This window comes from Protomyctophum parallelum (genome assembly GCF_964188405.1).
Source record: "Protomyctophum parallelum genome assembly, chromosome: 9".
In the NCBI taxonomy this organism is placed as follows: domain Eukaryota; kingdom Metazoa; phylum Chordata; class Actinopteri; order Myctophiformes; family Myctophidae; genus Protomyctophum; species Protomyctophum parallelum.
In genome coordinates this window covers 24069495-24141435 of record NC_139706.1, presented here as the reverse complement: position 1 = coordinate 24141435, position 71941 = coordinate 24069495, and the positions used below count along the sequence as shown (strand labels likewise).

Here is a 71941-nt window from a genome sequence, read left to right as displayed (position 1 = left end):
TGTGCAAAGAAAAGTGTCACAGAGCCACATGACTAATGTGGGATTTGAACCCTGGACCTGTGGATCACAAGCACAGCCACTCATCACACTGAGCTAACTGCTGGTTACTACAACACAGCTTTTCTGTGCTACTTGATGTTAGTGTGGAATGCAAAGTGTCAGTAAAGACTGGGGTGGGATTGGCCCCTTTATTTTTTTGTTTGAACTTGAGTGGGGTTTGAACCCACCATCTCCCGATCATGTGGCAAATGTTCTAACACACTGAGCCACTGGTTCCAGACAATTCACACTGCTTTTTTGTTTGTTTTGTTCTCCTGAAATTGGTCTTGTTCATCTAGTTTTTCACCCAGTGAGATCAGCCTAAGAGTCATAGGATTTTCTGTACCTCATTTCAACTGCCGAAATCCTGGATTGAACCAGGGACCTTTAGATATTCAGTCTAATGCTCTACCAACTGCACTATTTCGGCTTGTAAGTGTCACATCCAGAATATATTTTTTAATGTATTGTTAGTTCTTAAACAAATAAACTCATACAGTTTTCCCCCAGTGAGATCAGCCTGGGAGTCATACGGTTTTCTGTACCTCATTTGACCTGCTGAAAACCGGTTCCATTTGTACACTGTCAAAGTCACTAACTTAATACTATCAACATCTATCTATTCTATAGACCCTCTACAACAGTGGTTCCCAAACCTTTTCTTGTCAAGGACCCCCGAATTTACACTTTATTAGCCCGTGGAACCTAACCCTAACCCGGCTATAATCCATGGTCAAAAACGATGAAAAACGAGGATTTGAAAAAAGAAAAAATCACTTCCAGACCATGGGCTACAGTCCATGGTGTCGGAGTGATTTTCGTCCTCAAAAATGTTGACAATGAGGGCGGACACAAGTGTGGCCTACATGGGTCACATATAATTCGCCCAGCTGGTACCCACTTAAGGCCCAATCAGATCCCAGTTCAAACCCATATAGGCAAACACAGGTGGCGCACACATGGTACTGAAATAAAATGGCCCATTTGGATACCACCTAAGATCCAGTTAGAAACCCACGTAAGCCCATATGGGCTAACACGGGTGGGCCCTTTGAACTGGGTGCACGGCCCATTTGGAACCCATGCCCATAGCCCATGTCAAAACCCAATTGGGCCCAGATGGACATGTTAGCTGGGAGAGGCTATAGAACAGCCACTTTGCATTTGACACAAACATACTCTACCAGCACAACATACAGTACCCATGTGTTGTTTCTGTGAGTCAGTTTGTGCTTGTGTGCGTTACATTTTAGCTTAATTTTGTTTTTTCATTGGACAATATAGGTGAGACATAGATTGAAATTTCTATTTTTCAACAAATTGCACCATCTAGTGGTCATAAGAGCCATGTATTCTAAATAGGGATGGGCTTTTAGGCCTATTTTAACATTTTTTATTGAAGGAATGTCACAGGATAAGGAAACAGTGAGTACATTTAACTACTTTTTTGTATTATGTAATTTTATTTGGCTGGGACCGAAAAATCTGATGCAATTTGTATGAAGAAATTATTCTCAAAGTGATACATTTTAAACGTTTACACTGTGAAATACATTAATAAAAACAATGTGAGATTGTCACTTCTACTTGGCTTACCCACCCTCACATTCTAGAACAAATTCAACCACAAATCAGAGGTGGGTCTGGTCTTGAGACAAACTTCATATCACCTTGCCTCAACTAGTGAATTGAAATTTCCTTTTGCATTATAGATACTATAGTTTACTTTTGTGATAACTGCATTACAAAAACTAATATTGGATTGTGGTTCTATGTGTCTGTATCCTGGTGTCTATACTACTACTACTAATAATAATAATATCTTAAATTTATATACATTATACATTATATACAATTTCTGAGTACACAAAGACACTATGTGGGGCATGAGAAAACGACAAAAATAACTTTATTCGGATGGGAAAACACTAAATTTGATTATTTTTAATTGCCCCGGCCGGCCTCCGATGATAAACTGGCACTGCTACCCTCGCCTTGGCAAGAAAAACCCAGATATGACTGGCATATCCTGCCTAAGTAACACAACTACGACAGAGTTGTCTCCAAACAGACTCAAGTCTCGCCATCCATACAACAAGTCAGCACAAGAGATGCTCAGTGTGATCTCTGATCGTTTTTCTACAAAGGCAGGATGGAGGCCTCCTGGAAGCAGGAGTGGGACGAGTCAGCTGGGAGTTTCTCACTCTTTTTTATTGGGTGATACAAGTTTCTTGTGTTTCAATATTTCTATTAAACAGAAAAAGACAAGTCATATGGACAATACATGCACAGTTGCACACATAACAACACATGGGCACAACATAACACACTTAACCCAGTATGGGCGGGAACCCCCCCCAAGTACTTGAAGGTTTTCAGAAAACTAGGTACATGTTTCTTGACAATTCAAACCTATACAATACACATTTTAGTGGCATATAGTGATCCCACCCACCCAATGTTTTATCTTGTTTTCATTCACATCATGAATGCGTATGCAGATATGGATGATGTACATCCATATCTGCATACGCATTCATGCTCAGACTCTCTCATAATATGAGGGAAAGTATACGAGGCTCGTACACACACACACACACACACACACACACACACACACACACACACACACATACACAGACACAAGGGAAAGACAAACACACCTAGGTTCCTTAGGGTTTGAAGTGCTGGGTGATTCAGTGGCTCCACTCCTACAGCGCCTCATAACTTTACAGATCATTAAATTGTTCTCTCAATACTCAAGTACAATTTCATTAGTGATTTCCAATTTTGAAGGGAAGGTGCTTCTTTATTTTTCCACAGTTTTGTAATAAAAAAACTAGCACCATAGAAAGCAACATGGATGACAGGGAAGCATCATAGGGTTAGGATTCAGGAAGCACCATAGATGACAAGGAATTATGGAAGGAACAATTTACAATTTAGGCATTTAGCAGACGCTCTTAATCCAGAGCGACTTACATTAAGCAAGAACAAAAAGCATGGGAATACATCACAAAAAAGCATTTATCATAAAACATGCGTAAGCTAAGAAAGTAACAGGTGAATATCTATATTATGAGACTATACATATACTACTATGCTATACATATGTACTATGGCGTGCTATGACTATATACAATGCAATTATAGTGCTGTCTACATAACATGCTATAGGATAGGTCTGTATCAGATGCTATCTAAGTCTACAGAAATGCTATCTAAGGGGGTAGGGTAAGTGCTATGGGCCATGATGGAGTCTGAAAAGGTGGGTTTTCAGACTACGGCTGAAGAACCATGATAAGCACCATAGGAAGTATGTCCTTTCAAAATACTACTTATTTGTATATGACTTGGCCACCTGAACTGCGCACAAAGCTGCGCACACACAATTTATAAATAAATTATGTATAGCAGAACTCATGGCAAAATCAGGAATGATTTATTTTTATGGTTAGGGTTAGTTATCGTTAATGTGATCTTCAGTGAAGAAAATGTTGCATGTTGCATGAACAATATACATATAGAAAGTGATACACACCACAAATGTTAAAAGCACCTTTTTTCTTTCCTTTTTCCCCTCATCAAGTTATTTCATTTCTGAGATAAGTTCTGTTAACTTCTACAGTAATAATAGTGTGGTGCCTATCTCAGACCATTGGGACACAGTGGATAGTTGTGCAGCATTGTGAAATGAAAACCCTGTGTCATCAGTATTACTGAGACTTGCACAGCGCTTTAACAGTTTTGTATTTTCAGCAGATTCCCTAAAACACAAAACTCATCCTCTGTGATTGGTTGTGGCTCAGCATGCTCCATTGTTCCATCAGGTCCTCTGTTCGCTTGGTTTCCTATCCACAAACAAAACTTTCCTGCCACCCAGGGCAATATTGGGCTCCGCTGTGCTTTGACAACCTAGTTATATTCGAATCACTGACTTTTTCTGGGGGAAAAAAGATAAAGGTAGGCAATTCATGTCAAAGCAGTGTGTATACTTATTCAAATACCTTAAAAACTGATAACCTGTAATTTTCTCTGAGACTTACGCAGCATTGAATGTACAAGTTAATGACGTGAACTTTTGCAAGGCATTTTACAAATTAATGTTTGTCTTATTGCCTGACAGGCTTGTCTTGCTAAATTTAAATGTTTAGCACTTTACATTCTCCTAATTATAACAAATGTATTTTTATTTTGTTCTCATAGCTGCAGTTTAACAATGTTCTGTATCAGCCATTATTATTGTCACAGTATATAACTGCCTCCTGTCTCCCTGTGTTAGTCAGTGTTTTAAGGATGTACAGCTTCATGGGAGGTGGGTTGTTCTGTGCTGGAGTTGGGAATATACTCCTTGTTATCTCCACGGCAACCGACTACTGGATGCAGTACAAACACTCCAACAATTACATGCACCAGGGCCTTTGGCGGTACTGTGTGCCTGGAAAATGCATGACACACACAGACAGCATTGGTAAGACAGTAAAACTCTCTCCATACATAGAATGCTGACAGACCATTTCCCTGTGCCCATGCAACTAACCTGAACAAGGTTTCTGCTGTGTGGTGATTGTGAATGGTTGATAGCACAAAATGTAACACTGAGATTCAGTTGAAAAGGTCGATTACGCCATCTATCTTTCAAATGATGAATGTCTTTTATGAAGCCAAATCCAAAAAGCTTATTTTTTATGATATACAGTATGCATTCACGAGATTGCTATTTGTATGTGTACACATAGCAAAGGCAGGGTATGTATAATACAGGGGTCAGCAACCCAAGATGTTGAAAGAGCCATTTTCGACCAAAAATAAATTCAAAATCTACCTGGAGCCGCAAAGAAAATTACGCATTATAATGCAGCTTGCCAAGCTTTATTATCTCCTGGGTTGCAACGAAACTAGCAGAATTTAGCATGCTTTCCCTGGAAATGTCTTTCAACGTTACTTTTTTTGTTGTTTGATAGCTTCTCACTGCAGATTAAACATACAGGCAGTCAATCTGCATTGGCTGTGAAGGCAAAAGCCTCTGTCCACGAACTGTTAAATCCTCTGTTTTTCGTCGGCTATCTTTATTTCTCTCCCTGTAGAAGCCATAGCGTAGCAGGCAGCAGCCTCACACACCCACTGGTTTGTTTATAATAGACACCTGGCTGGCACGGCACTGAGTGTGTCGCATGCTATGACGCAAATTTTAGTTTAGTTAAGTTTTCCAATTTTGTAAAAATGTGTAGAATAAATATTAAGAATGCTGTACATGCCCAGTACTGTTCATGTTGCCCATATTTATACTGCTCACACCTGGTCTTACCAAAAACTAATTACTTTTATCAGGCCGTACCATTTTAATTCATACTTTTCCCCTTTGAGAGCAATGTACCAAGTCCAAATCCTGAACAGATGGAAGAATGATTCTGATAAATAAGATACATTTGAACTACTGTTAACTCCTTTATATTAGCTGGAAATGCTTCTCCCAAGTCTCAGCCTTGCCCTGTGCTCTTGTCTCCTCAGCATATTGGGATGCCACCCGGGCTTTCATGATCCTTTCACTGCTAGCCTGTTTCCTCGGCATTGTGATCGGTGTCATGGCCTTCATCCACTATTCATCCTTCTTTGGTGGGTTTGACAAGACATTTGCAGCCGGCATCCTCTTCTTCATCTCCTGTGAGTACATCCTCGATGATCCTGAAGTACAATAGCATTGACTACAGTATGTTAACAGTTCCATGACTTCATGACCTTGTCCTCTGCAGGCTTCTTTGTGTTGCTAGCAATGGCAGTCTACACAGGAGTGACAGTGAACTACTATGGTAAACGTTATGGCAACTGGCGATTCTCATGGTCCTATATAATGGGTTGGGTAGCTGTGGTGCTCACATTCTTCTCAGGTATGTGTACTGTCATGATTTTAAACCTCCATTTAGAGATCCATTCTAAATGCGAGAATAACGTCAACCACTTAAAATTGAGAATGCAGCACATTGTTGAATAATTCAGATCTCCTTTCCGCCCCACCCCCCAGGTATATTCTACATGTGTGCCTACCGGATGCATGAATGCCCAAGAAACTCAAACTCACGCTGATCTGCTAACACATCCTCACATAAGCAGTGATCCATAAACCACGATACATGGCTATGACGATTATCCCAGCAAATCTTCCCATACAAGATTTCTTTCTTGCTGACCCGACCATTGAACAAAATAAATGGTAATATCAATAATATTTGTCTGTGATCAGTTAAAAATGTATCTGTGGTAATAAAACATAGCTATAGAACACCATTCTTTTGTTTTTAGAAATTCAGTCTAAGTAATAGAGGGTATGCACGTGACATCAAACCCGGAAGTTATGCAGGAATACCTGAGTGGCAAAAAACTACTTTCAGGCCTTGACAACCCATGCATCCAAACAGAAAAGTCCTGTTTAACAACGTTAAACTCACTTTGCATGTTGCTTTGCCACTCGATGTGCCATTCACTTTAAGCATGCACATACCCTCTATAGTCTAGTAGCCAGAATTTGAACCCAAACATGTTGAGTACACCAATGTTTGTTAGAAATGTTGAGTATGGGTCCCCACAAAAAAAAACTCCTTAGGCTAAAACAGCCATAGCCATAATCACAAATGTGATGTCAGCTGATTTGGGCTATGGCCGCATAGTTTTTTCTTGGAATGGATTAAGCATCATGAAAACCCTCTTTGACATTTTTTTGCCTTCTATAGGTCGTTAATGGTATGGTCACATATGCCATTATGAAAATTGCTCAACATATGCAAGTTAGCATCCGGCAGTTTCTACATGTAGGGGACCCATACTCAACATTTAACATAAAAGTCCGGGTTCACAATGGGGCTCTATGGGCTGGCAACTAGACCTTAAAGCAAAAGGTGATGAAATAAAAGACTCACAATAAACTAAATAAGCAAAATCGTATATTTTAATGTAAATTCTTTGTGGTGCCATACATAACTGAAACATTAAATAGTGCAACAGAACAAAGTCCATAAGTGCCCACCGAAGTGCCAAAGAAGTAGTTGCTCTTACAATAGCTTCAGTCCATGAGACAGCATACAGAACAAACAAAACAAAAAAGAAAGAACAAGACAAATTGTTCTTGGAAATTCTGAAGATTTTGTTTTAGCCTCCCTGACTATATAATCATTGATTGGATACAATGAATGATTCTCTGACAACCCAAAAAACTACATATAGAAATACAGATGGTATGGAATGTTCCTGGTTTAGTCGACCTCCTCAATGGTAGGGCCAGATGATCCTCCTCCTCCTGGGGCAGCACCAGCCCCTGGGAAGCCGCCTGGCATTCCACCTGGCATTCCCCCTGGCATTCCACCAGCACTCTGGTACAGGTTAGTAATGATGGGATTGCACACCTTCTCCAACTCCTTCTGCTGATGCTCAAACTCCTCTTTATCTGCAGACTGAGGGGGGAAAAAACACAATTTAATACTAGGTTTCTCAAAAAAATAAAAACAACTTTACTGACATGTTTAATGATAAAACATTGAACAAACGTGTGAACAGACTGATCTTTAAATTGTTAAAAAACTAAATAATTGCAAAGGTTTCTTGTAATATTATATGCTAGCTATGGCTTTCTCATGCAGTTTTCTAAGCAAAACGTCAGATAAAGCAGGTACTTGAAACAAGTACAAGATGACTACAACTGTCTACATTATAAGGTTGACAACATTAGCCAAATTAAGAGAATAGAGTTGAAAGTAGCGACAGATCTAAATTATTTGTGGATGACCGATTCCAGTCTGAGTTAATTCATACCTGATTTTTATCCAGCCAGCTGATAACCTCAGAGCACTTATCCAGGATCTTCTGTTTGTCCTCATCACTGATCTTGCCCTGCAACTTTTCATCCTCCACAGTAGACTTCATGTTGAAGGCATAAGCCTCCACGCCGTTCTTGGCTGAAACCGTGTCTCTCTGCACATCATCCTCAGCCTTGTACTTCTCAGCTTCCTGGACCATGCGCTCAATGTCCTCCTTGGATAAGCGACCTAGTGAGGGCAAAAAAAAAAAAGACATATGTTAGAATGCTGCCAAGTTATGAAAGTTAGTTCTGTGGGAGCAATTTAGTTACAGCTTCAAACTGCTGCTGACTACGGGATGCGTCTTGCTCAGGGACACTTAAACACAGTCAGGGCCGAGAAGCGAACCAGTGACCTTCAGAATACCAGATGGCCTCTACCGATTTATTATAAGCTACGGCTGCCCCAGAAAATAAGAGGAAAGAAGGGAAGGCGAGGATAGCTTAAGTCAAGCCATTTTGGCACAGTGCTGAACTTCTGTTTGGTGTACCTTTGTCGTTGGTGATAGTGATCTTATTCTCCTTGCCAGTGCTCTTATCAGCAGCAGAGACGTTCATGATGCCATTGGCATCAATGTCAAAGGTCACCTCGATCTGCGGAACACCTCGTGGGGCTGGGGGGATTCCAGTCAGCTCAAACTTCCCCAAAAGGTTGTTATCTTTGGTCATAGCTCTTTCACCCTCGTACACCTGTGGGCAAAATGTTCAGCCAAACATAAGCATTCATTATCGAGTTTTCCCCAGTGACAGATTAGTAGTAACGAAAACTTTAATTGTAAATATTAAAATGTTGTGAACTGTACAGTTCAATATTAAACCGAGAATCTTTGCATCCCCATTATAAATGTACTAAACACCAATTTCGCATACAAGCGCAACTCATTAGCTGCAATACCTGAATGAGCACACCAGGCTGATTGTCTGAATAGGTGGTGAAGGTCTGAGTCTGCTTGGTAGGGATGGTGGTGTTCCTCTTGATGAGTGCCGTCATGACTCCTCCAGCAGTCTCGATGCCCAAGGACAGAGGGGTGACATCTAGCAGCAACAGGTCCTGCACATTCTCTGACTTGTCACCTGACAAAATGGCGGCCTGTACAGCTGCAAAACATTTTACAAGTTAAATCCACATCTACATATTTTAGATGATTTCTTGGTTTAGGAATTTAAGAGGTTAGTTATTATAAACTGCAGCCATACCTGCACCATAGGCAACTGCTTCATCTGGGTTAATGCTCTTATTAAGTTCCTTCCCATTGAAGAAGTCCTGCAGCAGCTTCTGGATCTTGGGGATACGAATGGAGCCTCCCACCAGAACAATCTCATGGATCTGGGCCTTGTCCATCTTTGCATCACGGAGAGACTTCTCCACAGGGTCCAAGGTGCCACGGAACAGGTCAGCATTAAGCTCCTCAAAACGGGCCCTGGTGATGGAGGTGTAGAAGTCGACGCCCTCGTACAGAGAGTCGATCTCAATACTGGCCTGTGTACTGGACGACAAGGTACGCTTTGCCCTCTCACAGGCTGTTCGCAGACGACGCACAGCCCTCTTATTCTCGCTGATGTCTTTCTTGTACTTGCGCTTGAACTCTGCGATGAAGTGATTAACCATGCGGTTGTCAAAGTCTTCTCCTCCCAAGTGTGTGTCCCCTGCTGTGGACTTGACCTCAAATATGCCATCTTCGATGGTCAGGATGGAGACATCGAATGTGCCGCCACCAAGGTCAAAGATAAGAACATTTCTTTCAACTCCCACCTGCAAGGGAAAAAAAACAAAAAACATATTGAACCATAAAGTATTTTGGTAAATTCATAAATGTTTGACAGGTAGGTTTTGTTTTTACCCCACCTACTCTCCAATTGAGACATTATGCAGATAGGTGTTTTTTTAAATGCTACTTCTAAGAACACATGCATCATGAAAATGGTGTAGCCTTAGCCTATAGAGGTACTGAACCTTTTTGTCCAGCCCATAAGCAATAGCAGCTGCTGTTGGCTCGTTGATGATGCGGAGGACATTGAGTCCAGAAATGGTCCCTGCATCTTTAGTAGCCTGACGCTGAGAGTCATTGAAGTAGGCAGGCACTGTTACCACAGCGTTGGACACAGTCTGTGGAGGAACAGAAATATCAAATGAATGCCCGATCTGAACACTGTCTGCTTTGTGGGATATACATGTATTTAAATCACATTACCTTTTATTTACTCAGTTTGAACGAAGACTAGCTGACTGCATGCAAATCATGCAGCATTTTGTTTTCATCTCATTGTCAATGTCTATACACTATCTGCAAGACCAAGATGAACCTTTCTGGAGAGATTTGTTATGGAGTGTAAAGCATTGTTGCTGTGAATCTTTTTCTAATGATTCATTTATCTTTAAATTACTTGCACAATATATTTTTTTGTCCAGCAGTCAAAAGCATTAACTTACTTTAGAAAGGCATTCACATTTACACAATTGTTTGATTTCCTGTTGATCACTATTTCAGACTTATGCAGTAGTAGCCGCTCAAGTCCACTGATTTCAATGGATAGATCTTGTGAGGTGTCATTATTACAACAACAGTGTGTTCTTTCTTGATAGTCCCCTAGCTAGGAATTACCTTGCCAAGGTACGCTTCAGCGATTTCCTTCATTTTGACCAGCACCATGGAAGAGATCTCCTCTGGGTAGAAAGCCTTGGTCTCTCCCTTGAACTCCACCTGTACTTTGGGGCGTGTGGAATCATCGACTACTGTAAAAGGCCAGTGTTTCATGTCTGACTGGACAACACCGTCATCAAACCGCCGTCCAATTAGGCGTTTTGCATCTGAGAGGAGAGTAAAAAGTAAATTAGTAAAAAAAAAAAAACATAAGCAGTGATCAACTTCCATGCTTCACTTATGGAATAAAATCTTACCAAATACTGTATTGCAAGGATTCATGGCCACTTGATTTTTGGCTGCATCCCCAATCAGCCTCTCTGTGTCTGTGAATGCAACATAGCTGGGTGTGGTCCTGTTGCCCTGGTCATTGGCGATGATCTCCACCTTGCCATGCTGAAACACCCCTACACAGGAGTAGGTGGTGCCCAGGTCAATGCCAACTGCTGGTCCCTTTGACATGGTTGCCTGCGGGAAAATTAAAAATATTGCATCCATAAAAAGAAAGTCATATTATACTAAACATAATGAGATATTAAATTAATGTATAACCTACAGAAAAACACGATGATGCGATCGCCAAATGGCACAGATTACGCGGGGGTCAATTAATTTGCCTGTTACACGCTCGTTAAAGTTGCTAGCCGTTTCAACTTTCTCCCTGGTATTTCTAGTTTATTGAAATAACGTCATGCACATTTGTCCAATGCATATCCTACTGCAGGCTTTGTTGACTAGATTTAGAAGACATTTTCAAGCTCTTGCTACTGAAATGATCGATTTATATGGAGAAATCCAGTCATTTAACATGCATCTCAATGGGTGACAGGACAACTTTCCCTCGCAGAGTGCAGTGGGTGTGGCTTAGCGATGGGCTAATTATGTTTTGAAATGGCAATTTCACCACATAAAAACGTGCATATTCCATCGCATAATCAAGGATTTTTGCCCACGAGGGTCTATAAATGTGCCTTTCACATCTTTGACCCCAGGAAGACTAGAGGCTCTTTCATGCGTCTCTAATGGGGATCCTTTAATAAATATAAAGTTTAAAGGTTCAGAGCAAGAACCGAATTGTAACATTTTGCATTGTCATTATTCCTGGTTTGTGTTCTGTTCACACAGCTGTGTGTTGAGCAAACCATAAATGTTAAATGACAGTCATATTACATCTATTGGACAGAACATTTATAGGGAAAATCACTCCCCTGTCATAGACAATGGAGCAACAGTGACTAGTACAGCTCCAGAATATTGACCAGCTTGCTCCACAAGCTGGTAAAATTATAGAGATGCATGTAATTTTATAATTATTTCAGTGACTCCGTGAAAATGGTAAACGGCAACGATGCACCACCACACGCTGCCAACTCATCCATGGTGGATTTAAGGATTCTAAAGTAGAACATTAAACAGTATTTTCATTGTAAAGCTATTTAGAAATTGGGAACATTTAACATGCTGCATCAATATACCAATCAATGAATCCTATATTCAAATTGGCTTAAGCGAGAATGGGCGTTTTTTTTTTTTTTTTTTTATGTGGGATTTATATAGCGCTTTTCATAAGTACCGTAATTTCCGGACTATAAGCCGCGGCTTTTTACCCATGATTTGAACCCTGCGGCTTATACAACGGTGCGGCTAATCTATGGATTTTTACAGCTAACGCAGAGCCATCTCAGGCTCTGAGCTAACGTAGCTGCGGCTTATAGTCCGGTGCGGCTTATAGTCCGGTGCGGCTTGTATATGGGATTTTCCCTAAATTTGGCTGGTGCGGCTTATATTCAGGTGCGGCTTATAGTCCGGAAATTACGGTACTCAACGCTTTACATGTGTGGGGCTGGGGGAGAGAACATGGACAACCATGACTCAGCCAAAACCATCCCAATGCAGCTACTGTATGTTCCCACTGCAGTGGAGTTCCCAATGCAGCCATGCCCAAATTTGTTGTCAAGATATTAAAATAAAGTTAAGTGGGGGGCGCTCTTATCATACATCACATTCCATGCTCAGCCAAACAAATCGTTTCCACGGTACAAACACAAATAGGAGGGCCTAGCGCCCCTCAAAAATGGATGCCTCATTGGCCACTGCAGATCATTGGAGCATGTGTTATCGCATTGTAAGCTAGATTGTAAGGAGGAAGTCAAGCGGAAGTGTGGAAGGCACACTGCGTCTGGCACTCAAGTGGCTACTGGCCAATCACAGTGCATCTTTTCCAGGACATAATTAAATCCAAAGGAGCTTTATTGGCATGAAAAGGCGGACCCGTCCCTTTGTGTGGCATAAGTGTGACTACGCTCTATATATGGGCATAAAAGGGACAATATCAGCATATCAGTCAGGTAGATAGATGTGAGGGCCACATACATGGTGGCCCTAATCCCTAGTGATATACTAGCCTTGGATCAAGAGTCAAGACTCAGATCTGTATTTTTAATAATTCATTTTGTCTAACTTTAGACATGAAAATGCTAAATCGAATGTTAAATAGTAACTACAGTAGAACGTAACAGATGAGCTAATAAGTGACAGGACAAAGTACTACTGATCGTTCAAGAACGTCCAGTTGTACTTTGTCTTCTATCACGTGACGCAAGTGAGCAGAATGTTCTAGAATCTAGATTAGAACATTCTGCTCACTTGCTGCGTCACCGCACTGCGTCATCAACGGTGCACGTGCGTTTACCGGTATATGGTTTATACACGTTCATAACTTTATTTTAATAATGATGCCAAACACTCAGAAAACGATTAAAAGTTACCAATTTGCAATATGTGAAACTGAATTTTACCGTATGTTACGGTAAGAATTCGTTCGCCTACTAAACGTTCGGTTTAAGTAGGCTAGGCCTACCGTTAGCAGCAAGCTATCTACCGGTTAGCCCCAATACGTTCCCTCAGTCCCTACGCTCATGAGCTGCAGAATGAGCGTAGGGACTGAGGTAACCGGTAGGTAGAAAAATGCTATGGTGCTATCTGGATGCCAGATATAGCGTTTATAGTCCTTAACGCTATGGACCGGAGCTAAATGCTAGACAGGTTGCTTGTGGCTATTGGCTAGGCCGGGCCTAGTTTACAGTGACAGTCATCCATCCAACCGCAGTGTAATTTGTAACATGTATTTTACAGACAATTTTCGCAATCTTGGAGGGGGAGAGTTTTTAGCTTACCTGTGTATCGACCTCTGCAAATGTTCTTTGTCGTTGCTATTAATTATAGAGGTCTATCTGATCTTCGGTTGACCGTTGGCAGGTCCTCCTCGGTCACAGGCAATGAATGAATGGTGTAGACTGTAGAGGTTGTGCTCCTCCCACTGTTTTAAAGGCACGAGGAAATGTTCTCTGGAACGTTCTAAAGTCTAAACTAACTGGAATGAATTCGCTTTAAAGGTTCCTTACCCGGTCTGGGTCTAGAGCGGATACGGCAACGGTGTGTGCATGTATGCGTGCGTCTACATTGACGGATACAGTAGGTGGGCTCTAGACCGGATCAGAGCACTGAGTAGTAAACTGAAACGAGGCTTTCCACAGGTGCAGGCTACTGCGCAAAGAGTGCTAGTCTCGCGTGGCCTCTCAAAACAGACTATGGAAAAGAGGGCGCTGTCTTTCCTTTATTCTTCTGACGATGGGTTCTCAGATTGCGCGTGGCCTAACCTCGCGTGAGTCGCGTCACCCGAGACCGAGAGTCACCTCCGCGTCATTAAAGCAAAGATTAAAGCCTACACATCATGGGACGGACGCGCTCTGATTGATTGATTGATTGATTGATTGATTGATTGATTGATTGATTGATTGATTGATTGATTGATTGATTGATTGATTGATTGATTGATTGAAATTTGAAAATAGTTTGTAGTACTTTGTAGAATGGGTACAGTTCAAGGAAAGTACAGGTCAATAAAAAATATGCTAAGAGGATAAAACCAGAAAAAGCACTAGACTTGTTTTCATAAGGCTCCTCCACTTTCAATTCATGTATACATAACATACTGTATTACAATTTACAATTTACAATTTAGGCATTTAGCAGACGCTCTTAATCCAGATCGATTTACAATAAGCAAGAACAAAAGCATGGGAATACATCACAAAAAAGCATTTATCATAAAACATGCGTAAGCTAAGAAAGTAACAGTGGAATATCTATATTATGAGACTATACATATAAACTATATATATATATATATATACTACTATGCTATTCATAATTATGTACTATGGCGTGCTATGACTATATACAATGCAATTATAGTGCTGTCTACATTAGGGATGCACCGAAAGGGAAATTCTTGGCAGAAACCGAATACCGAATATAGGAAACAGTTGGCCGAAAACCGAATACCGAATATCCGAATATGATTAATATTATACATCTTTTTTCCTACCATTGCTGTCATGGCCGTAGCTTAAAGCTACCTGATTTATGGCAAAATAAATGGTTATGGCCAAACTTAACTTAAATAATAATCACTATTATGGGTCCATAAAACATTTATTCAGCCCTTTTGAATGCATTAATTGCATACACTATTCGGTGATATATTTTTATATATTTTCTGCGGCCGAATATTCGGTGCATCACTAGTTAAAATAGTATGTTTATACAGAGTAAGTACAGAATAAATAATCTCTCAATCACTTGGTAATGACTGTGACACAGTCCTGTATCTGAAAGGTCAGAAATGCAGTCCTTGCAACCACAATGTTTCCAGCCATACAGGTCTAGTCCAGAATGCCACTTAAGCACTATATACTTTGTTGTACAACAAATAGAAAAAAATGTTGACCTACAAGCTTGTAGATGTTTGGAAAATTTGAAAGATTTAGAAAGCTTTTGCCTATAATGCCATGTTGAAAGTGGTTATCACTTAACATACCTACACCCGCACAGTATCATTGGTATGAAGTGTAACTGAATATCGCTGTTTTAGTATCCTCACTTAAACCATTAACCTGAGTTTGATTCTACAAATGTTATGTTAACTTAAATAATAATCACTATTCTGGATCCATAAAATATTTATTCTGCTCTTTTGAATGCATTAATTGCATACACTATTCGGTGATATATTTTCTGCCTATTTGGGCCGAAACCGAATAGGCCGAAAATGCATTTTTAGCCATTTTCTGCCCAATATTTTCTGCGGCCGAATATTCGGTGCATCACTAGTCTACATAACATGCTATAAGTCTGTATCAGATGCTACAGAAATGCTATCTAAGGGGGTAGGGTAAGTGCTATGGGCCATGATGGAGTCTAAAAAGGTGGGTTTTCAGACTACGGCGGAAGAATGGGAGTGATGCTGCAGTTCTGACTGCAATGGGAAGTGCATTCCACAGTTTTGGAGCCAGAAGGGAGAAGAGTTTGGGACGTGTGGAGCGTTGTCCCGGCGTTTTTAGTGAGGGTACTTCCAGCTTCCCTGTATAGGCCTATACAGTTAGAAAAAAGGGAAAACGTGTACTTGTAAAGAGGGGGCCCGGGGGACTTCAATTTCAAATTGCAATAAGTGCTCTTACAGAGCGGTTTTGTAGGAGTCTAGGGATTCCCATTTCTTAACGGCTGGTAGGGTGTTCCACATTTTAGTGGCATAGGAGTGAAATTAATGTAACCCCTTGTTTGAGATAAATCTGGGTTGAACATGGCTTGTGGAACTCCCTCTGGTGTTCTGATGGTGGACTTCATTACAGGTAAATGGGTATCTTAGTGGCGCATCTTAGTGGTGTAGCGAATCCTGTAGACCAGGCCCATTAAGTTGCTGTCTGTCATCAACCCTCATTCCAACGTACCTATCGAAATGAGCACGGGTGAGGTGGTTTCTGGAGTAAGCTAAGGCCAAGAAGTAGCCTGACCAGTTTGTTTTGGGATGTTTGGACTTTGGAGCCTTGTTTTTAGGGCTGTGGTACAGTGGTACCATGAGGTACCACCTCATGTACCACCTCATGTTCTGTCTGAAGGACAATCGTCATCCACAGCAGTAGCAGCAGCAGCAGCATAAATATTTGAGGCTTTCTGTGAAATATTCTTCATTCTGGAATTCTGAATATGAGCCACTGTGTGGTGACACGCGTTTGCAAATATGCATGTGCTTATACTTTGTCAAGAGTCAGACCTATTCATCTATTTGTGAATTGGAACCTCTCCCGCTGTGAATTAGAACTATTCTTTGGAAGTTTTATTTTCTTTCCCATGGGTTGCCGTCATGTGCATCCTTTGACAAAAGTAAGACCTATTCTTCTGTCTGTGAATTGTAACTTCTCCCACTGTGAATTGGAATTATTCTTTGTAAGTATTGTTTTCCTCCCCGTGTGTTGCAATCACTGACACAGGAGACAGTCTCACATTGTTGCTAAGTGTGAGGGATAATACTATACCTATTACCTACATGTATAGGCCCACCTGGAGCAGAAAAGAAAACACACCCTCGCGAGTCAGGCATGAATACTGTAGGAGGGATGTCCACATCTGTCGAGAGTTATCTGTACATCACATAATGAACAAAAAAAGACACAAATGAGGTGGTATCATTGAACAATAACAGTCAATTATCTTTGTGTCTGCCAGGAGACCTTAGCCAAGGGATAACCTCAAGGGAGGTCAACCTAAAGAAGCTATAGTGGATCATAAACATCCACAGTGTTGCTTTAACTCCCAGAACGTAGATACCTGTATGCACCCAGTATTATTATTCTGATATTACACTATCAGAATTAACCACTTTTTAATTAACACTGTGTTAATAACTAGCCTGGTCGTGAATATTGTAAATTATTCGTTAGAAGTCAGGCCTATTGTGTGTCTTCAAGTAGTTAAATGTCCAGTAAAGCTTTTGATGACACATATTTGTACATGTGTCTATGGTTCCCTATGAAAAATAGGTCACAAGACATTATCCGGTTAATCCCCAGATTCCCCACACGATGACAGTTCCAACATGTGACTAAGATGTCTTGGTTTGGGTCATAGTGCTGAAATAATGTGCCTCGGCTTAGCCTACTGAACTCACCACACAACCACAACCACGCCAATGGCGTGCTTTGAAGACAAATGCTTAGACAACAAAACAAAGATCAGCTCAAAACTGGCATTTGACATTGGATACCACTTAAGTAATCTATCATGCCCCTTTCTGGGTTGTACCCACAGGGTGCATTGTAGTGTTCTCCCTCAGGGATGATGGAAAGTTAGAGTCTCCTTTCATTTCATGATGTTGCACAAAAGGCCCAGGGTTTCTCTCAGGTAGGTGTGTCTTTTATTCACAGACTGTAAGAGAACTGCACAGAAATAGTTCAGATTCAATTTAAAGCCTGGGGCTATAACACAAGCTGATTCCGTACAAAACGGGCATATAGAATAATGATAACACCTTTATCGCTACAATAATCTCAGATTGCGCTACCACCCCCCCCCTCCCCCATCCCCAACATTTACTACTGTATGTCCAAGACAATGGATGACTATGATCATTCTTACATAATGCAATTTTCTGACCATGAACCTGATATCCTAAAGACAAAAATAGGACCAGAGGTGCACCTTCTTTTATATATAAATAGGCACTAAAATCATCGCTCACATACAGCTTCCCCCCTCCTTTGTGTCGTCCCTATAATGTTTATTTGACAACTCAAAATGCTGTCCTTCTTATTAAAGAAACTATTAATTAATAATTAATTTAAATGTTTCATGGTGTTAGCAACATCTGTAATGGAGCAGCAATTTTGCACCATTGAAAATGAAAGGCATTGGACAACTCAAAATGCTATCCTTATTAAATGCTTATATGCCCTCCCTGCATCTACATACAATCTTAATCATGAAAGGCATTCAGTAAATGTGGATGTTTTAATTTCGGCTGCACTAGGAAGCAAATGACCGGCTTAAAGTATAGTACTGTATTCCGTACAGTATGTACAGTAGGCTACATTACATAATAACGTAGGCCTATATCATATACATCACTACATTAGAGTACAGTAGCCTGCATCTTCATATTTCCAAACCATCAACCTGTCTCCTACCATCTGCAACTAGACTTCTTAAAACACCATCCCAACTAGATGATTTTTTTAAATTATATTTTATTGACAAATGGGTGTTAATAAATATGGTGAGCATTACAGCAAGTGTCAATTTTCTTTTTTTACTCTCTTTTTTCTTACACAAGACAAATACACATAAGTTGATCACATGTGCTTATTGCAAATAGTACTAGGCAGTAATACACAATAAAACAAAAAGAAAAGAGAAATCAAAAACAGTGTGGAGTTCAGTTACCATATTCAGTGTGGTCTGGCCTCTAATTGACGTGAGTGTAGGTCGTCCTAGCCTGCTGGGCGACCACCCCCCAGTGCCCCCGTTGAAGGGGAGAAAGTGTTTGAGGAGGGTATAGGAGGGGATTTATACTGAGATGGGTTTAGGGGATGTTGTTAAAGTAAGTGATGAATTGAATCGGTTGAGCCCCTGATTGTGAATTAGATTTTTTCCAATTTCAACATCATAGCCAAGATGCGGTTGGCGGTGGTTTGCCACCTTTCCTTGAAATAAGATGGCAATGAGAAAGCAGAATGCGATCACACTAGCTTGTTTAGAGGTTATGCGCAGGTCAGCAGCAGGGGTTCCGAAGATGGCTATCTGGGGAGACAGGGTTACATTGATCTGTATAGTACTGCAGAGATTGTAACAAAGTGTTCCCAGTAATAAGAGGGCATGTCCAAAACATGTCGGACAGTGTCCCTGGTGACCGATGGCACTTAATTGTCACATGAATCTGTTAGCTCAACTAAATGATTTAAGGAAGCCTTACGCTTAGCACTTTACTAGAGATTACTAGATAATAACAATCTGCCTTAGTAACAGATTATGTACCACAGTCCTGCAAAGTCTATAGCTATCACATTTAGATATTTTTGTCACATTTAGATATTTTTGGGGCTTTTTTGCCTTTTTTGCCCCTTTATTGAAAGTAGTTTGACAGAAAATTGGGAGAGAGATGGAGGGGAGACATGCAGCAAAGTTCGTTGGGGTCGGGACTCGAACCTGTGACACACTGTCAGGCTGGATTACCAGCCTAGGTGCCTGGTGCGTGCGTGTGTGCGTGCGTGCTATCAACAAAGATTCTGAATTGTACTGTACTGTAAAATGCAACACATGCTTACAGTAGCTCATGTTACTCCATTGTATGAGATATTCTGTCTGACGCCCACTTGTTCCGCTGAGGGCTGGGGGTGGTATAAATGAACATGTCTGGTAACACACATACCAAGGGGCACAATGAAGGCACACAGGTGGGTTGATCTATTCATTGTATATTTTCTATATAACCTTAAAATGAATGTTTGATGTTAATTTGTAGGCCTACTAGTAAATTAGCAGATTTAAATGGAAATATTTTAATGTGCAGACATTATCTTAAATGTTGTTTGTCCCATCTCTGACTATAACAAGCCCTATGTGAAAGGTTAATTCAGACCAGCCAACTCAGGGAAGCTGGAAGTACATCCACTAAACATTCACTAAAAATATAGATATTCCACTGTTAGGTTCTTAGCTTACGTATGATTCGTGATGACAATTTTTATGTATTTGATGTATTAGCATGTTTTGTTCTTGCTCACTGTAAATCGCTCTGTATTACGAACGTTTGCTAAATGCTTAAATTGTAAATTGTAATTCAAGCATGTCTGCATGCAGTGCCATGAAAGTGATATTTCTTTCTGCAGAAGGAGGAGAGGACAATGGAGCAGCACGGACATTTTAAGCCTTTTATTAGGTGCTAGTAGGCCTATACAAAAACGAATAACGTTTCGTCTTCATCAGAGTCATCATCATGACTCTGATGAAGACTGATGAAGACTGTCGAAACGTTAGTCATTTTTGTATACTAGCACCTAAAAGAAAATGTCTGTGCTGCAGCTCCAATGCAGTCCTCTCCTCCTTCTGCATTAAGTGTCCTTGTTCCTGTGATGCACCAGACCAGCCGTTCCCAGGCTTGAGGCGCGTTGGTAGACTCCCTTTGAACTTTCTTTCTGTTAATACGTGCACAGTAATTCATGGCTCAAAATATTGACATGAACAGGAAAATATCTTTCCTTCTATTGACTAAGTTGGATGTCCTGGTAGCTTCTTATCTTGCATAACGGGTCGGGAATCGACTGTGTTTATCAATCGTTTCCACATGCTTTGTTCTGATGTAGGACATTCGATGAACAGAAATGTCAAAAGATGTTTACCAAGTGTTTTCTTCTTTTTTCTTTTTTTTTCTTTTGATCACGCCCTCATAAAAGAAGTTGGCACATGCATTGGCAACCATTGTCCTTGTGTTTTCTTTCTTGTAGGTCAATTACAATGAGGCTGGTCATTCTTGTGTACCAGCTTGGCCTAATTCTGAGGACCGAGGCCCAGTCAGAGTGCAATACACACAGTACATACAGGCCTCCAGGTTGGTACCTTCCCAATATGAATGGATACCTGTATTCTGTATGTCAAATGTCCTTGCACAAAATTCCATCATCAAATAATTATTGTTATTGATTTCTGTATTTGGAATCTTCTCTCTCATCTCACCCAGAAAATTCCGATATAACAGTGGACTGCGGCACTAAATATATGGACATGAGCATTTATCTTTGTCCAGTGTACTTTGCTCTTTACAATGAATCCTTGATGGGTCTGAATGGAGAGTACACAAGTTCCACATGCCGTGGAACTGCTGACTGGAATGCTGACCCACCCATCTTAAAATTCAAGTTCCCCATAACTGAAAGCGGTGTAGCTATCTGCGGCAATAACTTGAGGGTATTCATAATTGCTTTCATCAGCAGTGCTTGTGAAATTGAATGACAATCTGTGGATAATAATTTGCATTACAATATTTCAAATAAGCTCCACTAAAGTGGAATTATATGAATCTGTCATGAATGTGTCCATAATGTCAACCTTCCAAAAATGGAATATAAAAATAACATAGATATGTCTTAACATCTTGGAGTCCTGAGTCAATTCATGAAAGTTTTTTTCTTCTTCTTCAAACAGATATATGATACGACTGGTACTGGAATATTTTCAGATTTCTCAAGTGTGCAGTATGTTAACATCTCCGGTGTCATCAGTGCCTACGACCCCAGTCCCGGTACAATAACCTATCGGCAGCATCTCTTGTACATGTTCTCCTGCATCTACCCTATGCTGTATCTGGTGAACAATACTCAACTGGGCGTGTGAGTAATTATTGCAAAACAATCAGAAGCAATACATCCATTTTAATCCATTCAGGTGGATTGAGTTTATTTGCTAAAAGCATTCAAAATATCATGACCCTTTTATTCAACACACATCAGGTGTGAGTCAAGAACATATTGATAATATCAACTCCTTTTCATTCAACAGTTCGGGTGTGAATCTGGCTGTGAAGGACAATAATGGTAGTTTCATCAGCACCCTGGGTATAGAGCTCTACAGTGTAAGTAGACTGCTCTTTCACATTTTCTATCATGACTTCACTGACTGTGGTGCGAATAGTGTTCTTAACACAGCACTAAAACAATTATTTCATAAAGTTCTTACTTTTCTACAAAACAGGACTCTGGATATTCTGTGCCACTTAACGTGCCGGCGTCTGGGCTCAATCTGAAGACCAAGATTTATGTGGGAATTCACGCAGCGAATCTTACAGACAGGTAGAAATGGCGGCGTTACATTTAATCTTCATATTACTAAAGTGTCAAGCATGATTCTTAACAGATCTTTTTGTACTTGTATGAAGGTTCAATGTGCTGCTAGACAGATGTTATGCAACCACAAGTCCTTTACCCTCAAACAGCACATCCTATGACCTTTTTGTCGGGTAAGTCTCTATCAGACATGCAATGTGTGAGCCATGAAAAGACATACTTATTAGAGAACCGTGTGCTTCTTGCCACTCCCAACACACAATGACTCACATGTTTTCTCCCGTCCAAGGTGCAACCGGGATGGACAAACAAAGGTGGAGCTTAATGGGTTGGCTCAGAACGCACACTTCTCATTTGAGGCCTTTAGATTCGTAGAACACAAGCACATGACTATTTCTACTTTCTACCTACACTGTATCACCAGACTGTGTGAAGTGGACAAATGTGCCAATCTGCTGCCTGTGAGTAACAGCAATACCCCAATAATCTCACATTTCATAATGCACATCTGTTGTGTAAACCAGTCTTTCCAAATAATGCATTTTAAAGCAGAGGTTAAAGCTGACATTATTCAAACAATGCAAATTTATAAGTCTGGTCCACAACAAGCACAACAACCATTTTTATGGGTCATGAGTAAATATCCCTTTTTGTTAACAAAAACAAACAAAACAAACATAAATAAATACAAAAATGACATGCACAAAATAGGGACACCAGGTTGTACTCAGCACAGTACAACAGCACTCATGCTTTGATTGTCAACTAGGTGGAAAAATTATAAAAGTATGCACAACAGCATTGATCATGGTATTACTACATTTCGGCAAAATTGGCCACATTCATAATTTGTGACTTTATGCATTTTGCCGTATTTATTGCAAAGATGTCAATAAGAATTTATGCCCCTGTAACCAGGACTGTGGACCCAGTTCCAGGAAGAAAAGGAATGTCAATGCAGAGCCAGAGTCTGACAACACAGCGATACTTAATTCTCCTCCCATCATGGTGAACAATGACGGTATGACCATCATTAAATTGTGTTAATTAATTATCGAGATGTTTTCGATCATAATCTCAATGGAACTTCATTTATAACAATATTTTGGTTCCATGCATTTTTCAACAGCTTCAAAAGCTGGTTTACCTGATCGTGCAAGTAAGTCTACATTGTGTGTGTGTGAGTGTGTGTGTGTGTGTGTGTGTGTGTGTGTGTGTGTGTGTGTGTGTGTGTGTGTTCTAATTTATCATTAGGCTGCTTTTAGCTTAAGAAATTGACTTCCATTTCAGAGCTCTCATTAAAAATACATTTAAACAAGGCTTGCCATAGCAACAAATTAGTGGTTGTAAGGTCTTGGCCAAGTAAAACATATTCCTCTGGCTCATTTCTATTTTGTTTAGTTTTTTTATGTTTTTTTGCTTGTGGCTTTCACCTTTATTTTATATTTTTTATGGAGGGACAGACAGTAGGCTGACAGGAAATGGGGAGAGAGATGGGGGAAGACATGCAAGCGGGATCTGGAGTCCAGGCCGACTGCCAGACTGGATTACCAGCCAAGGTGCCTGGACCGCTGAGCCACGGCCCAGGCTTATTTTGTTTAGTTTTATCGGAAAACCATAGTCGGACATTTGGTGATGATGAATATTATTCATGGAGAAAGGAAGGCAGTCCGCACACTGTTTCTCAGCTCCCAAGTAACTTTATTAGACTGAAGCAACAACGTTTCGATATTATTCAATCATTTAAAAAAGGATGACATAGCAGTTTTAAAATACCTGACAGTTATCTTTTCCAACTGTAATTTGTGTTCACATATAATAATATCTCAAAGTACAACGACTTTGTCCAAATTCCTCACGTCTCTTTCCTTATCTCTGCTCTTCCAGGTTCCAAATCCCAGAAGAATAGCACACTGGTGGGTGTGACTGTTTCCGTTGCCATCCTGGCTGTTATCTTTGTCTCCTTTATTGCCTTCCTCCTGCACAGAAAGAGAAAGAACAAGGCTTAACCACTTAAGCCCTTTGTACAACGTTGTTGTACAAAAGATAGCAGATCTACAAGGTCCCATCGCAGCGCGTCATGACCTTGTAGATCTGCTATTCTCAGATTTAGAGTAGAGTGAAATCAGGAGAGCCGCTAATATAGCCCTGGGGCACTCCAGTCAGCTAAGTATACAGGGTAAAAGTGGTTAAAGATCAGAGACCATTGTCACCATTCTTCTCTCTGCCCAACTCCAAGGGAGATCCGTGACCGTAACAACACTCACTCCGTCATATTTATATATAAATGTCAGTTTGGAGAACAACATTGTTAGAATTGTCATACTGAAACAAGCTGAGAATCACACGTATACATTTCACAAAGGCAACACTGTAACAAGGCAGTAGACATGTAGGCTGACTCTATAAACACAAAATATAGATTAATAACATGGAGTTATGTACAGAATCTGTACATTATTGTATTATAAATGAATCATAGAAATATGTTTTGTAACAGTTCTTTGTTGACATCATATTAAAGTATTTAACTAATGATTTTATTCTTTGTAATCAGTTGAGACTTACCATGTTATTTAGACAGATCTCAAGGAGGAGTGGGATGAAATCTGCAGAAATTCAACAAAAATGTCTAAAGATACCAGAATCAAATTGATTCAATTTAAAATTCTCAACCGCTTCTATTGGACACCCTCACGGTTGCACAGACTGGGTCTTAAGGACACAGCTGAGTGCTGGAAGTGCAAGGATCCATCTTCGGTGGGCACCCTGGTTCACGCTTTGTGGGACTGTCCTGTAATTGACAGTTATTGGAAACAAATTCATAATTGTATCTTAGAAATGACAACAGTTGATTTTCCGTTCTGCCCTAGGCTTTACATACTGGGTGACCTTAAAGCAGGTTGCTCACTGTGATTATGTAGATTTCATCCTCACGGCTATCATGATTGGTAGACAGGTGCTGATGAGGGGTTGGAAAGCGTCAGGGAGTCCCTCGTTTCATGACTGGTTTGTGGAGTTAGGTAAGGTTGCAGCATACGAAGAAATGGCATATAGGAGGTCCGACAGACTGGACAAATATATCCGTAAATGGGGAGGATACATAATGCATATTGCTGTCAGAGATCCCATTGTGGTGTGAGCGCAACGTCCCTTTCTCTCTTGTTTTCCTTGAATACAGTGTAAAGTAATATTACCCAGGTGCAATGGCATTTCTTTTTCCCTTTCTTTTTTTTATTATTAATTTGTTTTATTATTGTATTGTATTGTATTCTGTATTGTTTTTCTGTTAAGATTTCGTTGTGTAATGTATTTAATATTTTCTTGTCTAGTTTTGTTTCATTTGTTGTCTTAATTGTTTGTGTGACTAAACTGAAAAAGCAATAAAAATTTTGAATCATAAAAAAAATAAGCAGACATGGCAACACTGACTGAAGGAAGCGAAGCACACACTCTAGCTGTTGCCAGACCTGGGCAGACAGCTGTTTAAGAACCGGAAGAGACGCCTGCCAGTCAGTTTTTGGCACTCCACTGTCTGGAAGCAGTGTATACCTTGGCAGGGGAAAACTAAAGGTGGATAAAAGTATAGGAAGTGATCAGCCTGGGTGTTTGGCGGTGGTTTGTAAAATAGACCAATACTAAAACAGAATCAAAAATTGATAAACCACACAGTAGTGGGACCAGAAATGTTGAGATCTGAAGAAGAAAAGTTTGGTCAAGGAACATTTCTGAGGGTTTAGCTCTGAATCAAGTCGTTGGATAAAGGGGAACCTTCTGTGAGCTCCTGACTTGAAGGTTCTCTTTTTGAGCAATGCAAAGACTTTATGGATTACTTTATTTTTTGAAAATAGAAGATCTACATATCAAATGTTTAAACTTTATAAACTTTATGCTATATACACACACACACAGTTTCCTTTGCTATCACAAAATAAAAGCCTGGGTACCGTGGCTACCTTTGCTATGACATATATAATTTTAGTCTTAGACAAACATTTGGGAAAAGCAGGTTAGTGTCATTCAGTGAAAATAGCAGATCAACAAGCTCACAAAGCAACACATTGTAAGCGTTTAGATTAGCTTTGAGTGTATAGATTGAGTTCTAAGCTTATGATTTAAGGGGTTAATATTTGACAAACCCCCCCCCCCCCCCCTTCAAATAGGTGATAATGTAAGGACATTCAAATATCTGACAATGTATAAAGTCACCATGTTGTATAAACATGTTTTTAGAACACTATTTTGTACATGGCTGGTGTCTGCCTGACAGCAGACATATGTAATCTTGTTCACCTAATGACATCCCCAAAATAGGGATCTTGGAGAGTTGCTATTTTCACTATTAAACAGGGCTTTAAGTCATTGATTCATAATGTATTTTTGTAAGTTTGGGTCACAGGGAGACATTTATATTTTCGAGCTGAAACATTTGGGAACCCCTGAATTACAGGAATCGTCAGAGACCAATACATCCTTCAGTTTCACCTTGAATGCATTTTATTCCTCCAAGAAATCCAAGAAAACTGTTCCTCAAAGCATCTTTGAATTACATTTGTGGTTAATATAAAACATTGTGCATTACAGTATGTACTAGTACTACTGGAAATGATGTCATGTGTGATTTTGACTGTAAATTGTAAGTCATTATTGGTACTGTCAAAGTAATTATTGTCAGTTTATTCACAGATGCAAGCTCCTTAGATATAAGTACACTGTAAAAGTACAGTGTTCATTTAAATCTCAGAGCGTACAAATATAACATTTGCACAGATTAATATGAACACTCAGGATTTTACAGTGTATATTACAGTATAAGCCAGTACCGTGTTCAAGTAAAGCTAAATAGAGGGTGTTTGAAGTGACAATATGTGCTTAGGTAGATGAAGATATTTTGTGTTTCTTTTTTTAACGTATTTAAGTATAAAATAGAACACATCTGATTATGCAGCTATTAACACAAAATATGTTTTTAAATATATCGTATTTGAAATGCAGCAGGTGTTCAGTCATAACTTATTTCAGTGCAGTTTTGGCAGGGGTCAGCATTCTTAAGGGGAGCACGTCCTCCACCCATTCATTGGGGGAAGCCATCACTCGCTCCCACAACGCCAGCTCATATGTAGTTGAATCCATCCAATCCACAACTGCTCCATAACTTCTGCCTACAGAGGGCGACAGATCCACATACAAACTTTTGAAAACATGTGATTATAACTACATGAACCCTGGCGTCTTTATTTTGGGCATGTCTGTCATACTACGTGAACATTAGGCAAAAATAGGCGACTAGTTGGTGAAAATAGCTGATCTACGAGCTCATAAATCGGCTATTTCTGGTGAAGAGGCTTGGTGCAGAGGGACAAAAGGAGGGATAAAGACAAGTAGAGACCCATAGGGAACCCTGGCCAACAAAATACACTGTATAGGGTTTAAATGATAGAAAGTATGAAAATACAGCACAGTAGAGTATACAACTCTAGCAGTACCTGTACCAAGCCCCAGTCTCATGCCTCCTAGCAGGTTGCTGGCCAGTCTGTCTCGGTCCCAGACAGTTAGCTCCACACAAGCTTCAGTCAAGTCCTCCTGCCTGATGCCATCATACACCATCGTATGGTTGAATATTGGATCCACTGTTCTCCGCAGCACACGAGTCTTCTGGCGGCTCTTCCTGCTCGTGTCTGGCAGCACAAAGCTTAAAAACAAAACAACAGATCTGTTAACGTCGTACAATATACACAATCACCTCAAATGATTCGCAGTGGATGTTTTGTGCATACCATTTAATATATGGGTCAATGGTGGCTCTGTTGAGCGGCAGATTCTTGCATGCTTTCACCCATATGTGAATCTCACCAGTGTTAGGGCCATCCTTAGCTGCGCCTGCCCAACAGAAATGGCAGACAAATAATGAAATGTAATGGACAAGCTCTATTGCCTCTTGATGTCATAGTAAATGCGACCTGCTGTCACAGTTAAGCCCGTATGGAGATCCCTGATGTCATCAATATTGGCCAGCAACTCTACATCTGACCTCAATCCTCAAACTCTTAGATCTCCATATATGGATATATGTCAGAACCTGTTCTGACATTCTGTTGATCCTTCCCCATCCATCCTTCCTCTTCGATGTCTCCCTTTTGACTTATACCTGTCCATTCAAATTTCAAACTCTAGAAGGGCCTGGCCCAAAGTAATTAGTGCAGCCACGCCCGGCAGCCGGCGAAAACTAGAGTTCTCAACAGGCCCACCTGTCCATTCAAACTCTAGACGGGCCTGCCCCAAAGTTATTAGTGCAGCCACGCCCGGCAGCCCGTGCAAACTAGAGTTCTCAACAGGCCCGAAAATTAAGTCCCGGCACTACCTAGGCCCTCATCAAACCCTGTACACTCAAGAGAATGTCCCCGCTACCACCCTTATATCTCCATATACTGTATGGAGCTGACCACATTCCATATGTTGAAATGACCTCATCAAACCTTGTACACTCAAGACATGCTCCTTATATGGCCAGTGCAGAATTCATTCCATGTTGATCTGACCCCCCCATGCCAAAGCGCCAACGCTCGCCCAGCAGTCTTCCGTCAACGAGGCGGATCGCTTCTCGCCCTTACTGGTATAATATTGGTATAAAGGTATTAAGGTACACTCAATAACTAGGCTCTTTTAGTTGTTGTTGCTGGGGTATTTGTCACTACTCACTTTACATTTGCACATGTATGAAACCTCTCTTCTGCATTTACTTCCTAACTACTTTGGGAGCAGTAGGTGGGGGTGAGAGTGAGATTGAATACCGACCGTCACTATGGGGGATCTGGGGCAGGAAACGGATGGCTAGTCTCATCTCTCCTCTGTCATCAGAAGGCCCAACACTGGAGCTGGACTGAAGAGGTTGAGAGTATTTCACATACATATAGTACATTCAAAGACATCATACTGCGTACAGCCGTGTGTGTGTGTGTGTGTGTGTGTGTGTGTGTGTGTGTGTGTGTGTGTGTGTGTGTGTGTGTGTGTGTGTGTGTGTGTGTGTGTGTGTGTGTGTGTGTGTGTGTGTGTGTGTGTGTGTGTGTGTGTGTGTGTGCTTGCGTGTGTTGTATTCTTACCCTGGCTTTCAGGGCTAAGTAGTTCATCTGGGTGTGGTCAAAGTCCCACTTGGACAAGTCCACATCGACCTCACCTAGGAAGCTGTTCTTGCCAAATGTGTCATTATGCCAAACTGACAGAATGAGAGTCTGGGTTCTGAGATACTCCATGCGAACGCGATACTGGTGAGACAAAAGAGAGATTATTTTAATTGGCTTAATTGTTGGTCAGACTGAATATTAATATATTGGAAGATGTCTGTACAATCTCAACTCTGATTATGTTTAAGGATTCTTACTCTGAGGATCTCATTAAATGTTGGACTTTGTGTTTTCTTTCTCACAGATGTTTTCCGCTTTCCTAGATTAGCATTGTCAGGAACAAGGTAACTTTTAACATACCTGCAAAGGGTGACAAAATAAACAAAGTATAAACTATAAAGGTTCTATGTCAAAGTGAACCACCAGAGATCAAGATCCGTAGTAGTCATGTATCTGTTAATCAGTATCCACAAAAAATGGACAGCAAAGAAGCTGAGGACAACACACACTCTTCACACCCAATACAGGCTAATGCTGAGGGCATACGGACTTTCATAGTTATATTATAGTGAACTGGGTATCTACAGTATGTATCTATACTATTGTGAGTGTATGTTCTTTTTAACCACTGCACAAAAGTTCCCCCAAGGAAAATAAAGTACTTTGAAGTTGAATCCATATAGTCACAATCTGCTTGACTTAGCTTTGAAAGTCTAATAAATGTTTAAACACTTTCCACCTGGCATCCCTATTTTGGGCATGTCATTAGAGGTGAAAATGATCGCCTCTAACATTTTCAAATAATGATAAAAAAAAAGAAAAGCGATATTATACTTTGTTAATCGGGTTCCCCCAGAGGTCTATACGTGGATCCATATCTCTTAACCAACATAGCCAATCTACAAGCTCACAATGTGTTGCATTATGTTAATTTTGGTAATTGTTTGCCTATTTTCACAGAATGTTTGTTTATTATGACATGCACATAATAGGGATGCTAGAGTAACGCCAGGGATTTGAATCCGGGTCTCCCGCGTGGAAAGCCAACATCTTAACCACTAAGCCAAAGGGATATCCCTGTGACTTTGACGTCCTCCCACAGGGAAACACGATCCGGGTCACGGCAAAAATAAAACGCCCAGGATTTTAACCCTGCCCGGGAGACCAGGGTTTGAATCCCGGGTGTTACACTATAGGCTTTACTGTAAGTGGTTAAGTGGTTAAACATTCTTCTGAGAAATCAACAGTAAAAATCAGTGCTAGCTAAGTAGGTTAGTACATCAAAGGAATTTGGGGGTTTCCTCTAAAATGCCTGCCATTGGTCTCCCATGTGATTCGAAAACAGTAGGCTACTCACGGATCCGAGCGGCCCCTCTTTGGGTCTACAGCAGCCAAGTCTCTGCACTGAGCCACAAAAATATGGAACTCTCTGAGTTTCTGCACATAGTTGATAGAGAACTGGATGTTGCCCTGGACCTCCACACTTCCATAGTCACCACTGTACATGGTCATCACACTGCCACTAAGCTAGGAGCACAAACCCACACAGAGAAGCAAGTACATATTTAAAATTATTAATGTCTGCAACACACATACCCCACAGTTACACATTCTGAAATCTGTTTGTAAAAAAACAAATCACACCCGTGTGAAGTGAGGGGCGCTTTTATCATCGTACATCATCATGACGTAACATATTCTATTTGCTCAGACACATTCTCCATTCATTGTCAATGGGAATTTAATGTTTGTGTAAGACGAAAATCTACACTAATAGCTGAATATAGGAGGGGCTAGCTCCCTTCAAAAACACAAAATCAAAGGATTCCGAGATCCACATGTAAACGGTTTTGCTCCACTGTGTCGGACTTCATGTAGCCTGTAACGTCAGTAATTTTTAATGTCAGTCCTCTATCTATGACATTCGTATAGCCTATATCTATGACATGAAACTCGTAACTAATTTGGGCAACGTTTTTGGGACTTTGGTAATTTTTCTGATGGTGTCAAATGGTTTCTCATATGAAATGTGGAGGCCATAATGTATGTCTGACAACATCTAACCGTGGTCAACAATAACTTATGTAGGGTTTAAGTGGTTAAATTGTCAGTGAAGCTGTGGAAATTGTCAGTTATGATTGAATGGAAGCAGAAATGCAAGTGGGGGGTGAACTTACAGAGAAGGAAGATGCCATGCCAGAGGAGTTGCTGAGGTTAGTCATAGATCTTCCTGTCTTCTGCCTGTGTCCATGGTAACTGTCCTCAGACGTGGAGTCCGGTTCTGTTCCATCAACCTGGAAGACAGACAATGGCTACAGAATGCTCTGTGCAACAACGATACAAATCCAGCTTTTAGACAGAGGATCAAAAGGGTGCAAGGCTTTACCTCCGTCTGATGAAAGGACGGAACCGATTTGCTCATCTTCTTCAGGTGTTCAGGGTCCGAAAATAAGGATGAAGATGGCGAGGGGATAGACGACACTGAGCAGTGATTGCGTGAAAAGGAAAAGAGAGTGGCATTTATTTATAGTGCAAAAGGCTTGATGGATTTGATTACCAAAATGTTCTCAATGTAAAAACAACGACCAAAAAACAACGAAAAGAAAAACCTCTAACCAATGCCATCACTACTGCGTCTCGAGTCAACAATAGGATCTTGTCTTCTCTCTTGGCCTGTGGATAATAATTGCAGTTTATATGATGATAAACATTCAAATTGACCCTGTTATTTGGGAGATGCTGAAATAATGCTCACAAGGTGTTAACGAGGCAGTGATGTCCTCCAGACTTTTAGCCACATTTTTGGGCCGTGCCTCTGCCCTCCTCAGAGCTCTCCTTACAGGGTTTTGGTCCTCATCATCATTTTCACCTGAGTTAGTGGAAAATCATATGGCAACACATCACATCACATTAGTTCTGCAAATAATTATTGATTCACGCATCAGTTATTGAGTCTATTAAATGTTCTATAAAAAGTTTTGTTAATCTGACCAGCAGCAAAAAAAAAGAAATAAACAAAGAAACAGTGTTTCATTTGATAATTATATGAAACAGGGAAAAGCAATGTTAGCATGAAGCTGTAACTATAAACTGTTTGGTTTTTTGAAAAATAACAACCAATTTAAAAATATATATACGTTCTGTCGATCAAATACAGTGAACACCATCTTCTGGGAGGTCATCTATTTTGTAGGCGTTACAAAACAGGGTAAAAGAAAAGAGTGTAGATTCTACTCTCTCCTCCTTGATGCAGTTTCTTTTGGGATTGACAGTACAGTAAGTACCTGATACTGGAAGTGAGAAGGGCAGAATGAATGTCCTATCCATCCATGAAACTCCTATCCATAGGTGTGGAAGCCAATTACAAAAGAACATTCATTGTCTACCCAGGCCTTTGTCCACTCCACACCCCAGACAGTTTTTAAGTTGCTTGATTCAGTATTAAGATATTTGATATTCATTTTATCACACGTCCCCTTCCTATTCAAACCCATTGTAACTACAAACTCTATTTAAACACCCGTCCTTGGTTCAGGTGACTAATATACTACTGACCTCCTAATACGTGAGGGGGCCATGTTTTCTCAATAACCTTTTTCATTTATTTTTAATAATTCTTTGGGAAAATGAAAAAAACTTGAATTAATAAATAAAATTAATGAAAAAGTCATAGAAAAAAACAGTATGTAGGACGGGTGTTTTAGATTAATCTATCGTGGTTAATATGGAGTTTGAAGTTACAGTGGGTTTGTTTAGGAAGTGTCTGATAAAATTAATTTCAAATTTCTAAATACTAAATCGAGCAACTTAAAAACGATCTGGGGTGCTCCTAAAAGCCTGAGTACACGATGAAATGACCCCCCCCCCCCTTATGTAAGAACATACTTATGAAAGCAACCAACTGTGCTACCACAGAGCAGCTGGTGATCTAGTTCTACTTTATTATATCCATGCAAATACTAATATGAACTGTAAAGGCCATGGCCAGTGGTGTCAATAAAGACCACAACTGACTGTCCAGCCCACTAAATAAACAAGGGCAACTGATCTGCAAGCTCACAGTATTTGAAGAGATATCCTTCTGTCAACATCATACAACTGCATATGTTCAGCATAACTTTACAGCGAGAGTTTGGGCTCTTAAACTCATACCACAAGACTTGTTAAAATGTGTACTTTTCATTGTTGGCAATGTTCTGTAATTCAATTTGGACATCATAACAAAGGTGATTCCAGAAAGATGTTGGGCATCGATTTAACAACATTTGCTAAATAGATTATATCCTTAGAGCATCCTTCTGGAATCACCTTTGTTTTTAACATTTCATGTTAAATGTTATGTTTCATATTATTTTCAATCATTAATTGAACGGTCCAAGATTGTACCAATAGTAATACTGTAGCAATGTTTGTGTGGATTTTCACAATAATTTGGAGGACATGGCTTTCGAGGCAGCAATGGTAAAGAACATTTTGAACTTTGGTGCTCACGGTTAGAACTGTTCCTTGAAGACCAGGTGTCTGATGCGCTGCTTATGGATGAATCCCGTCCAGTGTCTGAACCGCTGTTTCTACACAGGGGGCGTGGTGAGGTTTTGCTAGCTCTCCTGCTGCCATAACGCTCCTCTGAACTCACTGGGGTGCTGGACCTCATCGGCACAGTTGAGTCAAGGTCATATGCAGGTTTGCCCTCTGAGCCTTGTTCCTTTGCTGCTGGCGCCAAGGAGGTGTGGACACTGGTCTTCTCTGTCATACCCAAGTAATGGCGATAGTCTCTGGGAACAAACGCTCGTGCACGCGGGGTGAGAGATTCAGAATCCTCTGATGGTCTCCGGTCAGCACTCTGCCTCCTTTTCTGAGTCCTATCAGCACTCTGCCTTCTATCCTGATACTGGACAGGGGAGGCTTCCTGCTTCTTTTTAAGCAGTCCCGGTGAGGGTTCTTCGTTATCTTCACTGACATTCAAAGCATACATACTAGTGGCATGGCACAAAGAACCTCCACGGCCGCTCGAATGGTCTCTCTTGGCCTTAGGAGAGCGAGTCTCTTTTCCGACATTGCTTAGTAGTTTCGGTGGCTTTTCCTCTCTAGTAGAGTCCTTGGAGCCCCTCCTAGCATGAGACGGGCTTGATTTGTTGTCATTTCCTGTTCCTGACACAGACCCAAACTGTCTATCATGTGGGGACTTTTGAGTCTGGGAATGTGAAGATGATTTCATGACAGCCGATCTAGTACTGGTTTTCTCTGCTTGGACCGGGGTGGGTTTATAAAGCTCAGGGTCGGCACACTGCTTTAACCCCACGGCTACAGTTTCACCATCTATTTGATCTTTCTTTTTGGGTTTGTCAAATGACCCTTTGCCATTAGATTTGGCCTCACCCCAAAACTCACGGAGATTTTTAAACTGCACACGGTTCACACCTACACGCCTATTTTCTTCATCATCACTACTTGAATCATTTCCAATTGACCGCAAGTCATATGCAGACTTGGTGAATCTATTATTTAGTTTTCCTAGGTTTGTACAGCGGGTGGCTTTACCATCCCCTGACACTTTAGATAAACCAGTGTAATTCACAGGCTTGTTCCTCTCCTGTTCCCAGAAAGCTTTGAGCTGCTTTATTTTTTCTGCTGTGCTCTCCTGACGCTGGGTGCTGTGTCTCTGTGAATGGGGGCTGGTACTTTTGTCTTTACTGATGGTGTCATCCTGTTTTTTAGGAGATATGCATGACTGCACATTTCTCTCTTCATTATCCTTCCTCTTTACATCTTCACTTGATCTTCTCTGCATTTGCGTTTTGGTGGTAAATTGTATATCATTCCCACTCCTCCGGCCCAAATACGGGCTGTGCCTGTACTGGTAGAGTTTCTCGGTGTCCGGGCTGCCTCTTGCATGGAGGTCTGCGTCAATCAAGTCTTCGTGCTGTGGGGTTGTTATGGATGAAGAAGATCTGATGGGCAGAGGGCTGGCTGTAGCTTGGGGGAGAGATTCAGGTTGTGGACTTGGAGAGTACCTTTCAGACTCAGGGCTGAGTCTCGATACAAACTGCATCTTTGGATGAGAGCTGGATCTGGTCAGAGAGTCCAGAGACATGATCTCTGTGTCTGAACCTCTCCTGTCAACTATTTGGGCATTATCTGGTAATGACATATAGTCAGTATTGCACTTTACGTCATCTTTCCATTGAGTTCTAGGACTCTGATCATTTCCCATGAAGCCAGGTGATGTGTGTGTGACTGCTGTGTATTCGGTCTGCTGGTTTGGAGTTATATTTAATTGAACATTTTCACTGCTGCCCTTGTCTTTCTGTTGACTGAGTGGTTGTAGTTCTTTTTCCTGTATGTCCTTGACATTGAATGCATCCTTTTCATGTTTTCCCTTTCCACCATATAGGCCAAGGGCAGAAAACATGTCAGAAGTAAGACATTTATTTTCATTCTCTTCTTTTTCTCTGTCCTTCTCTGTCGTAGGGAGCCTAGGTTTCTGCCCTTTATCACTGTTCGTGTTTGACCTACTAATGAGTATCTTAGGACCGGTGTTTTCCTTCTCCCAGAATGACTTTAGGTGAGAGATTTTTGGAGCTTGGCTTTCATCTTCATTCTCTTTCACTTCCTGTGACCTGCTACACTTCCTCGCCTCTTCATGCATTTCTGTCATCTCCTGAATGTCCATTCTATCCGTTGCTCTTAACTTTATAGGTTCTATACTATCTTTACCATCTTGATGTGCTCTCTTCATCTCTGGAGCTTCCCTCTTTCTATCTCTATTTCTATTTTTATAGATATCCATATCTTTTGTTAGAGAATCCTCAACATTTCTGTCAATATTGACTATAGCTTGGTGCCCGCCCTCTTTATCAATGCTATCAGTGCTGCGGCTGAACCACTCCAGGACCTTGGCGATGGAGTCTTCCTCCTCCCCAGAAGGATTGGGGGCGTGGAGCAATAAATTAGGATTAGATTTTGTGCGTGTGTGCAGAGCTGGTTTATCAATGAAGTTCAGATCATAACATATTGGCTCATCTGAAAAAGAAAGAATAGAAAGAAAAATAAATTAACCCATTTTGACCTGAGATCAGATTCTAAAAACGTCTTCTACATCCTGACAGTTTTCTGAAAAAGCTATGTTTCTATGTCAGTCGTTCTTCGATTTTTCAAAAATAGCAGACCTACAAGCTCGTAGCGCGACACTCGGTGGTGCGCTATGAGCTTGTAGATCTGCTATTTTTCAAAATGGGTTAAGAGAACAGCAGTGTTTGTCTAATTAGAGAGCTTTTCAGTTGCTGTAACAAATTTACTTTCGAATGTGTATAGTTGCATCAAACTTGTTGTAGAACTTACCTCCAATGCTTTGAGTAAAACTGAGATCCCCCTGTCTCATTACGGCTTCCACTTTGCCAGTTTTCATCCTCTCTGCATCTTGAATCGTACTGGTAGACAATGAGTCAGCCTGTGTCTCTCCATGGTCTCTTTGAGTCATATGTTTGTCATCACACCTATCTGGAGTGCAGGGTCTATCAGTGGGCCTGTTGTTTTTGTTTCTTTCAGCTGGAGGTGAAGAGTCTTTTATTGAAGATCTATCAGAGGAATGTGCAGTTTCCCTGTCTCTTACTATAGAGACAGTAGGTCTATCCATCTGTAGGTCAGTGTGAAGGGAAACCTGAGCTGCGTCACAATGTGGCTGTTGAGAGATCACATCTGCAGTTTCCAGTGCCTGCTCAGAAGTAGCAACGTCGTTTGACTTGCTAGTGGTTGATTTCTGTGATTCTTCTCCCATGCCTTCTAGGCTAGGTCGTTTAGAACTGCCATTTGAGACGCAACGAAGCCTTCTTCTTGGGGCAGGAAGAATGACCGTGGGCCCTGGCTGAGATCCTAGCCCAGAGCTGTCACTTTGCACGCTGGGAGTGCTGGAACGTCTGGAGACAAAGGTTCTCTTCTTGGGAACAGGCTTGAATCCTACAGAGGAGCAATCTGAGGTAGTGGAGCCCCCTGACATTTGACTGGCCTGACCAGCTGTGTGATTCTTCAGAGGAGCTATATGATCTGAGGAAAGACAGTTAGAAAAACGAATATTAAACTTCAAATAGTTGAAACAACAACAACAAACAACTCATTGGTCTGCCCTAGACAACAAACATGTCTCTAGAAAAGAAAAGAAAAGAAAAGAAAAGAAAAGAAAAGAAAAGAAAAGAAAAGAAAAGAAAAGAAAAGAAAAGAAAAGAAAAGAAAAGGGAACACTGCGACTGAAGCACTGGGTTTTGCCATGATGTTGGTGACCATAATTTGTTCCTACCAGGCCACCACATTCTTTAAAATGTATCCATGGCTTTTCCTCAGCTTTATTACTGTATTTATTTCTGTTTAAGAAGATGATTCAAACCTGTTTCGGATGACTTTCTAACTTCACTGTTTCCATTGATGTGCATCTCATCTGCCCTCGCAGGTGCCTCAAGAATAATGGAAGCACGGTTGAAAGGATTGTGCCTGGTCTTAAAGAAAAACAAAACACCAGTGAAAACACCAGTAAATATCGTATTACTTATACCTACATACCTACATACATTATATATCATAAATGTCATGTTATACTGTAGTTATAATAAGACATTATAACAGCAAAAAAAAATCAATAACGCAATCTATTTCTATTTCACACATATACTTACCCTTGCTGGAGAGCGCACTGCTGAATTTAATGCATCCATTTCTGCATCTAAAGTGCTAGAAAAATAAGATGGATTCAATTGAATAGTTGGCATTCAATATACCTGTAAAAAGGTCAAATAAATCGATATCCTTTTGATGAAGATTTTTTTAGGAAGTGTATGATGTATTCTCTGCAAATACCTGAGTGAGCACCTTACTTGCTATGTTTCGCTCAACGTTAATGAACTCCCTCATCTGCTAACCTGTCTGTGCAGATAGTCAAATGTACTTGTCCGAAGGACAAGTACATTTGACGTTAATGTCAAGCCCCGGCAGGCTGCTATAAAAAAGAAACAGTCCATAAATCCCTCTATAGTAAACCTCCCACAGCTGGCATCTTTCTGCTGTATAGTCGAACAAATAACAGAATCAACATTCCATATTGTTAGTTTCATATAGTTTTCGCATACAAAAGCAATTATTGATATAAAACAATAATGATCATTAATTAATCATTAACTGATACATTTCTGCTGTTTTGCTTGATTGATTCGGAGTGCAGACACTTCAGAAGACTTGCCAGGTACTGTAAAAGTAATGTGTTCAATGTGTCTCATGCACATGTACAAGCTCATATTTAAATAACTTTAAAGTAATTGGTTTTCTGATATCTAATATTTGACTGCTCAATATTTGACTTGAAAAATAAATGAAAGAAGTTTGCATAAGATTTTCATTAGTGGTTAGGGTGCCCACCACATGAGCTCGAATACCTGACTGATACCTAAACTGATTGATTTGATTCCCTAATGGCCGCCAGACCAATTGCTGTATGTCACTACCCTACAGTCTCTTTCTGTGCTTCCTGTCTCTCTCAACTGTACCTATCAAATAAAGGCCCACTAAATAACTTAAGGGAATAAAAATAAATCCTAGGAAAATGTTCATTATTTAAAATGTCATCTTATCAAAGCTCTCTGGAAATAAAATGTTCTGTTTCCTTTATCTAATCTTAAAAACATGTCACAGTTCACATCCCAGTGATATTTAAAAGTAATTTGATATTACAGCTTCAGAGCCACATCACAGAGGCTATAAGTGTAATTTTTTGTGATTTCATGATGGATCACGTCACATCACGTCAGAATTCTTCCATGAATTCATAGCTCTGTGATGCCAGATCCTGGAACAGTAGCCAACAGTAGGCTATAAAGCATATCTCATGCCAGCACCACCTTTGTTGACTCAAGTTGGGTCACAAGACACCCCCTACACACACACACACATGCATGCACGCACGCACGCACGCGCGCGCATGCGCCCACACACACACACACACACACACACAAACACACACACACAGACGTACATACATATAGCAAAGCACAAAAGAGCTGTTCAAATATTATGGATTCTATTATGTTGGGTGAGTTAAGGGCAGTCCATACTCTCTCCGACCACCGAACTTTTCGTCGGAAAGCTCCAGTACAACTACAACATGACGTCATTTGCAACTTCTGAAATGCATTTCTCAGAATTTTTGTTCTGAAAGCTGCACTCCCAGATGTTGTGACTCTCCGAATTCTACTTCGGAGAAAAAATTAAAGTCTGATCTTTCCAACGAAAAGTTCGGTGGTCGGACTGCCCTTTATTCAGTGAATCACTCATATTGAATTGCTGCTCTTATACATAGCTTCAAGAAATATAGACAAGGAAGAGATGCTTGTCAATAATATTCATTTACTGTTTTGAGTTCCAAAAACGATAATGATAATGGAGTTATAATATATTTGTTTTAGATAGATGCACCTTCTTCTTTTATGATCAACACAAATCAAGACTTTGATCCATGCAAAATGACAGATACTATAATGTATGTATGTATGTATGTATGTATGTATGTATGTATGTATGTATGTATGTATGTATGTATGTATGTATGTATGTATGTATGTATGTATGTATGTATGTATGTATGTATGTATGTATTTGGTTAAAATGGGTAGGGTTTAAAAAAGGGAGGAAATGAATGAATGAATGAATGGAAGGATAGATGACTGAATCACTAAATGAAGAATGGGTAAATTATTAAATGAGGAACACGTACCTCATCTCCTGGGACTGTGCTGGCTCCAACTGCCTGGCAGGTTTGGGTGGAGGGACACTGTCTCTATCACTGAGTGTCTTAGGTGTTTCAAGTTTAAGAGACTCATCTGCATCAGTAAGGTGAAAAAACAACATTCAGTCCAAACCACATCATTAATTTGGCTTAGCAGACTCTTTGACGTGATATATGTGTTTAGGTGTTATAATCAAGCTTATTATTTGTGTAACACATGTGGATACTGAGTTGTCATTGTGTCTTTCTATAGTGCATTTAGTCAAAAATATCAACACACCCAAAGGACCTGATTTCCACTTCATGGAAGCCAATATGATTTCTGAACCATGAATCTTGTCCATGTGTCGACGAGACTTGGCCTCATAAAACCACTCTCCCGTCAGGTACTTGAGACTGGACTCTGGCTGTGAGCCCGTGCTCGTTACTTTCTGTAGTTTCCTGGTGATAAAACATTAAACATGAATCAAGAAATGTTCCCAGACAATCATTAAGCCAATAGCATTTCCGTTTCATAGCAATACACTATGTCAAATAGCTACACAGTACAGGGTGTACAAATGGAAACGAATGCCCTATCGCAGTAAATGCCAGGGACAAAAGATAGGCTACATTCCAAGTTATTGTAGTTATCCAAACCGTGGAGACTGGTGCACAATAAGAGTAAGACACTTGTCAAAAAAGAAAAACAAACAATAGAGACATTTTATTCAGGCTACATGGAACAGAGTATCTGACACCATTTTAATTCATGACTTTGAATGGTGATGCTCTCACATTATCAGGTGAAAGATAAATCCCAAGGCAGACACAAAAGGCCTTAACACTTGATACCTGTGCCAGCAACAAATCTTATACAAATATAATGTCTTCATGGAATAAAGAACGGATGGAGCATTCATGGACCACATTCCATATTGAGTGTCTTTGAAGAAGCATTTGATTTGGATGAAAGAACACATAATAATAATAATAATAATAATAATAATAATAATAATAATAATAATAATAATAATAATAATAATAATAATAATAATAATAATAATAAATGTAATAATAATAATAATAACCAGAGGGGATGTTACCAGTCTGTCTATCTTATTTTAACCAACACTTTCTCCCCAGTAAGGCTTCATCAGCTTCCTGATGAAGCCCTATGGCCTACGGCCCTTCTCTAGCCCTACTAGTAGGCTACTCAGGCTTAAAATAAAAAGACGGGAGAGCGGTAAATTGTGGGTGGACATTCCCCCTTTCTTTACAGTTTATTTAACCAGTTAACTTAAAATATTTTAAATGTAACATTCCACATGATTGTTCAGCATGGAATGTGCACACAAATTCCAGTGAAAGAATTTCACTGGATTTAATGAAATTTAATGAAAATCATGTGCTTTGAAATGATGTCCTTTTGAGGGGAAACGGTGGTCATGTGAAAAAGGGGAGCACATTATTGCACACTATTGGCTTAATCCTTTTACACTGACTAAGCTGAGTATAAACAGGCCTGGACCTCAATTAATTCTGTCTCCAACTGGTGTCCAATTCCATGACCATTACATTCTCAATGAATTGCATTGGTTCATTTTGTGGGTTGTTATCAAATCTAGAGTTTTGCAAATAAAACATAATGCCTCTTTAGTAAAGTTTTCCTTTACCATGCAGTAAGCCTAAAATCTCGAGCCAATTAACACTCCATTCCATGGTTTATTGACAGCATGTGACATGGACCAAATTGCTCTGTCCATTCACGACAACATTTGACATACAAATATATATTATTACTCATTTACAATAATGACCTTTCTCTCATCTTTATATTCTTAATTTAAAGTATGGTTCTATGGTCTCTGTAGAGATCCACCTCATGTCTGTAAACAGATGTCATTTGGTTGGCCTCCCTCAACTGTTCAAATTAGATAGACTGGAGAATTATGTCATTCCTTTGGCAATTACATTACTTTAGCAGTAAAAGTGAGTTAAGGTTAGAGCTGTAACATTGAACAACATTGTAGAGAAATGTCAGACTAGTGGTCCAATAGTGAGTCCAAGATTAGCAAATATTGTAGCAATTGTATGTCACTATCTGTACATGGCATGAACATATCTTGATATACCGTATCATCAAGTGAGGTGTATCTCTTTGTTGAGCCTAAGGGCTTCTATTCCTGTCCAATAGACCAGCATGATCCTCTCTCATGTGTGGAGTTAAACTTGGTTGTAATTGAATTGCCCTTCTCCTCACACTGAGGCCTCTCAGTGAGGCATCCTATGTCCTTATCCGGGCCGGCCAAACTGTTATTATATTATTCTATTATGGGCAGACAAACATCACCCTCACCAGCTTGTTTACTGTCCTATAATGGATTATTGTCACACACAGACTGAGGGGGAATAGTTCAGACCTCATAGGAATAAATGTATGGATGGATATAACATGTTTGAAATGTTCTTGATATTCGTGTGAGGTGGTGAGTCAAGGCCTATTCATAGTCTGGATTTTCGGTGGTGAGGTGACCACCGGAGCTGTAATAACATGGAGCGGTGGTGAGTAAAAACAGAGAGAAGGGTTGTGGAGAGTGGTGGTTTGCTCTTCAGCTCGCAGCTCAGTGACGTCATGTTGTAGTTCGGTGGTCACCTCACCCCGAAGATATTAGACTATGAATAACGCTTAAAAGACAACCCCCCCCCCCCCCCCCCTCCGAGCACGCACGCACACCCACACAAGATGCATGCTCCGTTTTAATGACCCATGTTTACACTACTAGAGTTAAACATATAACATTTTTACCCGATTCTCTCCTCCTCCGCCTTCTTCAGCTCTCCATCTCTCTTCAGTACCGTCATTATCATCTCCTGCTCCTCCTCGGTGAGGTGGCTCAGGTCAAGCATGATGCCTCCTCTTCTTTATCTAAACAGACAGGTCACATTGTCAAATCGCCTTTCATAAACGCCTTTCATAATGCCAAAGAAGAGGAATTCATTCATGATTTTGGTTACAAAACTGGTTATAAAACTGGAAATAGAAATTATACACAATATACAGGCATACACACTTTATTAAATTAAAAAGGCCTACTTATTTTCTACTGAGTGACATGGCCTAAATGAAAATATATATATTAGATTTGAAATCCTATCCAATTCCACCAGGTATCCAACACCAACTTAGCCCTCAAAATAATGACGAGTAACGAGTTACTATAGTTACATATTACTGTAATATTATTACTTTTCCCAGTAACGAGTAAAGTAAGTTATTATTCTGCCAAAACAGTAATATTATTACTATTTACTTTGTAAAAATAGCACATATTACATATTACTTTTTTTGTTTTTGTTTTGTTGGCTGCCGTTTGAAAACATTTAATTTAAAAGGTAGAGAGAGTAATATGTAATATTATCAACAGGCTGTCTTGAGAGACTAGGCTGCCTCAAAAAGGTCAAAGACTGTTGCTTTATTTTATTGTTTGTTATTTATGTATACAATATATACTGTCCGTTTTGAGATGCTGCAGCCATGTATATGTGCAGTTCAGATTGTTGATGTTGAATTCCAAATGTGGAATATGCAGTAGAAAAAGACTGATAAGAGACTGTTGACTATTTTTGTTTTACATCCTGCAATTATTCAGTTTGGCTGATTGGAGACTTCCTGTTTTAGTGAATTGGATTCAGTTGTAAAAGGAGCTGGCTAAACAGATTTTGTTCATTTGCGGGTGGAAGGGGCCTGGGTGAAAAGTAATATGTAACTATATTACTCTTGATTCGATAATCCAGTAATGTAATATTATTACTTTTTCTAAGGAGTAATAATTAAGTAAAGTAAACATATTACTCTCCTAAGTAATATTGCCCAACACCACTATAAAGTCAAATTAGAGGTAAGATGTATAATTAGCCTCCTTAATTAAACAACTCTATGTTGTCACAGAAGGATCACAGCTTTTAAAATATCACAAATTATTTCAAAATATTCTAAAAGCTATCCTGAAGACAAATTGAGGCATTTGAATTTGACCAAAAGCACTTTAACGCAAAAGACCTCCATCCAAATTGAGCCTCATCAAAGCTTATTATGACATCAAAAACTGGTAATACATTTGAACGGTTAAAGTGTGTCCATGAATTGAGTATATGGAAAACTGCATGCAAACAATCAATGTTTTGTTCTGTGGGTTGTTCCATGAATGAAACCATGTTAGCATGATAGGATAATTATATTGCTCAGACTCAGGTTAATTGTCATCACTGAAATGCCTTCAGAGACTATTATATTTCTTATCTGTCAAACTAAATAAAAACATTAACATTCTGAAAAAGGTATTTTAGATTATTAAAAGAGCCAGATAGTCGAATACAATCCCAACATCCTGCAGCCTATTATTTCAATATCTAAAAGTACATCCTACACCCCAGATAGCCCCTGATTTCAGTCAGTTTCTGTAGTAGGCCTACTTTAAAGGGCCTGCTGCTATGAGATTTTCCAAATGGAATCCTATAATTAAAAACAATGATTAGTTTATAATATTGACTACATAGAATAGGCTATAAATTCGCTATGATATAAATTGTTGCACCAAGTGTTGCACATATGAAGTGTTGCACATGCATACAATGAGACAAACACATCCTGAATATAGGTATGGCACTGGTATTTATTTATTTAAAGTAGGCTAGTCTTGAGATAGCAGTTCAAATCGTTGCATAAATAAACGGTAGTAAACAATTATTAATTCCTTTTTAGACAACTCAACAGCACTTCGAGATGTAGGATATCATATGACTATCAAAACCATTACAATTTAATTTTATAAAATTCAACTCAGAATGCATAGAAGTAAGAACTAAGAAAAAAGTCAAACTTTTACCTTTCTCTGAGGCTGCTATTACACTTCAGACATCTGCTGTCGAAAGAAGATGGGCGTGATCACAAAAGAACTGGAATCCAACGGTGCGTGTAGCACAGTGGGTCGTGTTTGTTAACATGCAAGTCAGCTGATGAAGGCTATCCTTAGGCTAGGGTAAATTAGCACACACTTTAGTAGCACTGTACCTACATGTTTTAATTTAAGATGCCTGCGTCACATGTGAGCATGATCGAGATTGCATTCCTTCTTTTCTATCAACTAGCCTACCAGACAAGTTTACACATTCTACATCAATGTGGTGTGATCGACCAGTAGGTGTCTCCAGGCTGTTCACACGTCAGTTATTTTAGCCTCCAGCAGTAACCTCGCCTCAGGCTTTCCACCTCACTCCAGCAGTGACACTATTTGACAAGAAGGAGTGCATGTTTACTGTATAGTGTAGCCCCTAGCTACAACATTCCCCAAAGGAAGGGCTTGAGAACAGAGGTATTAAAACAGTATTAGGACTTGTCACTAAATGTTTCGATGAATTGAGTATAAAGGACGGTAAGGACCCCATTTGGGGTGCTTTTTCTGCAAACTGATAATAAAGTAAGCCTAATCAATCAATCAATCAATCAATCAATCAATTGCTCCTCACTATATAGCACTTGGCTTGATGGGGACATTTTATTTGTCTATTTAGGTCTCAGAGGAGGGCTGTGACTTCATCAGTAGAGGCACGTTTGGATTTATTTATTTGTTCTCTTTTCTTAATAATGCAAGAACAGTACGTCTTCTATTTCCAGTTTCTTTTCTAATATCTTTTATAATTGATTAGGTCACTGGTTTTCTGAACTGTCCACAGTTCTCCTTTGAGAAAGATTTTCTATTTATTTTTTAAATGAAAATATATGAAAATAGGTTGAAATGGGTGAAGTGGTCCTTGTTTCACAACTGCTAAAGAAAGAATAGGCACATAACTTGGACATGTGGAGGGGGGCGGAGGGGGGTTTGGGGCAGTTTGGCATTGCTAGGGAAGCCAACAAGCGACTCAATAAGGTTGTTGGTTCAATCCCTGGCATTTACAGGAGGGTGCATTCCAGTTCTATAAAAATAGAAGTCTGCACACTGTAACTTTGTAAATCTCCCAGTCAAGACTTTATTATAGATTAACGTTTCAACACAGCTATAGTCTTCATCAGAGAGTGGCCAGTGGTTGCACTATGTGTGCCCTATACTCTGCCTCTTGGTGTAGGCCTAATGCATGTGTTGGGATTGTTGACTATTTAGTTCCCCATAATCAACCTACTTATGCAGATTATCTTGTGTCCATCCCCTTGTGGGAACCACACCTTAAAGTTAAACAGATTTAAGGGACCTTGTTTTGTACAGTAGCCTATGACTCTTGGTCACACATTTAATTTGTTTACAAAGTGAAGCCTACAAAATATACGGACAGAGGGTGATTTTAGTGTAATTTAATTTAGTATTGTAGACCTTGGCATATATTTATATTGTAGTTGGCATATCAAATGCAGCTTTTAGTAACACTTTTGAAAACGTTCCTGTAGGCCTCCCAGTGGGAGGGAAACATCCTCACAATATTATAAGTACAATATGCTTTGCTGCTTTAGAAAACATTCTCACATGAGTTGCTTTGTACATTACTCATGATAAACATGAGAAGAGATAGTCCCTGATTTTAATACAAATAAAGAACAGGTGAAAAGCAAATATGAGAAAAGATAATTTAAACAATGAAGACTCAACTGTTGGGCAGAAAAGCTGTACTTGTAAGAGCACATGGCTATGCCTTCAAATAAATCTCTGAGTATTGAATTGTGTCTTTATGGATGGCACATATACAGGTAGCTATACTGTCAATACACAAAGTATGAAAAAAATTATTTAACACTAAATTAGTACTTATGGGAGATGGTTAAATTATCAAAGACCTACAATAGGAGCTATAATCTCATAGGAATTAGCTCACAAAGGTAAACAGCATCCAAGATTCAGGGTTAGAATGCAACCATCTCATCTGGCAACACTAGCAATGCAAAGAAACACAGATATTAACATTCGCAGTTGAAACAAACAGACATTTGTGGAAGCTGCTCTTTATTTGAAAAAGAAAGAAAAGACCTCAGTCATTGTCTGCTACACATTCTAATTACATAAAGAAAAATATCTGCGTAAGACAAACGCAGAGTATATCCTGAATCAAACTTAGGTAGAGTCAAATTTGATTGAATTGCTTTCATATTTCATACATCTTTCACTTTGCTCTCATTGAACAGTCCGTTTTTTTTATATACATAAGAGCACCGCTCAACAGTGCTCCACTCCACTCTGTTCCACTGGATCTTTATACAATTAATTTACATCTAAACTGTGACTTTTCTCCCTCAGAAACAGCCAGCAAACAGACTCCTTACTGTCCTCCCATCCCACTCCTGAGGAGCTGAGGAGGGACAGCTAATGTAGAAAGATGTGTGCAACATGAAGACAACTCGTTCACATTCAGAGTAAAGGCAGCCATGAATACGGTCAGTGAGTCAATGGCATGCCAAGCTTAAAGCAAAATGGAGCCCACCCCCAGTGTGATGCTTCAGAATCGTGGATGACGTGTTCTTTTCCAACTAGACAGAAAATTGTTCCATTGCAAAAACCCTAGGCACAGAATTGATTATATACTGTAGATAACTGACTCATACGCTAACCCCTGCACTTTAAGTAAAATGGAGTTTGTGAAATTTTTCATCTAGTAAAAATCGTTCTTAACACAAAACTTGGAGAATATTTAGTGCTCTATCATTCCGCTTATAGGTGTAATTCTTTATATAATAGCTATTTCTTTTAAACTACTTCTCAATAATACAGTCTGAGATCCATGTTTTAACGCTGAAGCACTCCCACAGGTGTTCAATGTACTGTAGATTTTACAATAAGCCCCTCCCCAATCTTAAACCAATAATCATAAATAAATACAAACACACAAGGAATGTCTACTGTAAACACGGTAAAAAAGACAAAAACTAAAACAGGTGTAAACGTCATTAGCATCACTACTTAGTGACAGTTAAATAACTGTAGGAAATGGATGGCCGATGATGGGGTTAAGAAAGGGAAGGACTCTCATCCCCCACCCCCTGCTTCCCCCTCCCCTCCCAGGAGAACATCAAGCCGTCACATCCAACCACAGTATTTCCAAATACATAATATCAAAGTTCCTCAGCACCCATAACTAACTTTTACAGATTATACTGTAAAATGGACGAGGAACCCTTATAGGGGTGGTTTGGGGGTTAGACAGCAGCATCACTCAACGTCTTGGACAAATTACAGAATAATGGGTGTGAGTTATCTTCCAAACGTCATTTGGACATGGTTACCATGGTTTCTGACAGTCATTGCACCATAATGTTCATGACATGTTTGTATTTGGTGTGTGTGCGTGCGTGCGTGTGTGTGTGTGTGTGTGTGTGTGTGTGTGTGTGTATGCGCACACGTGTGTGAGCATTTCTCTGAAGAGTTAAGACTGCAACGAGGACAACTCTTTGTTGCTAAGTGCTTCATCTTCTGAGAGACACTTCCTTCATATTACATGAACTGCATCTGTAAGGAGGCAACAGGCAACATATATATGATCAGAAAAGCTTAACATAAACTGTTACATTCAAATGAGCGAAAATTGCAATAGCAAACAGAAAGCTGTGATAATGATCTATGATTGATTTTATATTGAGAGAAAAACCAACATCCCGATGAACACCTAAAATCAGCTATAGTTGCCAGCTGGCTGAATGAGTCAGGAATATCGCCCATGGTTTTAGCAGTATGTGAAAAAACTATGACAAAACTGGCCACAAAAACAGAGCATCTACAATATATGGAGATACGAGTCCTCATGCTAACCACCAAGTTCAGGCAATTACAATAGCAACATAACGCAAAATGATAGCATAGACTGAAAAACAAAACATCATTTTATGAGATGAAGAGGACATGGCATGTTTGCATTATGGGAAAATGGAAGGTAAAAATGAAAAGCAGAAAAGGGGGGAGGGGATTTAGCATTGTGGGCTTGCGGCGCATGCAGGTGCAGCTGCAAGCAAAGAACATGCTGTACCTAAAGAGATGCTCTACAAGAAATCCTTGAGAGAGAGCTGTGCAAATGGGTCCTGTCCAGGAGCTCGCAGAGGACTCTGGCTGGAAGGACTAGAGGCTGCAGAGGGCTATTTCAGGGACATGGGAAGTAGGAGGGTTGGAGGATAAGTCAGAGAGAGAGACTTTACAAAAAGAGTTGAGAAGAAGTGAGGAGATTAGTTTGGGAAATAGAATAATAAACAAATGATTGATGACAAAGGAGTTGTGTGGAGAAGATAGGGAATCACAAGGAAAGGTGTTGACAGAGAGGTAAGGGTCACGTGTAAAACTGTCGTCGTCACTGGGGGTAGCCTGGGAAGCATTTCCTCTTGGGTTTATGATCCGGTCTGGAGCGGATGATATCGCTACGCCATGTTGTAGTATTGTTTTGTAGTCGTCAGGCAGGAAGCATCAATCTGGAACTTCCTTTTCCCTCGAACCGATTTTTCTCAATAAAAGCCACAGGCTACGAGAGCTTTTATTGTTATTCTTCCGGTTTTAGGGAAAGGAAGTTCCAGATGAAGGTTCCTGCCTGATGACTACAAAACAATACTACAATATGACGTATCATCCGCTCCAGACCGGTTCACACGGCAACTTTGTAACAGACCAGGCTTTCCTCCGAGGTGGAAAGCCTGGTGCCGCGAGGTTACACTGGGGGAGTAGACTACGTACAGTATATACACATTCAGCAGGGCTTAAAAAATGCCCAACTATATGACACAATGTAATGGATACAAATACTGTAACCTCTCACTGCGACAAAGCACTGTTAAATAAATATTGTCATTATCACACACCTAAACACGGTGTTGCCCGACACTCACCTGAGCACTGGACACAGAGCCAAATGGGTTGGGTGGCCTCATCACTGGCTGGTTGTACATCATACCGGGTGGGTTCATCAGCCCCATGGAGCCCATCTGTGGAGGCTGGAGAGGAAAGTAAGAGGATTAATTAATGAATTAATACATTCAAGTGATACATCGTTTCTGTAAAATGCTGAATTTGTGGCCAAACGTCAGTAAGTGGCTAAAACTAATAGCAATCAATGCATTGCCAAGTAACCACGACGATAGTGCCACTGCATACGGACATATGGCCGTCATGCTACTGACCATGCCGTATCCCATCATGCCCGTTGGCGTGGTAGCAGGAAACGTCATTACTGAAGTCGGCTAGGACAACACAAATAGACTATTATGAATATATATAACAGTACAATTTTGTCTGCAACCATTAGAACAAAAACAATCACGGGTAAAGGATCAAAGTAACAAACTAATTGAGGAACATTATGAGGAGGGTATTATTCTTTCACAGGAAGACAGCATGATTTTTTTGAGGTACAAGGTTTGTGTGTATCACCATGGAGACAGGGTTCCAGGATGTAGAGGGACCTGCCTTGGGTTGCCAGCCGGTTCCCCCAGTCATCCTCTTCTCCCCGGGCTGACTCCAGTGGATGTCACTATCATTTAAAACAGTTCATATTAGAGCCTGCTACCAACTGCTTCTGAATGCCAAGCACAGTGCAGGGCAATGAAAACCCAGTGTCCACCATTCACTTACTTTTTTGCTGTGCCATTGCCAATGCCTAGATCTAAAAAAAAAAGAAAGAAGAAAGGAGAGAGAAAAATAAAAAGGAAACTAAATAAGTAAATTTGTACAGCAAATATTAAATGTCTGTCCTTCAAGGTTTGCAATTAGTCTTAGTTAAGTTTATATGAAGACTTTGCGATTCACTATTATTGAACACATTTTTTTAATGTTTGAAACTTTCCTCCTACACTGACAGGCCAAAATAAGAATGCCAGGTTTAAAGACCTAGTGAAATAAATAAATGACACTTTTAGACCATAATATCCGTGGTCATCATATGGGCATTCCCAACAATGGATGCCAAAACAATGGGAAATTTGTGTATTTTTGAATTTGAATTACTTGAATGAAAACGTGCTGGATGACATATAGAGGCTCACATTCATATAAATTAATCTTGATTGAATTCACCTGTTTGATTGCCATTGCTGCTGTCCTCCAAACACAGGTGGTTTTGATTACAGAACTACTCTACTGCCCTGCAGTATAATAGCCTGGTTAATAAACCAGACTAATATCGCACAGATTTCTTTTTGCCAACGGCTGATTCGGTCTGGTTTATTAACCAGGCTAGCAGTATAAGGCTATGGGACTTTCGGTTTTTAAATCGGAAATCGAAAATCAGACCAGCCTCTCCTCTTTAGCGTAAATAAAAAGAACGTTTTTGCCACTCACCAAAACAAAGGCGGGTTAGAAAGCCTACTTTCCTTAGTGGACGCACTCTGAGCCCCCCACAACACGTATAAACGGTACTTTTTGGCCAAAAAATACTTTTAGTTACTCCACTGTGCCTTCTACCGATATTGCCCAGAGAATTGCCTCAGAGAATATTTTTCCTCCGGTGAAAGAAAATCCCTTTCTGGCCAAAAAGTACCGTTTATACGTGTGGTGGGGGTCTCAGAGTGCATCCACTAAGGAAAGTAGGCTTTCTAATGACACAACCCGCCTTTGTTTTGGTGAGTAGCAAAAACTTTATTTTTACTTATACTGCAGGGCAGAATCGTAGAAGCAGTAGAAGGCTATGGACCAGAGCTACATGACATCCAGACAGTGTCAACTTGTTTTAAACTTAATCATCACCATAAAATATGTATCTGAAAATATTATAGGTTAGAAATAAGCCATGAGCTTTGCTGTCACTTTGTAAACAAACACTGTGTATGAGATGGAGCCATTTCCCATAGCCTGGAGGGATGCTACGTTCTGATTGGTTCAAAAACACACAGCTTGACTTTTCAGTGAAACTTCAAAATACATTTTCATCCACTTTAAAGTGGATAAGTCTATTTGAATAATGAAAAGTATTAAGAGCTTGTGACTAAATAATAATTAATTGGATCCACTGGAACAGAACAAGATACAAGGTTTCCACCCGACAGAGACGATATGCTGTCTGCTTCGACAGTATTTCCTCAAAAAACTAATTTAAACATAGTTGCATAGCATGACAACACAGCATGATACTCACTGCCCACTAGGTTAGCCAGGGAGGAGTCAAGGTCATCCGACACTAGCTTCTCTGGCTGCAGATTAGAGGCCATCCCCTGGTTAAAGCCAGCCATTGTGGGTTTTAAAATATCTGGCAAGACAAACAAACCTTTGAGTACCAAAATAAAATAAATATAAAAACTGAATTAAATTCAGCCATGGGTTAACCACTTAAGCCCTGTTTAAAATAAAATGAATACAATTAGAAACTTCCCGTAATAGTCGATATGCTATTTCTTTGTGCCATTTCCCCTCCCACCTATGTTAACCTAGAATGATATTCCAAAAATGGGGATGCCGGGATTAATGTGGCAAACAATATTTGTTATGTATTATGTATTTTGTCCTTGAAGTCCTTCCATTTATTTAGCAGGTGCCTCATTTGCTGTCTCATTGTTTTAGCTTTGTACAGAAAAATGAAAATGTTCATGAGCAATTGCTTTGCTTAAAGTCATTTCCAGTATGTGAAAAATATACCAGTGAAAGATTATATAAAAATAACTTAACTGACAAAGTCACACAGTATGACTTTAAAACTGTGAAAAATGAAATACTGCTTGTCCTCACCATCTGAATTGTTACTGGCCGTGCCTTTGGTTCCAAATACGGATTCAAAGTCCACTTGGAGTCCTCCTGCTGTCTGCTGTGGAGGAGCCTGTCCCGTCGAGTATCCTTTTGAAAGAGATTAGAAAGGAGACAGTTCAAAACATGTGGAGCTGAAGAGATGCAGGTGGCAAAATAACTCAAGGTAAATATAGGGTTTGTTTTTGGATTAAGTGTTTAGCTAGATGAGACAGCACAGTGCCTGCTATTGCACACTGGTACCAGATTAGACCGGGTTAACGGTGCCGGAGATTAGCTGTACACAGACGGACGGACTCACACACACATGGACGAGTGCAAAACATACTCTCTCCCCATGACTTCGGCCTGGTGGTAACAAATATTGAAGTGGTACTTGAAATGTACTACTGAATGTGTACACTAGAGGGAGCCTTAAGTATTCTACCCAAGGTTAAAAGCTATATTAAATCTCATGACTGAAAACAATTAGCACAATATGTAGAATTGTGATGTTTTCTTCATATTTCCAGTAGAAGAAATCGCAGATCGAGGCTTTAACATTTTATTTTTTATTCGTTTTTAAGATGCTTCTGAACATGCATTCTATAGCTAGTTTGACCAATTCAAACCATCTAATCCAATAGTGCTATACTTAATTACTCTTTCATCTTAAAATAAATAACTAATAGCCAATCTACAAGCTATCATATTTTTAACATGATCCCATGGAAGACCTTTGTGGAATGTAAAATGACTGAAATCAGTCGTGGCGACTGAGAACTTGAATCCATGACTGTACCTCTGAATAGACCTGCTACAGAGGGTTCAGTAGGAAAGGGAGCCTGGTGTGGGAGATGCTGGGCAATGGACACTGGACCACAGAAGGAGTCTGACACGCAGACACCAAGAGGAAGGCAGAGAGAGAAGCAGACCAAAGGAAAGGCCAAATGTCAAGGCACGGCCAGAGACAAGCGTGAAAGACAGAAATAATAGCAATGAAGCAGGAAGAAAACGTCTAACATACAATTCAATAAACAAACTGCATAAAACATAAATAAGTTTAAGAAAAATATTGTAAAATAGGGTTGTAATGACCATATAGAATGGGGCTCAGGAAGGATAGACATTATACATCAACATTATGTACCCTATACAACTGTATAGTAACTATACACCCCACTAGCTGTATGCCCCCTTGATATTGCATAGGATCAGGTGTCTATGTTTGCCAGGGGGGCACAGGAAACATAGGCTGAGATGGTGCCCCATCCAAGTACCTGAGATGGAGTGCTCTATCCGCACTGTGCGTTTGTAATTGGTCGAAACGGATGAGTTTGGGTCAATAAACGGATTGTATCGATCTGGAGGATCAAACATAGTATTGGTGAAAGGGAAAAACAGATTTCAACTTATAGCTCTACATAATCTTTCTAAGCAACAAAGCACCATAGTATCACTATGATAAGAGAGACGAGAGCCAGGAGATACAACTGTAATGCGGATGATTGTATAGCTTCTGCATAAGTGAAAGGGAATGGGTAGGCTGAATGGGTGGCTTCTACAGTATATTGGGAGTTGGGGGGGGTGTTATGGGGCTAAAACATTTGAATAATTTCACGTTAATGAATTTACAGCAATGGAGTATAATATAGAGATCGACGAATAAGACTTCTGCTAACACCACCTACCTAATTAAACAACCTATTAAACTAAGCAGGCATAACAGACGCAGACAAGTGTTATGAGAGAAAGAGAGAGAGAGAGAGAGAGAGAGAGAGAGAGAGAGAGAGAAAGAGATACAAAATGGGTCATTATTACCACCAAACATTTCATGACCAGACGTCCTAGAGGAAAAGCTAACACCATCTGAAGACACGACGGGTAAGTGAGCGGCTTCGACAACAAGTTTTGAGAGGAAAGGGTTAAGGTTTGGCATGGAATCATCTCCAGCTTCAGTAGAGGTGAAAGGATCTAGGCAGGCAGAAGGAAAGAAAAGAAAATGGTAGAAGAACAAGTGAACGTCAGTTAGATGACGACAAGAGAGGGAGAGCATGCAGAACAGGTGGTGAACATCCTGTGACATGGCCATCGACTACATTCCAAGGCCCTGGTGGTCAGTAGTGGTTGGCTGTGGCCCTAGAGCAGCGATTAGCCATAGGACCACAAGATGACCCTCTCCACATGTCAGTATTTTCGAAACGAATGCAATTCTGCAATCTTATATAAGAAATAATGGCAAATCATCTATGTAATATTATACATTTTAATAATCATAATAGTTATAATTAAATCATGTAACATTGAATTGAGTGGGATTTTAAATTTGGATTGGTTTAGACAGTCTAGAGGGACGCTCTTGGTGTAATTGGCTAGCTGGTTGTCAGGAAGGCAAACTGGACGGAACATCATTAATGACTACTTAAGTTTGTTTAAATTTTTAATATTGATGTAAGGTAATTAATGTTAACATTTAGCATGATATATGAAATATGAGGGTATAGGACATAATTTTCAACTCAAATGTTCTGCATATTATTTACCATTTACTAGCCCTACTAAAGCAAATTTTGCTCTTAGAATTATGACATTTTATGTAAATGTTTTGCCATCATTTGGTTCCATAAGATTACATAAATGAACAATTGAACAAACAGTGAAATGCAGACAGGGTCCTCTCGTTGCAGCCGACAGTCCTATGGATAGATGTCTCTCATTGCTAGTCCAAGTCCACAGCCAAACCGTTCTCTGTGGCCATGAGGAGGCTCCTTACCTGCCCAGGCGGTTGCCACTGGAAGCCCAGTAGAGCCAGGCTGAATAGAAGGCTGGAAGGATGGCTGCAGGTCAAACAGGTCACTCTCCATCTTCAGAGCACTGCACAGATAAAAGCAGACATCCCCATTAAGGGCGGTTCGCAACAAGCTAGATAGCTATAGCGAGAATTATGTGAGCATCCACACTGGTGACCGCACTGCGCAGTCCAGATGTTTCAGAGGCAGAACAGAGGGGGGAGAGAGAGCGAGAGATTGAGATCTCGTCTCAGTGGTGCTGAAAGATGTGTGTTTTGGTACGATGATGCGTGACCACGACGTCACAAATTCAATATAAAAATGGACTGAAATGCAAACTGTACCCATTGGAGCAGCTGGGTGTGGAGAACAGGTCAATGGCAGGTGCTGTGCTGATAGTGCCCCCCGTGGTGGACACTGGTGATGTATCCGTTGTAGCGAACGAAGGCCTCTTGGAGAGTTCCTTCAACCTCTGTTCCTAAGCAAGGAAGCAGTCCCGTTCAAACAAGAGATGCCACAACTAAAATCACATCCATCTCCAATTCTTTCACGAAGCATTGCTACCTTCAGAGCTTTGAGGCGGGCCTGCTCTTCTTCAAGTGCTGCCTGTTTCTCCCTCTCGTCCACCTTGGTGAAAGACATTCCTGTGCTTGCCAGTGACGACACGGCATTAGATAGAGTACTGGCCCTGAGGGTAAAAACACACAGGAATGCACTCTGGATACTGTACTGTACATGGACTGTTACAAACCATTATCAAGAGATCAAATATCATCCGGCTCTATTGACAAACCTACCTGCTGGCAGCTGTAGAATCTTTCACCTTTTTGCCCTCTAACGAGGCCAAGTGCTGCTCCAGAGCTTCTAAAAGGCTACTGGGAGCCTGTAATGATAGAAGACATACAATCAGAACGTTGTTGATACACAGAAAATGTAGATAAGTATGTACATAGAGACCATCTAAGACAGTGGAGGGCAACTAGGCTTTCTATATAACACACAAAAGCAGACAGCAATGTGGCAGCTTGTACAGTACACAGCCAATTTATTTATCTGTGATTGGGAAGTCTCCATTCAATTCTAGAGTAACATAATATGGTACATCTTTTTTGTTGTTGTCCCCAATTAGAACCCTTGAATCATCAGTTGCCCACCACTGATTAATAACTGCATTCCAACTGAAAAGATAACCCCTTGGATGACTGAGAATAACATCAGAGTGAAATGACACACCACGGCACTTTCAACCACCTGTATAGTGTTGAACTGACCAGATCTAAGCACGAGTGGGCAGCCATATTAGATGAGCTACATTGGTGTATACCTCAGATGACAAAATGAGCATAATTTACATAGTTTTCAACTGTTCATCACAATGTATAGACAGAGTCAGAAGCAGAGGCATGCAAAAGACAACACTAAAGCAAGTCACAGACACGGAAGTAGACTGAGATGATAGTACTTACACAAACTGTGAACTAAAGTGGAAAGATAAGGGAAAATACAGAATATAAAGGTGGTGGTAGTTAGTGATAGAGGTATCCTAACCGCAGTCCTTGGGGTGAAACAATTGTTTTATGTTTCCCCAGCACAATATGTGCACCTAATGAATACTAGTTACTACAGTTCTTGGTCAACATGTCAGTGGGCTGATATGCTGTGACTGGACTTTAACCATAGTCATACACTACTTGTATTACACACTTACAACATTTATCACCTTTATTTACTGTACAAAGTAAAAGAAGAAGAATACCTCTTTCGGAAACATGCATTAGAAAAAGACATCATGCAAAGTGTCTTATCTTATTTGTGCAGGGTGGAGTACTATGTATATTGTTGGACAGAGTGACAGATCTAATTTAAGAGGACTTAAGAGCTGAAGTGGAGAAGAACAACGTGAAAGGTAAATAAGGCAAAAGGACTGGGCAGTGTAAGAAAGAAAGAAAGATTTCTGATTAAAGTGTACTTGTAAGTGTACTTGCTGGGATCCTTGTGTAAGTGCTTACCTGAGATAGGTCTGGAATGTCTCCTCGATCAATCCCAACTTGCTGTAAGGCAAACATGGAAACCAACTCAACATTGATATCTCTGATCAGCAATGCGTACGCCAGCCCACTAAAGGAATCCCATAACGAGGATACAAAAAAAAAAACATAAACACAAGTTACCTCTGCTACTTTAAGAAATTCCGAGATCCGCGTCATTCGCGTGAGGAATTTCTTGTAGATGTCTAGTCCCTCTTTACACTGGATCTTCTTCATGTCGAAGTATTTTTCTAATGTGGGTTTGAAATAGATAACACTCGATTTACCAAACTGAGAAAGTAAGCAAGCCTTGGAAAATACAATGATCAGATGAATTCCAAACATATTCTAAATACGCACATAATGTCTCTACTACATATATTGTGTCATTGCCATTCTAGCTTTTGCTATGAAAAAAAAAAGATAGTAAAGTAATAAATAATAATAAAAGGTTTTACCAAGAAGGTTAATAATGCCTTCATTATAGGCAGCAAAGAGCCGGATGGAGTCTTTGAAGAGCAGCATGAAGGCAGCATTGATGACTCCATTCGTGAGCTCATTGGCATTGACCTGTAGGAAACAGTCACAACTTTAAATAAAGGCCCCAGCATTCTCTTCCCATGAATAGGTACAGTATAGACCGATTCCGTACCGGTTTCATGGTCGCAGCCTACGTATTTCCTGTAGACGGACTCGACGTAGCTGCGGGGGTAAAACCCTCACCAGGCGCACCTCTTCCACTACAGTGAACGGCAGAGTGACTGATGTTAGTTTGCCTCAAACTTTACTCCTTTACCTGCTTTTTTACTAACACTAACATTACAAAGATGCCCAGAACATCGAGATGAACCTGTGTAGTTTATGGCTGCTCCAACAGTAGTGGCAACATAACAAATAAAATAAAACGGAATGTCTAATATCCACCGCGATGGCTGAGACCAGAGCCATTGAGTAATGGTTGAGACAAAGCAGTGAAGAATCCTGCAAGATACATAATTTCAGTCTTACCCAATACCCAATCTTTCTGTTTTATGAACACAAGGCTGCTGTATTTTATACCTCATACTAAGCATTTAAAGTATGAGGTATAAAGTACAGCAGCCTTGTGTTAATAAAACAGAAATATTTGGTATTGGGTAAGACTGGCGTTATGTATCTTTCACTGCTTTGTCTCAACCATTGCTCAATGGCTCTGGTCTCCGCCACCGCGGTGGATATTAGACATTCCGTTTTTATTTTATTTTTATGTTGCCACTACTGTTGGAGCAGCCATAAACTACACAGGTTCATCTCGATGTTCTGGGCATCTTTGTAATGTTAGTGTTAGTAAAAAAGCAGGTAAAGGAGTAAAGTTTGAGGCAAACTAACATCAGTCACTCTGCCGTTCACTGTAGTGGAAGAGTGCGCCTGGTGAGGGTTTTACCCCCGCAGCTACGTCGAGTCCGCCTACAGGAAATACGTAGGCTGCGACCATGAAACCGGTACGGAATCGGTCTATAGGTTGGCTAAAGGTGACCACACACACACACTTCACAATGGCGTTAGTGTAATGAGTCATCCTAGACAACTTTATGCATCCTTTATGCAAACTAGCATAAAGGGACATCCATCCACACCAAGAACATTAGGTAAAATCAGACCCGTCTGAACTGAACTGTACTGTACTGTACTGTACTGTACTGTACTGTACAAGCTCTCCTTGAGAGAGAGAGAGAGATGCTGCGCAACAGTGCCATCTAGTGGTATTGATGTGATTGATTTATGTGGTACCATTAGGAGAATATTTAACAGGCAAACAATCTAACAATCAAAATAACAATTCTTATACATTCTCTAGTATAGAGTAGACTTCTTGTAAATTAAGTAATGCAGATGTCTGACAATAATGTGACTCTTGAGAGTGTAAAATGAAACCAAATGAAACCAAATGGACCCATAAGGAGCCATTTGGTTTCATTTTATGGTTTCATTTTACGCTCTCAAGAGTTGAAGATCTAATAAGGGTCCATTTGGTTACAAACTCTACATCATTTGGCTGGGGACCACCTGGAACCCCCTCAAGGACCACTGGTGGTCTCCGGACCACTGGTTGAAAACCACTGATTTAATGGAATATTTGAACGTACAGTAATGTTTGGGCAATTTTTAAAGCCCTATTAGTGCTCACACACGCACCGGCCGAGATTTATTTTGATGTAGAGTTTGTAAAACAGTTTGTAGAGATCACCTCAATTTAGCTTATTCACGTGGTTCCCATTTTTCTCTCTCTTAATATGATCAAAGCCTCTTACTTTTGAGTAAGACGATCCAGAATGACAACAGTCTGCACTCTGCACACCCCACACAAGTACAGCATGCGTGGCTATGGGTGGCTTCACCTTAAACTCACATTGAAATCGAGGAGGGCATCCATCTGGTTCTGAATAATGGGGATCGTCTTCAGAAGCTTTTCTGTATTCATGGTTCTCATCACACCATCCACCCTGTACGGACACATGGGGTGTCAGAGTGGAGGAATTAATGGGAGAAAGATAATGACACAGAAAGACTTCTTTCTTTTCCCTTCATTGCTTTCACATTGTGCTCTTGAAATGATTAAAATACATACTGTATACCGTACTGTATATCACATTTCATAAGCAACTATTTGCCCAGGGCTGACTGATGTTTTAGCTTCACAAAGAAATTAGTGAGTGTAATAACTAATTTCAATCAAAATCTGGATTACAGTTCAGTATGTTCAGCATTAAGGTTTATATCCTTACCCTCGCTTTACTTTAGTGAAGTCAAAGGCAACCTGTCTGTATGAAACAGCTTTCTCATTCAGATATCGACTATACCTCCGGATAAATGTGGACATGTCATACCCTAGAAAAGAAAGAGTAGTCACATAACCTTAAAGTATAACCATCAACAATTTACTTTGTTTCATAAATGATGTTCACCCTAAAAAGGTGCACGAATATAACACAAATTAGAATAGAAATTAATGAGTCAATATCATCATATTTTACCTTGCAACCCACTTTTGTCTAAAAAGTTGCTGAGGTTGAATAGCGTATTCCTTGAAGCCAAGTACTGCACAAAACGCTGTAGTAAAGAAAATACATATGCAATACAAGTCACTCTGAGGTGATTATAATATTATTAACGTAAAGGTACGTACATCGATTATTGTGTAATCTCATCATATGCTCCATAATAGAGCAGCTCACCTCATTGCCATAGACCATTAGGTGATGTGTGGTGATAAGAGACTTAAAAACCACCACCCAACTGGTATTGGTGGTCCTCTCAAACAGCGAGTCAGCCAGCTGCGGAATGTTCACGTTCATCTCATTGGTGCAATGGATTAAATCTGAGGGGAAACAGAATGGGCAGTGTTACAGTATGTGAATTGAGCCAGCTCGATCTACAGGTTGTTTTAACTAGCACATTAGTAGCAAACTGGTGCAGCAATTTAGCATTAGCACAAATTGGTCAAAAACTATATTTGCCAGTTTGTTTAACTGGATACGGAAAACAAACTTACAAAATTAGATCCAATAACGAATAATAAAGAAGACCTATCCATAAGGAAACTGTAAAGCTGTATAGCATAATTTTATGTGGGGAATATCAAGTTAACAGTAGTGCTCTGGCAGGCACACTGCCATGTGTGGGCGTACAACTATAGACACTAACTAAACCCAGAGAAATGACAAAGGATCTTTCTGTGGGAGACACTTCACAATCACATGTACCCTTAAGCTAGGCACCTAATCATCACCTGCTCCACTACAGAAATCTGGACCACTGCCAAAATAACTGAACTCATCTGAACTGCATTTTATTTTTTATAAAAGATCACACATTAGACTTGTGAAAGATAGTTTTGAAAAACGATAATATGCTAAATAACTTGCACTTATCTTGCTAGTGTGATAGTGATACTACTTCACTTGACTATTATTCATATTGTAAATATTCATTAATTTAAGCTAGGTCTGTGATTATCTCCAATAGTCTATACTAAGAACACACTACTTAGCTTTGCCACAGTGAATTCAAATTTGCATTTTCATCAATATTAAACCATACATACATCTGTGGTGGATGTGTGATTTAATTTTACAGATTAATATTTGCAACATGGTTATTATTAACAACAATAACCAAACAACACATTGAACAGTGTAGAGGCTGTATAGATATAACTACAGCTGTTTCTCATTGTCATTATTGGATGGCCCAAATGCTGGAAAGTATTTTAAATGTTATATTTTAAACACATTCAAACATGATTTACTGTAAGTGGTAGCTAATATAGTTATCTGAAAGGATATTTTTAGTTTAATGAATTAGTTTAAAAAAGCAAACAGAATTTGCCTGCATTGTGGTCATGTTCAGTTTGAATTTTCTAATTATTGACAACATGTTGTCAATGTTGACCATAAAGTGAATAAGATATTGTTTTTTGTTATGTGCAGTTGTGCACTGATGGAAATCCGGAAATCTTTCAATGATGCCAATATGATTGTGTTCAAGCTGTTTTCCTAGCCTAGCCTAGATCAGCGAGAAACTTTCATTTCCTAATGCACAACAGCATCAGGTTCGTCAAATTAGCTGATTAACGCTATGACTCAAACCTTAAAGGCCACTTCAGCCACTGTACTAAACTTTATATTATTATTATTATTATTTGTCGTTCTGACCTCACCATGCTGAAAAAAAATAGTGAAATGATCCAGTTACGGTATGAGACCATATTCATCCACATCTGTTCATGGACAGCATCACACAGACACCGCACCGAACCATCGTCTAAGAGTTTGCAATGTAAATTAAGAATAATATACAGTACAATTTCAGCTGGAGCAGAATGTAAAACCACTGTAGAAGGAAATTGGTCAGGTTGTGTCTGTCTCCGTTTCAGATCATGGCTGTTTATACGCTGTAGACTGGCATGTGGTACGGCATTAACATTACCCAACAATACTGTTACTCCGTAGACTCGCATTCATGGTACGGCATTAACATTACCCGACAATACTGTTACGCTGTAGACTGGCATGTGGTACGGCATTAACATTACCCGACAATACTGTTACGCTGTAGACTGGCATGTGGTACGGCATTAAGATTACCCAACAATACTGTTACGCTGTAGACTGGCATGTGGTACGGCATTAACATTACCCAACAATACTGTTACGCTGTAGACTGGCATGTGGTACGGCATTAACATTACCCAACAATACTGTTACGCTGTAGACTGGCATGTGGTACGGCATTAACATTACCCGACAATACTGTTACGCTGTAGACTGGCATGTGGTACGGCATTAAGATTACCCAACAATACTGTTACGCTGTAGACTGGCATGTGGTACGGCATTAACATTACCCAACAATACTGTTACGCTGTAGACTGGCATGTGGTACGGCATTAACATTACCCAACAATACTGTTACGCTGTAGACTGGCATGTGGTACGGCATTAACATTACCCAACAATACTGTTACGCTGTAGACTGGCATGTGGTACGGCATTAACATTACCCAACAATACTGTTACGCTGTAGACTGGCATGTGGTACGGCATTAACATTACCCAACAATACCACGTATGTTTTGTATCAGTTCGCGATGCTCTTCATATACAGCTGCATGACAGAACTCGTAATGCGTGCATATGTTCATCCTGGTGCTGTCGAGTGATGCCAGTCAGAGCAGCCTGGCCATGGGTGCAAGTACTCCTGCCATTCAGAGCAGTGATCAGACTGACAGTGTAATTTGGCCTGCCTTTGTGCCCTATATTTGACTGCTTTCAAAGGAGGGGGGTTTTCTAAGTAGGACAGGATAACCTTCCAGAGAAGCAGCAGTTAGCATGGCTGGCTGAATTACTCTGAGAAGATAGTGAGATGAAATGAGAGGAAGATGGGAAACATGGGGGAGGGGTAACAACTAGTGCCATGTTGTAAGTTATAGCCTCCTAAATATTCACTTCAGCTCGGGTTGCAAGTTGTAAACTCACATGTATATGTATATGTAATTGCACACAACTGTATCCTTCTTGTCCATGACAGGTAGTAAGGTGACAACAGTTGCAGATTTACATACTGTACATAAGTGCTGTCTGAGTGAACAACTGTCACTGAAAGATGCTCTATATAGTCAACATTACAAACAATACTATAAGCAGTGGCACTATTATTATACATATACAACACTGTGTTAAAGTGAAGGAAAAAAACATTTTCTATTGAACAGAAATTAGGCTTAATTGCCTGCTGTTCTGAGTTTCTGACAGTGACCCCAGGAAACCTCTTTTATGTATTGCAGACTGTGTGGACAAGCAGTAGTCGAATTGGGTTGTAGACTTCAGTTTTCTTAGAGAACAGGTGAGTCTCAGTCACACTGGAGGAGGCTGGGTTTGAAAGGAGGGGGTTACGTTCATGTAACTTTGAAATCTTGGCCTGTATGGACTTCCACACTGCCAAGTGTCAAGTCCTGTAGAATATGTGGACGACCCAACAGGTGTGAGACTACAGGCTAGCAGCTCAGCTGCACATAGGTCAAAACATTCACCTAAAGTGACCATCAATGAAGAAACGTCCTATCTGCAATTAACATTGTTTCTTCCACAAGACAATGTATCATTATGCTGTTAATATTTTACAAGCTGTAGGTTAATGTATTGTTTTGGATTGAAGATATTTGACATGGTTGGAGATCACATGAACAGTATAAAGAATTTAGCAGTGTTATGGTGAGTGGTATTCAGTGTTGAATATCTAAGTGCTGTAACCAGGAAGAGTCTTTCTGACTATAATGACAGTAAAAGTGGTATTTATAGTAGCCTGGTTGCCTTGAGTAGAGAGGAAGACATCCTTATGATATGATAGCCACCTGGCTAGACAGGGTACTCTGCTAATTCAGACAGGTTCCTGCTGCCAATATTGCTCAAAACTAATAGAACAATATTACAGTATCTACTGGCTACATGATTCTAGATTCATGCTTAAAATCCATCATATCTGTATCTGGTTATGTCAAGTGTCTGACATTTGGCTCCACCTGACTGGCTGCAGGTGTATAATGGGATGCGTGTATACACTACTGAGCAATGGAATTGCAAGCATTCATGTAACTTTGAAATCTAGGCCTATATGGACAGACTTGGCTACTCTGCTTGGCGTCCAAATTGGGTTACCGGTATTCGTATACATATTGACTAAAAGGCCATCCTTAAGTAGTAGCCATGTAGCCTAGGATAGAAGTTCCAAGCAGGCTACAAGGGAGATAAAACAAAAAAGAAAAAAAAAGACAATAAAGACAGCTGTGCTGTACGGAATGATCTAGCCAAAGCTAAGTAGGCTAGTTCGACAAGCATTGATTTGACTTACTAGAGTCTAAATGATATGATGCGTTGTTACGCTTGTAGGCTATAGGTCAAATTCTATGTACTATGTTATCCGTATTTATGTTGTTATGTGGCGTTATGTCTGTGATTTACTGTACATGCCGGTAGGCTATTTGACAGGGGCCAGCTAGCATAGCTTATCCTTAGGCTTTGAGGCCTTGCACCACTACCGCAACAACTCAGTGAATACTACATACATTGCATGTTGTATGATGACACATCATGTTATTTCTAAGAGATACTCACAATCCAAATGTTTCTTTTTCGGCCCCATGACTTCATGAGTAGTGGCCTTGCATACTGTTTTCGACACAGCGGATCCCGTTACACTGTGCTGGGCTGCAGTTATCCTGTCCGTAATGCTTTGCCCCGACATCTTCCTTTATTGATGCAACCAAGAGTCAGAAAATCCTCAATACTTCTTCAAAATTAATTGTAATTAAAATAAATAAATAAATAAATAAAATAAACAGGCCAAAAGAGGCCCCCTTCCAACCTTGTGGAAAATAAAAGGAAACCCTAGGCAATACAAAACAAGGACCAGGGGCGGGCGGAATAAAGAAAACCGATTTAAGAAAAATGGTAATGTAGACTTTCGCCACCTCGACTGCTCCTCCGTCAATTAAAAGTACGACTCTGATTTAATTAGATTTCATAAAGCTGTGGCAGTAGATGTGATGTGGTACAAGGTGGTCCACTGGCTGACTCATTCGCCCCGTGTCCCTGCCTATCTCTCATCCCGATCTCGCACACGGCACACTAGATCCCAGTGTCTCTGCTGCCTCCGAGTCCGTATCGCCAGTCGCCGCTACTGTGTGCTGCTGGGGGTTTAAAGGACTAGAAGCATTCAGGGAAATGGCGGGCCTGTTCTGTTCGCAGAAAGGTTAGTATGGGTGACGTTACAGACCGTCAAAAGCAGATCTTCAATCACTGTATCATAATACTATAATATTATGTTTCTCTACAACTGACCAGGGCCATGGTGGAAAATGCACTGACCACTCAAAACAAATTTAACCTCGTGATTTACTTTAATATATTAAACAATAACAACATAATTATTGTCTTGGAACTGGACCAAGAGCTAAAGGAGGGAGTATGTTTAGGGAATAAATAAAGTTAGGCATTTATTTCATAGAATGCAAATTTATTTGCCAGTGTCAATTTCTTCTTAAACATAAATTAATGAAAATCAGTGTTGGCCACTGGCATTAACAAGTTACTATATATGCCAAAACAGTAATTTTATACCATAGGCCTATTACTTTTGTAAAAAATAAATAAATAAATTAGCACATACATAACTCAAGATTTGTTGGCTACCGTTTGAAACATTTCCTTTTAAAGGTCAGAAATTGCTGCTCTCTGCCAGTCTCCGAGCTCTTTCTCCCCAGTTAACACACCTGCCTGCCATCATTTCATCAGTCTCCCAGAGTCCCAGTATTTAAATGTCAGATCATTGAACACTTCTAGCCGGCCACATGTATTCAGTTGAAGTTTTGCCTGTATTCACTCTCCTCTCCTGTTCTCCAGATCTTTGATCTGTCTGCATTTGGGTCTGATCTGTCTGCATTTGGGTCTGCCAGTTCTTGGTATCGTTGTGGCAGGGGCGAAGTCAAAGAAGGGTGAGTGTTGTAGGAGATTCTACATGTGTTTTGTGGATTTGGAGAAGGTATGACCGGGTCCCCCGGGAGGTTCTGTGGGAGGTGCTGCGGGAGTATGGGGTGAGAGGGGGACCTTGTTGAGGGCCAACCAATCTAACTCTGTAGCCTATACCCAAAGCGAGAGTTGTGTCTGTGTCGGGAGTAAGTCGGATTAGTTTCCGGTCGACCTCCGCCAGGGCTGCGCATTGTCACCTATCCTGTTTGTGATTTTCATGGACAGGATCTCGAGGCGAAGTCGTGGCAGAGAGGGTATATGGCTCGTGAGCTAAGGGTTGCTTCACTGCTTTTTGCAGATGGCACCATCGGTCCAAGACCTTCAGCTCTCACTGGACCGGTTCACATTCAAGTGTATGGTGGCTCAGATGAGGATCAGCATCTCCAAATCTGAAGCCATGGTTCTCAGCAGGAAACCGATGGATTGTGCAGTCCAAGTAGGGAATGAGACATTACCCCATGGTGAAGGAGTTTAAGAATCTCGGGGTCTTGTTCACGAGTTAGAGGAGGACGGAGAAGGAGATCAGCCGGAGAATCGGAGCAGCAGGGGCGGTATTGCAGTCACTGTACCGCACTGTTCTTCTTTCTTTCATGACCGAAAAAATAAGGTTGCAAATACAAACGGGCAAAATTAGTTTTCTTCAACGGGTGACTGGCATCTCCCTTTAGAGATAGGGCGATATGAGAAGTACAGTCACGTCAGAGAGACTCAGAGTACTAGTAGAGTCGTTGCTTCTTCACCTGGAAAGGAGCCAGCTTAGGTGTTTCAGGCATCTGGTTAGGATGCCTCGCGAGCGTTTCCCTAGGGAGGTACTCGAGGCACTAGTGTTATCCACGACCATCGTGGTGCTGTCCAAGATGATAATAGTGGAAGGAGTCTCAGGACTGTTGTCATTACCTATGAACAGGCATTGCGAACTGTGCATAGAGCCATGTACTAACCAACTGGTATAACATTTGGTCTAACATTTGCTGTTAGTGTTAAGTGCTTTTGTTTGCTGTTAAGAGCTTATGTTTGGAGTCATCTGTACCTGGGATCAATAGAGACCAGATACAGCAACTCCTCTTTCTTGTGTGACCCAAACACTAACAGTCAGCCTCAAGTCCTTCCTTAGCAGCCCCATGCAGGTTGGTGTTCATTGGCATGACTTGGAACTATCCACTAATACACCAGTTGGGGGCAGACATGGGTATATATATGTTGATAAACAATTGCATCAATGGATATTGGATACCCTGCTGTGTCTGTGTGGAGGCCGGTGTCTAGTCATAGTTCCCCTTTATATCTAACAATGGGTTTTCTCCTGGGCTGCATGTATGGAGGTGGTGACAAAATATGCAACCTTCTCCAGCGGGGGAGCTGTGTGTAGAAATCCACACAGTGGGAGATAGAGCTCTTAAGTGTGCTGGAATTTAACATTTTGAATTGGGCAAACATAACATATTCTCATTATGGTCAGATAACTTGTTTATAAAAGAATGCTCCTTATTTATTTTTTGTTTCTATATAACTTTCAACCCACATAACGCTGATTCAAAACCTGCTGATATTTTCATGCACGTTAATGTGTTCCTTCCTCTAAATATTAATTTTACTGCTGTGTTCTATATAAATTAGCAAGAAAGCACTGGTCAGGTCTCGCCACTTTCTGTGGGCACTGAGCACACGGGACCGAGGCTAGGGCACACGAGGAGATGTACACCTCCTGTGTGGGCTTTATCTCAACTTTCAAGCCTCATGGTAATCACCTGTACAGTCAGAACGTCTCTCTCCTACCAGAAGCGGAGCTTAGCTGTATGTCTGGCCTCTGATGTCACACACCCAGTCCTGACATTTGTCAAACTGAGCTCCAGACCACCTCAACCTCAACTGCATTCAAGTCTTTCAGGCTCTATGTTAACAGGTGGAAGTTATATTCGGATCAGCATAAAGCAAATTGTTCAAGTCTTCCTCAAGGGCCAGGCTATATGTTTTCTGATATTTTTGATCAATGCTGTATCTTCCACTTTAAGCCCCATTGACCGGAGTGTATAGTTCCCTGCAGTATAAGTCGTCCTCTGTTGGGAGGCGGGTATGACCTCTCCATTAATGATCAACTCATACATAATTAAGCATATCTAACTTTCCTGTTTAAAACGGTAATTTTACTATTAAGTAGATCAAATTATTTGATTTGCTCACTAGGTTTTATGTAGGACTATCCAGGGTTTGTTTTTACAGTATTTGTAACTGTATAATTACAGATATAAGCATGTAATTTAGTATGTAAGTATGCAATTTATTATTAAAATAACTAAAAATAATTGTGCACTGCAAGGGATGAAATTTGAGAGAAAAGAGCAGAAACACATATTTTGTTAAAGGTATATTCAGTGATTTCACTTAATTCAAATATCACGTATTTTTTTGTTTTGTTGTGATAATCCTCCCTACTATAGAGTGTGCTGACCATATAAGGAGTTCCTCCCTGTCCCCAGTTAACCCCTGGGGGTCAAAAAACCTTAGGTTTCGTTTTTGACTCTCTATCCTGATTGGACGAAAGGCTGGGTCCCACAGCCAAAAACGAAACCTAAGGTTTTTTGAGTGAAATCACTGAATATACCTTTAAGGAAAAATACTGGTCTGTCCGTTTGTGTTTGTTTGTCTGTCTGTGTACAGTCAGACATTAGCGCTAAAAGGATAACATATCAGACACTGCAGGACTGATTACCATGAAACCTTGCACACACCCCAGTAGGCCAAGGAAGAACCTCAACCTGCATTTTTCAAATTGCCGCATAGTGCCGATGTACCAGGACACAGCTCTGTGAATAACTGATTAACAGTAGTCCCAGTTTTCATTTCCCATAGCTTTTTTTGATTGGCTCAGCAGCAGATTTCAACTGGAGACGAGTGTTGGGCAATATAACAAGTTACTTTTAATATATTACTGTAATATTATTATTGTACCCACTAGTAACGAGTAGTGTAAAATATTACTTGACCAGAAAAAACTTTTTTTTTTATGTAACTTCTTTTATGACTCCCCATACCCCAATTTCCAGTCCAGTTACTCAGATTAGTCCAGGGCTAAGTTTTGACTCTGGAGTTTGTTTGTACAAGTATTGGTAAATTGTATGTTCCAGTTCCACACTATATTTTGTGATTTTTTTTATATATATTCAGTGATTTCACTTCAAATATCACTTATTTTTGTTTTTTGTTTATAAATGTTAAATAGCTCTATATTCTGATTGTAATCATTTGGTATGATTTGCAGAAATTTGCAAATAAAAAGTATTTATTTATTAAAGAGCTAGAGAGATTGGGAGACCCTCGCCTAGACAAACACTCTATCTATACTATTACAATATAGATATAGATTAATATATGTTTGAACAACAACAAGTATTTAACCAAAAAATTTCACTTACACTATCTTTAAATTTCATACAATAAAAAATATATTTGTTATTTGACCAACCAACATTGAACCCAGATTTGTTTTGGATGTGTGCATGGATGTTTGTACCGTATGTTAAATTGTTAGGCTGTTCACAAGTTTGTTTTAGGAAAATCCATAGAGAATGCATGGCAGTTACGTTGGAGAACGAAGTATCCATAACTGTTTATGTATTTTGTTTGTGGTATCTTGGTGTATGTACATTTTGTGAGTGTCTTGTAAGCCTATACGTGCGGGCTGGGCATCTTATGATGCAAGGCAGTTTAATAAAAAACTATCTATCTATGTATCTTTACAACACCGAGCTGGCCATGCCCATAAAATGACAAAATTCTAGGCCTGAGCCTGGAATTGAAGTTCATGGCAACATCTGCTGCACCTATTCCATGTCATGTACTAAGACACTGACAGCACATGGGGGCAGCACTGTGCCATAACACTATCAAGCTCTTCTACTGTAAAATGGAATTCACAGTATACAACATAAAATAATCTAATCTATATCATTTTATCAGTTATAGTCTTAGATGTGATCAAATGTTGTGTAGAAACGTACTGTTACAGTGCATCACAATACATCACCATGAGTATGATTAATTAAGGCCATTAAATAATAAAAGATAATTTGTTGCAGACTTCCCCCGTGCAAATACAGATACTTGTCAACATTTAACCAATCGTTCATAGCTTTTATGTGAGGTCAAAAATGTCAAGAAAGTAAAAAACTGAGTTTATTTTTAGTTATATTCTCAACAAGGTCACTCATGTTATTGAAAAGGCACATGCCTTTGTGTCACGTACTATACCGTATTCTTTATAAAGTGTAAGGTTACACACAAACACTAAGTCATGCCATTGTTTTCTCTTTTCACCTGGGAATTTTAGCAGGTTTCTTACAAAACAATAGGCTGCATCAACAAACCTCAGCAAACATTTGAGCTTTTACAGTGCAATAGAAACATGCCTTCTTCTGAATGTGAAAATAATAAATATACAAACAGTTCATTTTAACTTTATTTGGAAAAGGAAAAGGAGAGGTTTACCTTTTTAGGAGAAAAACAATTCTCCGTAATGTAGTAGTGTAAAGAGTTCTATAGCTTTTGAAAACATGATTACTCAGTGGAGATCAAATCACAGCACTGCCTTTGATGAAGGGTTTGACTTTCCTGCCTGTGTTAACCCTGGAGTATCAAACTACACTCGCACTCTCACGGGTTTTGCGATGCAGCATAGATTGCATTTTTTGCATGTCTGTCGCTTAAGTTTGATCAGATTGAGACAGTAGGCTACTATCAGGGGGGAGATGGAACTCCTCTGTGGCCGACATGGAAGTTGCCACTGTAAAATCATCAGTAGTAATGAACTCTGACTGGGCACATCACCCTGCTCTACCATCATGGACCATTTTCTCATCTCAACTGATGGCCATTAAGGAGAATTGTGTTACGAATCATAATAATATGTTAACAGCTGGGGACAAACAAATATGAACTTGGCTGAGGTCTATCTGAGACAAATTACTATAGTGAAAATGTTGTTTCACACAACACAAGTGTTATTTAGTTAACCTTTCCATCTGGTCTTTCTTTTTTTCTTTCCATTTTTGCAACATTAGCAGAGCTAAATTGAGCAATGGATATTAAACATTAAAAATCACAGTTTACACATACCCCCCTTCACATTCCTGTTGGATATCTGACATACTATATTTTTTTTAATTGGAAAAAATTAAATACACATTGCGTGGCTCAATCTCCAAATTCAGTAAAGCATGGCAGCCTTTTCTATCTCATGTTGACCGCCTTACACTTGTGCCCCCGATTGAACCTTGAACAGTTTACACACACATTACATGTATGTATGTATACACAGCACATGCAAAC

At 40.0% G+C, this 71941-nt stretch overlaps 5 protein-coding genes across 12 annotated transcripts; 2 read left to right on the top strand and 3 right to left on the bottom strand.

The window, feature by feature from the left end:
- Positions 1–4335: 4335 nt before the first annotated feature.
- lim2.3 (lens intrinsic membrane protein 2.3) lies at positions 4336–6123 on the top strand (the record flags this gene model as incomplete). The annotated part of the gene is made up of 4 exons (XM_083772750.1): positions 4336–4510; positions 5551–5703; positions 5793–5927; positions 6062–6123. The coding sequence occupies 4 exons, from the start codon at positions 4336–4338 to the stop codon at positions 6121–6123; spliced, it is 525 nt and encodes a 174-aa protein (XP_083628876.1).
- Positions 6124–6964: 841 nt separating this feature from the next.
- Positions 6965–13865, bottom strand: hspa8b (heat shock protein family A (Hsp70) member 8b). The gene is made up of 9 exons (XM_083773400.1): positions 13704–13865; positions 10785–10995; positions 10489–10694; positions 9840–9992; positions 9083–9638; positions 8781–8983; positions 8377–8575; positions 7843–8075; positions 6965–7484 (listed from the first exon to the last, which is right to left on the bottom strand). The coding sequence occupies exons 2-9, from the start codon at positions 10987–10989 to the stop codon at positions 7287–7289; spliced, it is 1953 nt and encodes a 650-aa protein (XP_083629526.1). The 5' UTR covers positions 10990–10995; positions 13704–13865; the 3' UTR covers positions 6965–7286.
- Positions 13866–19803: 5938 nt separating this feature from the next.
- LOC310864493 (zona pellucida-like domain-containing protein 1) lies at positions 19804–24211 on the top strand (the record flags this gene model as incomplete). Its single annotated transcript, XM_083773181.1, has 10 exons — positions 19804–19817; positions 20868–20971; positions 21101–21327; positions 21565–21749; positions 21919–21991; positions 22111–22208; positions 22295–22375; positions 22492–22663; positions 23121–23223; positions 24090–24211. The coding sequence occupies 10 exons, from the start codon at positions 19804–19806 to the stop codon at positions 24209–24211; spliced, it is 1179 nt and encodes a 392-aa protein (XP_083629307.1).
- Positions 24212–26944: 2733 nt separating this feature from the next.
- On the bottom strand, positions 26945–42977 carry sytl2b (synaptotagmin-like 2b; the record flags this gene model as incomplete). The annotated part of the gene is made up of 18 exons (XM_083773180.1): positions 26945–27364; positions 27689–27894; positions 27980–28082; positions 28998–29082; positions 29303–29464; positions 29581–29683; positions 30681–30850; positions 31501–31617; positions 31710–31804; positions 31940–31996; positions 32079–32192; positions 33815–36346; positions 36665–37366; positions 37704–37812; positions 37990–38044; positions 40077–40182; positions 40369–40529; positions 42877–42977. The coding sequence occupies 18 exons, from the start codon at positions 42975–42977 to the stop codon at positions 27216–27218; spliced, it is 5127 nt and encodes a 1708-aa protein (XP_083629306.1). The 3' UTR covers positions 26945–27215.
- A 4065-nt stretch (positions 42978–47042) lies between these two features.
- picalmb (phosphatidylinositol binding clathrin assembly protein b) lies at positions 47043–65756 on the bottom strand. 8 transcript variants are annotated; one of them, XM_083772642.1, is made up of 23 exons: positions 65204–65756; positions 60767–60909; positions 60566–60641; positions 60317–60419; positions 59941–60034; positions 58010–58121; positions 57696–57802; positions 57534–57575; positions 56322–56407; positions 56089–56212; positions 55869–56002; positions 55509–55609; positions 54557–54709; positions 54016–54099; positions 53538–53627; positions 52742–52846; positions 52155–52265; positions 50657–50687; positions 50456–50555; positions 50206–50265; positions 49915–50019; positions 49071–49176; positions 47043–48556 (listed from the first exon to the last, which is right to left on the bottom strand). In XM_083772642.1, the coding sequence occupies exons 1-22, from the start codon at positions 65331–65333 to the stop codon at positions 49084–49086; spliced, it is 2184 nt and encodes a 727-aa protein (XP_083628768.1). In that variant the 5' UTR covers positions 65334–65756; the 3' UTR covers positions 47043–48556; positions 49071–49083. The 8 variants fall into 8 exon arrangements, with proteins under 8 accessions (XP_083628768.1, XP_083628769.1, XP_083628771.1 ...); XM_083772643.1 differs by having other exon boundaries at positions 55869–55996; XM_083772645.1 differs by lacking the exon at positions 49071–49176.
- Positions 65757–71941: the final 6185 nt, after the last annotated feature.

What these genes read in the sequence shown, in the direction of transcription:
- picalmb (XM_083772642.1), bottom strand. Translation starts at nt 65,333, where the DNA reads ATGTCGGGGCAAAGCATTACGGACAGGATAACTGCAGCCCAGCACAGT. An exon ending in TTCACTAAAGTAAAGCGAGG is followed by an intron (nt 60,035 to 60,316) that starts GTAAGGATATAA and finishes GTGTCCGTACAG; the next exon opens with GGTGGATGGTGTGATGAGAA. An exon ending in GCTCTGTGTCCAGTGCTCAG is followed by an intron (nt 49,177 to 49,914) that starts GTGAGTGTCGGG and finishes TCCCTGAAATAG; the next exon opens with CCCTCTGCAGCCTCTAGTCC.
- hspa8b (XM_083773400.1), bottom strand. Translation starts at nt 10,989, where the DNA reads ATGTCAAAGGGACCAGCAGTTGGCATTGACCTGGGCACCACCTACTCC. An exon ending in CTTATGGGCTGGACAAAAAG is followed by an intron (nt 9,639 to 9,839) that starts GTTCAGTACCTC and finishes TTTCCCTTGCAG; the next exon opens with GTGGGAGTTGAAAGAAATGT. An exon ending in AGCAGTTGCCTATGGTGCAG is followed by an intron (nt 8,984 to 9,082) that starts GTATGGCTGCAG and finishes AATGTTTTGCAG; the next exon opens with CTGTACAGGCCGCCATTTTG.